Below are 72089 nucleotides of genomic sequence, written 5' to 3' on the forward strand. Positions count from 1 at the left end.
AAAGCAGGTGGAGGGCAGTCGGGTGCAGAGGCACTCTCAAAGTGTGTCGTGATGGCACTGATCGTTTGAGTGAAATGATCAGGTGCAATATAATTGCACAAATATTTGTGCATTAAGCACCTGATCACCCTTCATTTTGGGACAGGCTTGTGGGACCCATGACATGATGGAGGGCCATCGGGTGCCAAATGCGCAAGTTTTTGTACCCTATCCGGACTCTGATCGTGGCTCGAGATGATCGAATGGAGTTTGTGAACTCGTCCCCGTTTCCGGTGGCATTCTCGACTCTGACCTTCTTAAGGGTTTAGGGTTTTAGTTGCAGTCGAGGAAGGGTTTTTACTTTTTTTAGAGGGAGAGGGATGATGGAAGCGAAGAAGAAAGGCTCCATAAGCGAGGAAGACGTTTCTTTGCTTATGAGAAGGTACAAATCCGAACCCTTTCTACTTCCTGTTTGGTTCTCTCGATTCTTTGATATTGATCGTGATTCGACATGATCTCCACGTTTTCTTGCTTTCCCCTTCTCCCAAATCCGTCCGGAAAATTTTGATCTGCGTTTGGACGAACAGGACGAGATGGTAACCAAACTGGGAGAAATCGTATAGCTTTGTTCGGATTTCTAGGGCTCAAGATCTGACTCGAAGGAGCAAAAAAAAAAAAGAAATGGAAAAATCATGCCACTAATAGGAGCGTTTGGGGCCACCCACATACGCGCAAAAGTAGGATAAGTTGGGAAATTGCAGTATTTCAATGGGAAGTTATCTGACTTATCCTACTTTTCTCTATGACTGAGCGCATGCAATTTCTCGGAATTTCGAAATTAGAGATTTTCCATTAGATTCATATGTGTCAACTTAAGATTTGAATTCTATAGATTTGTGACGGTAGAACGGTTTCGAATTTGAGTATGCAACTGGAGTTTCAAATTCGGTTCTTGAGCCCATTAAAACTAAATCGAGACACAAAGTGCGGAAGTTCCTCATTTTGGTTGTATGGTCCAGCTTGATTAGTTGAGAACTTGACATGGAGTTTATGGGCGTTGCTTATATTGCTCGACATCGAAGGAGGAAGAGTTGATGGGTTTGATTGCACAATTGTGTTAGGTAATCTCGTATAAAGTGAACAATTGCATCTTTATTGTGAACGAATGCATCTAATTCATGATTAAATTAGCTGTAAATTGTGGACAAATTTGTGATTCGTTTAGATATTTGTGACATCTAATGTGTATTTGTTAAAGCGCTTAGTGCAAGTATATGAAAGAAGAGGAGGTTGTTTACTGTTCCTTTTTCTCTGTAAATTTATGTTTTTCCTTTCTGTTTGATGACTTCTTGTTTTCTCGTGTAAGATACTGCAAATATTGGGTATTGTATATGTTCTTGTATGTAACAAGAAATATGATGGTAATGATTGGGGGAAAGGGGAGATGCTTTTGTTTGTTATAAAGCTAACCAACCTGTCAAAACTTTTTTAAACAGATCATATGCATCCAGAAAACGGTATCTCGAATCTGTTCTTTTGGGTGCTCTCATGGATGACTTGTGTTGTCTCTTTATTTTATAGGTACACCACTACAACAATACTTGCTCTTCTCCAGGAAGTTGCTCAATTTCCTGGTATCAAAATTGATTGGAATGCATTGGTCAAGAAGACCTCTACTGGGATTTCAAGTGCACGGGAATATCAGATGCTATGGCGCCATTTAGCCTACCGCCACTTCTTAGAAGAGAAGTTAGACGAGGGTGTTGAACCTCTGGTGTGTATCCTGAACCATTCACTTTTATAATGTGTTATTTCACATTTTTCATGAATTAGCTGGTTATAATTTTTTTAAAATGTAATTTTGTATTTATAGATTTGTTGATGCCATAAGCACGCTTGATATAAGGCATATTTTAATTCTTTATTTGATGGACTCATGCTGTTTTCATTAAGCATTTCTGGAGCATAAATGTGTAGCATCAAGCTGTATACATAAGCTGCTATCGCCTGTCGTGCTGGTTTTGGAAAGAGTAGTCCACAAGTTGATTGTTTCATTACCTGTATTTTTTATTGTTGGGGCTGGTGTACTTTTCTTTGTTTTAAGAAAATATTGACTTCTAGTATTGTGTTGTATAGTTCATCATGACTTAGCTGCTAAGTGCTAACCATGCTAGTATTTTTCTTATAGGATGATGATAGTGATTTGGAGTTTGAAGTGGAAGCTTTTCCTGTTGTTAGTAATGAAGCTTCAACAGAAGCTGCAGCTTGTGTTAAGGTAAATCTTATCCCGTATGAGGGAGATGGTTTTCCTTACTCATTTTGTCATTTGTTTCAAGTGTGCTATAACAAGGAATAAGTGCTGTGATTGGGTTCTCGTCCCCCTCTTTGTCATTCATGTTTTCCTTGTGTCTATGAACCTCCAGTTTTAGTTCTTTAGCTGCCTGTTGCAAAATTGTATGAACCCTGATAATTATCATTATACTATTATTTATTCTACGATCTCGTCTTTGGTATTTTTTTCCATCTTTTCTATGTCTATCGGCACATGTACAGCATGAGACTGATTCCGATTTGATGCATCCAAAGTTTTTATTTTTTTTAGTCATGCTTATTACAATCTAGTGTTATAAATATGTTGTTCCTTTCTTTTAACATTAACATCTGATTGCACTTTATTTGGGCTCAGACTCAGCCAACAATGCTCTTCATTCATTTTGGAATAATTAAGGCAGAATTCTCATTTATGGTATAGTGCACAACACCAAACACAAAAAACATTGGCGACTAGGGAAAGCAAAAAGAAGAAGCTAACAGAGAAATTTGTAGAAGCAACATGCTGACAACATTTTGGATTGGTCAACTCAGATGCCATTATGACCTTAACTTCCAATGCTTTTCAATTTTTCATACATTGTATATGCTTGAAAGCCTGTTTTCTGGTTGATGACCTATTGAGTTCCCAGATAGTTTGTCTGTGCTTGGTTTTTCTGAGAACCACTTGTAAGATTGCCACAAGTTGCCCGATTACTGCTTAGTTCTGATATCATTTTAGATGTGTTTTGTAATTTCAATCTTTGCCATTGAATGAAATTCACAACTGATACTGGGTGGCTGTACCTTGATGATTTTATAGCAAACAACTTTGACACTCAATGGAAAATCACTTGTAGGGAAAATACCTTTTTTCCTTGTTTTAAGAACTTTAATGGGGATGATATGTTCTCCATCAATTTACTCTTTCCAGTAACTACCCTGTTTTTACTGCTTGTCTTTGACAAGGTATGTTGTTTCATTTACATCACATATATTTGCCTGGTTCATTACCTGAGACAGTAAAGTTGGGTTGCCTTCCCAGGTCTTACTTGCTTCAGGAATTTCTGGTGACTCTGTTGCTCCAAATTCAACTGTTGAAGCTCCTTTGACAATAAACATACCTAACACTAGTCAAGCGCTGGGTGGCCAGCCAGACAATCATCCTGCCCAAGGGATGAACATCACTGTTCCAGTTTCTGTTCAGAAACAACCATTGCCTGCTGTGTCATCTGGGGAAGGATTGGGTGGTAATGGATTAGTAACAGCTGGTCAGCCAGCAAGAAGAAAGAGGAAATTGTGGACTGCTGAGGAGGACAAGGAACTTATTGCAGCTGTGCATAAATGTGGTGAAGGGAACTGGGCAAACATACTGAAAGGAGATTTTAAGCATGATAGAACTGCTTCACAGCTATCTCAGGTAGTTTTAACACCTATATCATGTGCACTTTTCTTGCTTGCTCCTTTCACATGTTTTGAAGGACCATTCCTTATCCTGATGTCTGTGATTGCATCTAGTGGTCAACATGTTCTGATTGGCAATGACTCCAATTTTTTTTTATTCTGGTGCTAATTTTGTCTGTCAATTTGTTACAGAGGTGGGCTACTATCAGGAGACAACAGGCTAACTCAAATTTGATGGCTGTTGGCAGCTCAACCAGTTCAGCACTCTCTGATGCACAGTTGGCTACACGACAAGCAGTTTCAATGGCTCTCAACATGCCAATTACTAACAACATCTCATCTGTGTCTCCATTCGGTACCGTCGATAGACTCTTGTTTCTCATTTTTTTACATACATCCATACTTTGTTGGGAGAAAATCACTTAAAGTCACAAGAATCTGCTGACATTTGCTTGTCAACCACTTATTGCAATTGACCAAATTATGCATTGGTCATATTGGAATTTGGGAACTGAAAAATGCATAAAAGAAACCCAAAGGAATTTGGATTTAGCTTAAAAAAGTTTAAGTATCAAGTTCAATTAGGAGTTGCGGTCTTCCTCATGATGGATCAATTGATGAATCAGGTGCTTTTAGATGTAGAAGATTTGGTTCAACATGGGGTTTGCAAGCTTATTTTAATGATATAGCTGTTTATGAAGACGAGATGAAATTTGAGGCAGACTTAATTTTTGCCATGGCAAATGAGAAAACTCTATCTGGAGATGTGGGCTTAGACAAAGTTGTAGTTGTCAAAAGCGCTAGTCAAAGCCTAGGCGGAAGACCCCTAAAAGGAATAGTCGGAGCCTAGGTGGGACTAGTCGGCTTAGGCTTGACAAAAAAATAAAACATCAAGAAAACCAAAAATATTACAATAAATAGTTAAATTTAGTAACAAACATATGATTGTAACTATGGATGAAGTGTGTAATTCAATATAACATGTCGCAAAATTCATGAAATTGCATAATATTGAACATACACCAAAACTTAGGGCACACCATCTGATTACTATATATATGAGTGAGAGAGAGAGAAAGGGCAATATCTTGCCCCTGTTTCGTTAGGTCATTGATAGGACCTTCCAAAAATCATAATTTTTGGATGTTTTATGCTCGATCTAAACTGTTAGATGTGTTTATGATTGTTGTTGAATAGAGAACATGTAATTGATTAAGCATCTTTATGCTGAAATGTGTATTTTAAAGAGGTAAAAAAATCATTGATTTATATCGTACTAAAATTTCATGATAAAATGTTTGCTTTTTTACATCAAATCAAAATAAAACAAAACTTTTTTCTCAATAAATAAGTATTGATAAACACATCTAATGGTTCAATTGAGCATAAAACACCTAAAACTTTGATATTTGGATGGTCTTAACTATCACGGGCTTGAAATCGAAGGCCTCGTGATGCACTCCGGTGCTTCCCAACATCGAAGGCTGACCTCTCAAATGCGCAGCAGATGTGCGCAAGCACGCACACACACAATCACATAAAGAGAGGAAGGCAGAGAGCAAGAAGGCAAGAAAGAATAAACTTCTTATAACAAAAGAAAACGTGTACAAAGGAGTCTTGTATCTCCTTGTACACGGGGGATCTTAGGGCAAAGCCCATTACAACACTTAGAGAGGGCGAAGAGGTATTACATTAAGCAAAAACATAGTAAAAAACTTAGCGGTCTGAAACACGCTTCCTCACCTAAGTTGGCATCATCCTCAACGTCATTCAGGCATGGTACTCCTCTACGAGTTGGTGATGCTTCCTCATGCTGAATGCTTTCTCCCATGTGGCTTCACTCTCTGATAGTCCTTTCCACTGCACCAGATACTTCTTCACTTCGCCGATGTTGTTGGAATGGTTCAGCATTGAAGATCTTAGCCTTCCCAAGCTAATCAAACAAGTTTGCGATCAAAGGAAGCAAATACTTATTCTTTACTGTTAATTTGTTCAACGCTCGGTAGGCAACTTACAAACACTTTGACCTGTTGTGCTTTTGCTTGAAACAAAACGGGCGCTCCAAACAGAGCTCTGGATGGTCGAATAATCCTGACTTCAAGCATGCCATCAAGTTGCTTTTGCAGTTCCAGTATCTCAGTAGTTGCCATACGGTACGGTGCCATCGTAGGCGGTTGTGCACCTGACACCAACTTAGTTCGATGATCTACTTCACGTTATGGAGATAGTTTCTTCGACAATTCGGCAAACATTACATCACCAAACTCTTTCAATACTGGTACTAAGGCCCTAGGACATCAACATCCCCCACTTCCACTTCACAGATCGCCACAAGGAAGGTCTCTTCATCTTGCTTCAGACCTTTCTTCAGTTGGAGCGTGAACACCAAATACTCACTAGGCTTATTTGCAGGCAGTGCGACAATCATGGAAGGTTGTTTCTCATCCTCAAAACTGACAGTGTTTAGATGAGGCATCAACACTTTCTTGTTGCTTCACAAGAATTTCATCCCAAGGATGTCCTTGAAATCGTCCATCGGGGCTACCAAAAACCTAACCCTTCCAGACCAATTCAGGGTGCAGACTGCTCATCACAAACAACATCATAGATAGATTTGGCTTCAAAGTTGACCTCCTTCATTTGACTCTCCTTTTCCCAGTGTAATCTCAATCACTTCTTCAAGCAAAACGAAGTTGTATGCGAGACTCGTGTCTACCAAGGCCTTAGTGAGTCTCAAACTCAGGACTTCTAAGTATATAAGTTCTTTTCTTACGAGTGGTTTGAAGGCAAGTGTCACCTTTATAGCTTCCATAGTCTGCACTTCTGCAACGACACACCCCTCTTTAGCTTTAGTTGCGTTTGCAACTCTGGGCTCGTAGTTATCTGCATTCCCCTAAATGTGATTCTTGTTAGGACATTCGTTCGCCTAGTGGTCACCGTGATAGTGATAACAATCATGACGACAACGGTTTCACCTCCTATAGTTATTCTTGTGTCAATTGTTGTTTTGTCCATCCAATCGACCACGATTTTGTTGGTCATCATGTCGATTCCTATTGCCAACATTATCTCTTGTTGTTGTTATAATCATTTTTGAAGGATCTGCCTTGAAATGTCGTGTTACGTCTAGGGGTGCACACGAGTTGAGCTTAGGCTGTTCAAGCTCGGCTCAACCAGAAATATGTCAGCTCGAACTTGGCTCGAGCTCAGAGTTGAGCTTAAACAACACTGTCCAAGCTCAACTCGGTTTTGAGCTCTAGCTGAGCCAAGTTTGATCGTATTTCAAAAAGAAAAGTATTTTAAAGTTTTCAAGGGCGGGATTTGAAACTCCCACCTCTATAAAACTGTACAAGGCCTCACCACTAGAGTAGGCCGTCCTCTTCTGATACAAAGGACAAAGAAAAAGTATATTAAGTATACAACATTAGTCACTTTTTTTTTATAAAAACCCGTACAAAACGGATACAAGGCCTCGTAGGATAAGCCTCCTTTTCTGATACAAAGGACAAAGCAAAAAGTATATCAAGTACACAGAAGCCGAACAACATTAATTACCTTTTGACAAAAAGCAATAGCCTTGCTCATTAAGGCAAAAATCGTTTTTCGTATCACGTACACAATACTAGATCGAGCCTAACTAAGCTTTTCAAGCTTAGTGCCTTGATCAAGCTCGACTCGTTTATCTAGGCCAAGCCTAATCTGATGTTTAAACTTAGCTCATTTATCTTCTCAAACAAGCTCGAGCCGAGCTCAAACAAGCCGAGCCTGAGCTAAGCTCGAGTTAGCTCGGTTCGTTGTGCACCCCTAGTTAGCGCTAAAGCAAGATCTGGAGGATCTTGTTGATTCAACTTTGTAGCAGCCTACCCTTGTAGTTCATACATAAAGTGATACTTACGATCTTGGTCAGTCATGTTCTCGATGTCCAATATTAACGAGGTGAAAGCCTTAACGTAGTCATGAATTGACCCAATTTGCCCTAGTGCCATCAACTTGTTACATGCAATTCTCCTCATTCTTTGGCAAGAAGTGGTTGCACAGATCATCCCACGAATCGATCGCAACGGGACCACGCCCAACATCACCTAAGCGACATATTCACAACAACATCGTGTCATCTGCAAGGTGCATCGTTGCAATGCTCAATCTTTTTGCATCCTCCTCGACTCATGCAACATCAAAGTACCGATTCATCAAGTAAATAAAGGTTTCAAGCTCCTTCAAATTGTGATAACTTTGTACTTCGCAAGTTCAGGCAACTTGATATGCTACCTATCCCTAATTTTCACACCTCCTCCAGCTGAGATAGTCCTCAACCGTCGCTCTAGTTGGTCATTGTTTTTGTAGACCTCGGTCATAGTGTTGAACCTTTCTAGCAAATTTTCAAATTTGGTGGTAAGACTGTCCACGGAGTCTTCCACTCCTTCCACAACAAACTTGATCTTGTGATCAAGTGTCAAAAAAACGTTATTTGCAACGTGAACCAGCTCCTCCACGTTGGTCATGGTATCCTTCAACTTTGGCAACATTGTGCACCAAAGTTGCCACAGTGTCATCTACCATGAACTCTTCTCTAGGAGGAACCTGTTTGAAGGTGAGTTTCCTTGCAAGGCAGTTTGGTCGTCTTCAAAGCCATGATCAACAACTGTCGTCCGATCGCTCAACATTGGTTGTCGAGTCTCTTTCTCAATTTCGACAAGGTTCTGATACCATTTTGTCACGGGCTTGAAAGCAAAGACCCTCATATCGGGCTCCGGTGCTTCCCAACCCCGGAGGCTGGCCTCTTAAATGCATAACAGATGTATGCAAGTACGCGCATACACAATGACATGAAGAGAGCAAGAAGGTAGAGAGGAAGAGAGAGTAAAAATACAAGAACCCAAGAAAGCATAAACTTCTTATAGCAAAAGAAAACGTGTATAGAGGGGTCCAGTATCTCCTTGTACATAGGGGATCTTAGTGCAAAGCCCATTACAACACTTAGATGGGGTGAAGAGGTATTACATCAAAAAAATGAAGTGAAAAACTTGGCGGTCCGGAACATTAAGAAAAAGGGGTCAGGATGAACTTCGTTCTCATATATATATATATATATATATATATATATATATATAACTGAAAAACAAATTTATATATGTGCGTGTTTTCAAAACACATGCAAACAACAAAAATAAAAAAGAAGGAAAAAAAGAGAGAAAAAGGAAGAAAAAAAAGAAGAGAGTGGAGGGGCGAGAGGAGGAAGAAGAAGAAAAAAGAAAAAAACAAGAAGAAAAAAAGGAAAAAAGGGGGAAAAGGAAGAAGAAGAGGAAGAAAAAGAGAAGACGAAGTGGTGAAAGGAGAAGGAAGAAGAAAAAAAAAGGTAAAAAAGAAAAAGAAGAAGAAAATGAGAGAACAAAAAAGACAGCTTTTGGAGCAAGAGGAAGAAGAAAAAGAAAAAAAGGAAAGAAACAAAAAATATTTTTAAAAAATAACAACCATGCCCCTGTGGCCTACCCGGGGACATCCTAGGCGTCGTATAGGCAGCCTAGGTGAAAAATCAAGGCCCTACCACCTAGACCCATAAGTTTAGGTGGTGGTCTTGCGCCTAGCCCGCCTTGACGGCGCCTATGTGCTGCTTTCGACAACTAAGGACAAAGTGCAAGGAAGTTTCATTACTTGAGTTTGACAGGGACTGCTGTTTGAGGGGATGAAGGGTTTAGTTGGTGTGTGTGTGTGTGTGTGTGTGTGTCTCCCTTCCCCACGCCACCCCCTCTCCTACCCAGGTCTTAGCCTGTAGTAGAATGGTTAAGCTCATTGGACAAACAAACCTGTGGAAATTGAAGAAACTGTTTGAAGCGAATTTTGTTTATTGAAATGATAAGTAGTTGATACATAAAAATGTAAATAACTCCAAATAGCATAGATAATGATATGATGCACTAAAATATATAAACAAAGTAATATAAGCCTGAGGTATGACTTTATGCATAATATACACTGGTGAAATGGGAACATTTGCAATCCTTGGGATTGAGATTCAGATGGACAAAGACAAGATTCATCTGGAAACTTTGCACTTTGCTTCCAACTTGGCCAGCAATACTGGCATGGTTCTAAACTCATGCAGTATACAGTAGTTTGTGGTGAGAGGCAAAAGTAGCAAGGGACTAAAAAGGAGGATTTTGGAGGGAATGTGGTTTACTAATCGCTCTATCATGCACCTTGACAATAAGGATTTTGGAGGGAACGTGGTTTATGAATTGCTGTCATGCACTTTGATAATAATAAGATGCATCCTTGTAGTTATTTTATGACTATAATGTGAACAATTTTGTAAATGATCAAAGCAAATGTCTACATGTCATCACTTTCTGCCTAACCCGTGCCTCTTTTCTGCTTTTATGTGTTCATGTGTGTAAATAAAAATATGTGCTTATGCTTGCATACTAAATTTCTTGGTTTAGCATTTTTTTCTTGAAAATGACTGGTTTAATCATTTTATATATCTGCATACAAAATTTATGGCAAGAATGCATTTTAATGAATTTCAAGCACCAAACATCATGGGGAAAACATCAGGTTGAAACTTGGCAGGGTGCCTCATTTTGATTGAAGCATTTTGTTTGAATAAAAACTTCCTCCCATATCGTTGGGATCACTTTACATGAGTTTAATTTTTTTTTGTATTTTGAAATTTGAATATTTGTGATCTGTTTGTATTGGCAAAGCAGACAGGCTTTTCTTATGTCCTCCATTTTCCAGTTTCCTTGTGCTCAAGCTATTGTCTGAATGTGTTACTGTTTTATCCTTGGGATCACTTTGTGAGAAAATTTGTTTGTATTGGGAAAGTTGAATATTTGTGATGTCTGTATTGGGAAAGCAGAAAGGCTTTTCTTATGTCCTCCATTTTCTAGTTGTGTCCGAACATCTAACTGTTTTATGCTATTGCTGGGTAATTAAGACATGTTTGAACATATTAGCGTACAGTGGTTCGTTAACAAAATGATCTTTATTTTGCAACATGTGGAAATGCTGTAAGTTGTATGATATGCACTTTAACTCCCAGCAGCAGACCCAGCTTCGCGATGTAATTTCAATTGACACAGGGTTGTGTTTTTTTATAGGCATGCCTTCCAATTCTTCTGGTCCATCAGCAACTCCTGCTGCAGTAACGCCAGTCTCAGCCCAACAATCAGAACCAGGAGTCAAGTCAGAAGCTACACAACAGGCATTGCAGCCATCTCCACAAGCTCAAAGATCAGCACCATCTCAGGCTGCCAAAGTTAAGCCAACCCCCAAAAAGTCTTCAGCTCCATCCAAAGCTTCTAGTGGCCCTACTCCCAATCGTTTAGTACAGGCAGCTGCAGTGGCTGCTGGGGCTCGAATAGCTCCGGCCTCAACTGCTGCTTCTTTGCTCAAAGCTGCTCAGTCTAGGAATGCCGTCTATATAAGGCCTTGTGGGGTTCCTCTTGCCAAAACAATGCTCCCTGGTTCGGGCTTGAACACGATTGCTCCGAGGCCTTCCAATGTACACTATATCCGGACCGGTCTAACTTCATCACTTCCTGTTTATTCTGGTACTCTTCCCAGTGTGCAGAAGTTAGGTGGTCCAGTGAGGGTGGCGTCTGTAAGTCAGCATTCTATGTTAAGCACTCCATCGATGTTGAGCACACCTCCTAGTCAAGCTATGCAGGAGACATCCAAGTCAGTTAGTTTATCAAATAACATGTCATTTGGAAGTCCTGATGCGGAACATACACCTCAGGATGTTGGAGATAAACACTCGCAAACGGTGAAGCTGGAGGGACTAAGAGTGTCATCCCTTGAGCAGCCATGCCTTCCAAGCTCAGAGTCTAGTGAGAACCAACCTGTGTTTGAGGATTCAAACGCAGGCAAGATTTTAAAAGAAAAGGGGGATGTTAACAATGCTAACCATGAAGTTGAAAACGGAGAGAAGCAGCTTAAGGATGTTGACTCATGAAGTCTGATCTATAGTGGATTTTTTTGGTATTTCTATTCGTTTGCAAGAAGCTTAATTCTTTAAAGGAGTGAAAGAAGAGTGCCAATGTCCTCTCTCTCTCTCTCTCAGCGTGTGGATCGTTTGATGCAATGGCATGAGGGAGAAATTAAGCAACGGAGATCATTTCCTAATGGATGTTGATTGTAAGACTTCAATGCATAGTTTTTTTTTGGGATAATCAAAGGGAAAACCTGCATATCCCCTGACGGCACATTGGCTGGCTTCCAATTGATGAAACCCTTGAGATTCCTGATACCAGCACCCTTGTAAGGTGGTGGTAATGGTGGTGTTAGGGAAATTAGGTTAAGAAAGTTGTGGGAATTAGGAAGGCAAATGGCTAGTCAGCTAGAGGGGAAAGAGGGAAATTGGATAGGAGAGAGTGTGGGAGTTGGTTGGTTTAGGTTGAGGGATGATTAGATGGTTTTGGGGATTGTTAAGGAATGGTTATGGGAGAATCTTTGGAGTTAGGGGGGGTTTCCTAGACTCTAGAGCCGAGGGATCCCTCTTTTGAGGAAGGGAGGCCTTCACCAGACAATTCAAGAGAATTTGCGTTCAAATTGATTCACCAAGATAGAATGAATACAAATGAGCTCCAACTAGGCTTTATATAGCTTAAGGCTTAACTAAATACACATCCACGATATAAAAACTACTATCCCATGCCCACAACTATTCTCAAAAATACATACAAGTTCCATGCAGCCGACCCCCTCTATAGAAAACTCTATTAAACAGGCATGGCCCAAGTATGCTTGTATCAATCCATCTCCCTTGAAAATTTGCCTTGTCCTCAAGACAAGTGTACAAAGAGTAGTTTTGTAAATCATAATGGTGTTGGTTGTCTTTTGATCCCCCGGGTCCCAAAGTTTTCTTCCTTCCCGTGAGTGTCGTTCATAGCCTTTGCACTTTCCTTTCCAATATGTCCACAAGACGATGAAATGAGATCTGAATCATTATTGCTGCTCCCAAGGTATTTTCCATTGCCTATACTCTTGTCACTTCCCTGTCTCAGCAACACAGCTGATTTTGGAAGGTTCTAGTACTTGAAGGGCTTTGAAACAACTGAATGCCCATCCTCCAATTAACTCAAGTATTAGTGAATTGAAGCTCATCGCCATTGAAGTGGACCAGTTCCTCCATGATCAAACACAAGCATTTGAACTACATCATTCATTTTGCACGAATGGTCTATGTTGTTATTGTAGGGCCTTCGTGTCTCTCATTCATTTGGAATTCTACTCGACGCAAAACTAGCAACTCCATGCTGCTCTTGGTGCACATCGTTGTTGTCCAACTGCAAGGCAACATGAGTTTGCATCAGTCGTGCCGATATAAGTGCAGCTGAATATTCAGAAGCTCGCAGTTCTAACTCATGCTCAACATTGTCATTAACTGATGGACAAGCAGTGAGCTACACATCCATCCATCCATTGGTCTGCATAGGTTGAACTTTCGCAAGTTTGCCATTCTTCCAGTCTTGTGATTGTTTTTCTTTAACACCATTTGTGTCTACACAACATTGAACCTCATCCTTCTTTGCTAAGGTTTCTTCCTGATTATTGTTTGTTATCCCACTTTCATCATCCACTGCAATAGGTACTTCTCATTTGCAGAATCTTCACTTTGTGGTGTTGTAAAAGACTCATGTACATGTTCATTAACTGATCTACATCTTGTTCATGAGTACTCTTTTGTTTAGCATCTGTTATTGTAGCTTCTTTTACTGAACAACTTGCATGATAATGCACCAAATCTTCCTTCAAGCAAAGCCTATCATCATAGAGCAGCAATATAAATTCTTTATATCCCAAGTCTAAGAGGCCGATTAATAACCAATGTATGTTTTCCAATGTCTTATTGAGTTTCCTTAGGCTGATAATGGTCACAAGGTGTGTCTCTTTAGCTAGCCGCTTCTCGATCTCAATATAGACTTTTTCAATTTTCTCATTTACCTCAGTCTATGGAGGATTCCGCTTACTCACACTTATCATAACCATCATACAAAACTATTTTGGGTCAATTGAGTAAAAAACACTATCAAACTCATCACTCTTCATGGCTGCCATCTTCTAGAAATCTTCACATAGTCAAACAATTTCTGCTCTTTGCTGTGCTGGAGATTCTAGAGGCTAATTGGGTTCTGTATAGGTTAAGGTCAGGTCAAAGCTGGGTTTGGTCTTGGTATAGGGTGATGTGAGAGGTCACAATTCAAATTTTAGGCTAATTGGTTAAGTCTAGGGTAAGCTGGTATTCAAGTGAAACAGGTATGGGCGTATGACAGGTTCAGATAATTACATGGGAGTAAAAATGAGCTGCACCTAGTGGCGGAGCTAGGAATCTGAACTAGGGTGGGCACAAACTCTAGGGCTGGGAAACGAGATGAACAGCTTGCCATTTGGCTCGGCTCGGCTCAACACAGAAATTGAGCTTAGTGAGCCAAGCTATTAGCTAGCTCATTTAGGTAAATGAGCCGAGCAACAACTTGACCAGCTTGATTGGCTTGGCTCGTACAGGTCTAATATATTGTATGTATAAAATGCATATTATATACGTTTTGTACATGGATTAAACATATATTTATATGTATTATACATATATTTTATATATTATCAAGCTTTAAAAAACATTTTTTTTAGAAGATGAGCTAGCTCATGATTGGCTCACAAAGGGCATGGGTGTAGCCTTAATGAGCCAAGCTTGAACAGTCCAAGGTCGGCTCATTTACCAGCCCTATCAAACCCCTTCATTGGAAAGATTTTTGGGTGAGAGAGAGAGAGAGAGAGGCACATAAAAGATCAGGGTGTGATCCTTCTTTCATTGAGTCAGGGTGGGCCCTCAACCCCTCTCATTAGGGAGTTTTTGGGTCAGGGTGGGCACGTGCGCACCCTGACCTCAATGTGGCTCAGCCACTGAGTGCACCTAAAAAATCATATTCCACAATACAAGTGTCATACAATTCTAAAATTTGGAGGGTGTCAAGGTAACATGTAGGGGGAATTCTTGTCATGGATCAATTGGCTAGGTCCAAGTAGGGTTTTGAAAGTGCTCAATGGGGACATGTCAGAATTGGTTAGGTTCCACCTAGTACAGTTAGAGAAAAACATGTACTTCAAAAAATTTCTCTCTATGTACAGGTGTAAAAAAAAAAACTGAAATTTTGTGGGTATGAAGTTGACACATGTGGGAATCTTCACTGTAGATTTCAAGTTAGACTCCAAGGAATTCTGAATTTATAAATTTTTGAAGTTGACCAATTTTCTGGGTTTGGTTTGGAGTTGGCCTGAACAAGTTAGCTCCCTTCCCAAGATCAGGATTTTGGTGTCAACATTTCCAAACAAGATCTCAGCACCAAAATTCAATTCCCAACACTTCTACTCACTCCAAAAGATACCCAACAGCAGAAGAAAACAATAACCACAACAGAAACTTTAACCAATTCTCCAAACCAAAGTGATCTAGATCAAGAACTTGGTAATTCTAACAAGGCTTTGGATGGAAGCTTGTGAACTCAATCAAGATCAGTCCTAAGATTGGATTCTTCTTAAACAAGTGCATAATGCAATAATACTTCACATATAATTGACCCCAAAACCAATTCTAAGCAGATATGATAAAATCTTCAAAAAAAAAACCCGACACCTTCAGGGAAGTTGGAACTCTAACGTGATTCTTGCATGCTTTTCATGAAACTTCAAAACAACTCAATTCTGTTTTTTGGTAGCATCCTTTTCAGCCCAAAATGATATTTCAAAAATTTTCATCCTACTACCGTGTCCGTCCATCCTTGAGATGGACGGCTCATCTAGCCTTGGAGAGGCTTGACAAAAAAAAAAAATCAAAAGAAAGCGTATGGTATTATCGTGCTGGAGCGCCCAAACTACGAAGTCACCCATTTCCCTCCATATCTCACGAATTCGCGGGAGAACTCTCTCTCTCCGGAAGAAGCAGAAGAGAACAAGAGGAAGAATGGCCGGAAATTCAATTTCCGGCGAGAATCCTCTGCTCTCGTCGTCGGTGAGGTCCAGGCTCCCCGAAGACACCGTCTTCTACGCCATTTTCCCTGACCAGCCGTCTCAGAATCTGGCCGATCAGGAGGCGATCTCGGTCTCGTTGAAGGAGCTCCATGTAGGCATCATCGACTTGATCTCTCCCTACTCGAAGGATTACATTTGGCAGCACGAGCCCTTCAATCTCTCCATCTCTCTCCCAAACCCTAGCAAACCCTGCATCTACGTATCTGAAAACCCTAGAGACGGCGATTCCGAAGCCGGCGGCGGTCTGGCGCCACCGCACCTCCACGGGAAGGTCAGGTACGGAGATAACCTGGAGGACGAGTGGTTCATCGTCTTCCTGATGTACGAGATCAGTAGGATGAACCCTAGGGTTTCGATCCGAGTCTGGGACACTGACGGGGAATTCCTCCTCATCGAAGCTGCATTTTCGCTTCCTCGATGGATTAATCCAGAGAATAGCTCGAATCGGGTATTCATCCGTCAAGGAAAGCTCCATCTGATCCCCGATCATAGGCTTCGGAACCCGACGATCAATGATTCACTCAGTTTTCTCTCTTCATCGTCGTCTAGTTCTGAAACTAGGGCCCCGGATGCTGTACAAGCTGCGCTCGAGCGCCGGATCGACGTGTACCCGGAGAGAGCGCGAGAGAGCATGCACAGGGTGCGTTGCCGGTTGCCTCTGGCGGTAGCTCAAGTTCTGAAGCATGAGCATCAGATGATCTCCTTGGCCGTTGAGGGGTTCTATGATCGGGACATCGATTCAATGAAGTTTGCGTCGCGAATGGAAAGGTTCCTGAGTGGGGGTGAGATTGTGGACGTCTCAATAAGGATGTCACGGGCAATGTATGCGCAGCTGGTGCAGCAGGTGTTCCAAGCGCCTAAGTGTTATCCCATGCGCCCGTTGTCGGAGATGCAGGGTTTCCGGGAAGCAGAATTGGGTATGAAGATAGCTTGTGGTTTTGAGATGATGTATCAGCAGAGGAGGCAGTTTGAATTGTCGTCTGGAGATAGCCGGAGAGCGGTGCGAGGCCTTTCTGCGCATTCTATCAATGGGATTGAAGATTTGGTGCGAGGAAGCGCGTGGGGAGCGTTTTTTAATAGCTTGAATAGCAAGGGATACTTTAGGGGTCTTCTTCCTGGATCAAAAGAGTATCGCCGGCTTATGGATGAAGCCCTCGATTACTACCGAAACACCGACTTGTTTTCAAAGACAAGGTGCGCACTGATATCGTGTTTCTTGTTGTTAATTATTGTTTCTTGAGGCTTTTCCGCTCTTGTTCACTCTGGTGGTCGAGTCATCTTGTTCTCATCTGTTGTTGATGTTTTATGCCAAATACATGATAAGACCACTACATTTAAACATAAGGGCCAAATATACACATTCTGGTTGGTTTACAGCGTTTTTCTCTGGTTCTTCTGTCATATTCGATAGTCATGCTTGCATCCCTTTGAGATGATATGTGAGTATAGGATAATGTAACTGATAACAATTTGCCTTTTTCTACTTGCGAAACTACTAAATGTCCAGATCGTCACTAAATATTCAGAACACTAGTGACCTTATTCTGGCTTGCATACAAAATTTGATTGTTAGGAGCTTCACTATCTTAAGGGATTTGATCTTCCATCTTGCGTATGTACACCGAAAATATATAAGGTGACCTTATTCATATATTTAAAAACAAAGCCTTTGTGTATATCTTCAGTATGCCGACATGCATGGGTATGTTAGACCTAAGATCTAATAAATATTTTTTGTAGTAAAAGCTTTCAGTTGCAAATAAATATACACATGGAGTATCTGGGTTGTGGTCATGCAGTTTAGTGTTGAGGACTTGCTTGTCATAAACAACTCAGGACGAAGTATTTATGTTACATGTCGTGACTGAAAATAGAGAATCCAATAAAGCATGGTTAGAATTAGTGTTGCATGCCACCTAGCTCTGACTCAGGGGAACAAGATTGATCGGTGTTAAAATTTTGTTGTTTGACTCAAATAGCAGCTGCTTTGGATGTTTTGTTATGTACCGTAGTGCCTTTGACTTGCCAAGTGCACTCCCTTACTAGACTCAATAATTTACCATTAATTTTTTTGGTGGCCTCTATGAATGTGTTGTGGATGCAAATCTGACAAGTTTGCCACATAGTGATTATCTCTGCAAAATGTGGAGGATCGATGGATTTTCTCATAAAATGGATTCTAATAACCATCTATAAAGAATAGTTAGATTTCCTGAGAAAGCATGATTTTCTGCTCACATCAACCATCACCTGAGTTCTGGATTGCGGAATATCAAGGAATCCCCATTCTTCTCAATTCAGAGACAGCCTTAGGCCCTTGACTATGTCACATATCAAAATGTTTTAAGACAATTTAAATACGGCATCATACATAGTGCTTTTATGGTATGGATATGCTTAATGCATAAAAAATAAAAGATGAATGCTATATGCTATTTTTTTATTTACATTTGTTGCATTGCAGTGCAGTGATTCAGGCTCCAGTCAAGCAGATTGATGAGATTCTCTCATGGCCACATTCTGTTAACGACTTTGAAGGCCTTGATTGTCCTCCCTCTGATGATGATTCTTGGCTATACAATGGGGAGGAAGAGTTGAACTCTGCCATGCTGGAGAGACAGAAGGAGCTGGATATGTATGAGTTAGAGCGTCAGAAGCGACACAGCTCAAAAGAACAAAAAGGAAAATTTGTTGATTCAAACATGCAGTCAGAGAATGCTGATCTTGGTGATATAGTGAAAACAATGAAGACATTTGTCAACAAGGTTTCCAGCTATAAGGGAGCTGAGGTTCCTGAAAACAGGTTTGATTAACTAATCTTTGTTCTTTGTTTTTTTTTCTTGCCTGAAATGTTAGTTTTTGCATTCATCTAACATATGTTCATGTTCATTGTCAACATTTCTTTGTTAAATTATCAAATTGGTGCATGTTGGTTCTTGAAGTTCTGATTATTACCATCTCATTGCTGTTTTTTATTTTCCTGTCTTTTTTTCTTTTAAATTTAAAACTTATTGCTATTCCCCCCCCCCCCCCCCCCCCCCCCCCCCACCCCCACAACACCCCTCACTCCCCATCTCTTTGTTTTATAAGTGATGTTTTGGCTCGTGCTAGGATGCTAAGCCAACTTCCACTAAATTCTTGAACACTTCTTACAGGTCATTATTAATAAGTTCTCTTAGTTTACTCACTTGTAGTCTGTCTGTTGGTCCGTCAACCTGTGGTTGATTAGTCGAATATTTTTGTTGTGTTTATTGGTTATTTCATGTTTATTTCCTTGGTAAGGAACTATTGCCTACTGTTAATAAGTTTTCATCGTCTAACCGGTGACATTCTCCAGCCGACTCACTCCAGGTGCACATGCACATTCTTCAACTAAATTGTAGGCTTAGCTTCTTGAGCATGCCTTTAATTTGATTTTCTCTGATTGTTAATTAAAGGGAATCCGATGATGTAAAACTCAATGTGGATCTCCTTATCAAAGAAATGGAATCCATCGTAAGAAATAATCCCCAAGAAGGCACTTCATCTACAGCAGGTTTAGAAGAAGAATGTTCATCTTCAGATATGGACTTTGGTATGAGGTCTTTACATGTTTGTTTTCGTTTTATTCTGCTTCTAAGTGTCATGTTGTTTCTTCTGAGTAATGTTTTCTGTAGCTTTCATTTATTTCAAAATATTTTGTGAATTTTGTGTTATTTCAACATGTGTGTGTGTTTGTGCGTGTACATTTGGAACAGAGAACTGCAGGGATTCATTGCCTTATTCCAGTTCAGACTGGTTATTTCAAGGACTGGGGAGCTGGAAAAGGAAGCACAATTTTATGGGTTTTCAACTTTTCAGTTGGTTTTATGGTGCAATTTGATGGTATATTTGATTTGAATATCAAGAGAATCCTGGATTCATAACTTTTAATGCATTATTTCGTTAATTTTTGGTTGTTTGGTAGTTTATGAATGCATTTGTGTCGGGTGTACCGGATCCCTGCATTATATAACCTTTTGTCATTTGATTGTTTATGAATGCTCTTGTCGTGGGTGTGTCAAATCGTTGTGTTTTGGCTAAGGACATATGTTGATATTTGTATGCTATGCATTACCTTTTAGGTTGTGTTTGGATTCATGTGAATTCTTAGGAATGAGAATTCACATTTCTCAAAAGACAGGTTTCTCTTGTTTGGATGCCATTATTGTTTTAAGAAAAGGAATTCTAAAATTCTAGAATTCCCACTTCCTTAGGTGGGAACTCTAATTCTCGATCCATCGGGATGGCTCCTTCTTCTCTCATTCTCCCACCCTCCCTCTTCCTCCCTTTATCTCTCCTCTCTCCTCCTCCTCCTCCTCCTCCTTTTCCCCCTTTCTCCACCTCTACCGCCTCCTCCACCTCCCATTCTTCACCTCTTCCTCCTCTTCTCGTCTTACTCCACCTTATCCACCCCTCTTCCTCCACTTCCATCTCTTCTCTTCTCCTCTGCCTCCTCTCTTCCTCCACCACCCCTCTCTCTCTCTCTTAAGAGGTAAAGGGGTAGGATATGGGTCTATCATGTTAGATTTGTTAAAGTTGTATACATAGGTGTATACATATATAGCTATATATACCTATACAATGTGTATGTACATATATATACATATAAATATGTATATATAATTTATATTATTGTAACAGATAATACCCATTAAAGGTATTTTTGTCATTTTATTTTATGTAATAGGTTGTGCCCATTAAGGGCACTTTAGACCTTTTATTATTTTCTTTTCTTTTTTCCTTATTTGTGTCTTTTTTATTCTAGCTAAGGGCATTATTGTCCTTAAGAGCCATTGGGAGTGCTCCCAATGGCTCTTTGAGCCCTCTCTTGTCTATATAAAGGGGGTTAATCCCCTTCTTGTATAATGCTTTTCTTAAGCATTTTATATATAAAATCTTGTTATTTTATTTGTGTTTTGCTTAGCCCATAAAAGGCTTTTATGTTGATTGTATTGGCCCATAAGAGATCTTGTGTTTGTGTGAACTTATTGTAATCTAAGCCCTTAAGTGACAACCTCTTGTGCACTATTTTGTTTCATTACATGGTATCAGAGACTTAGAGCTCTTGAATTGTAATTTGTGTATTTGAAGATTGCGTGTCGGTTCGTGAGTTTGGGGAAGCGTTGGTTTGTTGCTTTGGGAAGCGTATCACCAACCTTCATCTTTTTCTCCTTCTCTTTCCCTCTTCTTTACTTCTATAGCCGACAAGTTGTGACCATTGTTCCTATCAAATTTGATGGGACCAACTACAATATGTGGATCATTGCAGTAAAGAAGATTCTAGTGGGAAAGGAGTTGTGGCAATTTGTAGATGGTTTTATGCCAGAACCTCAACCTACTCCCACCAAAACCATTGTGGAAGAAGATGGTGTGACTAAAGAAGAAATCCTTAAAGGGAGTGAGAAAAATCTCTCTTAGACTATAAGAAAGCCTACAAGGAATAGGAAGTAGGCTATGCAAAAGTGCTCTCCTCTCCCTCTTTATGGGGAGCATGTGTGAGGAACCTTCTCTTAATATTTTGGAGTTTGAAAGAGCCGATGAAACATGAATCTTTATCATGCAAACTTATACACAAAGAGATGCCACACACAAGTGTGACCTACGTGATCGCATCTACAATTGTAAGCAAGGTGATAAGAGTGTTAGAGAGTATTGCGATACTCTCAAGAGGTTATGGGACTAAATGGCTAAAATGGAGCCTATTTGGGACGCACCCAATGATACTTTTCTAAGGAAAAATTAAATCCTTTAAGAGCATTTTTTTTCAATTCATGAAGGGCCTAGGATCTGAATATGAACAAGTACGGGTTACGATCATCCACCGTAAGAAGGTTCCACCTTTACACGAGGTCTTGACCGAAGTATGTGTGGAAGAGACTAGATTAAAAACTATGTTCGAACCTAAAGAAGTCAAAGACAATGTATTGGCCATCTCAAGATCTGGTGCCAATACTTATGCTTATAAGCCTCCTCGTTTCACCAAAACCAACTATGGGAGGCAACATAGTGATGATGAGAGGAAGAAAATTGTGACATAATTGTGGAGAACCAGGACACATTAAACCCTATTTCCCTAAATTCAAAGGAAAGGATGAGAAAAGGGTGGCAATCGTAGATGCATCACAAGAGGATAAGATTGGAACCAATGGAGATTCCCCAGCTCCACGTCCCATGCTCCTCCTCTCCTTTCGTAGGTATGTACTCTCTCTCACTCTCTTCTTGGGTCGGCAGGGGAGGGGCCGAGCACCTCCTTCCCTTCTCGCTCTCTTGTTGGGTTGACAGGGAAGGGGCCAAGCCCCCCCTGCTCCCTCTGTTTTCGGCACAGGAGGGGCCGAGCCCCCCCCCCCCTTTTGCTCTCTTTTTGGGTCGGCAGGGGAGGGGCCAAGCCCCTCCCCCCTCTGGCTCTCTTTTTGGGTCGACAAGGGAGGGGTCGAGCCCCTCCCCCCTCTGGCTCTCTTTTTGGGTCGGCAGGGGAGGGGCTGAGCCCCTCCCCCCACTGGTTCTCTTTTTGGGTCGACAGGGGAGGGGCTGACCCCCCCCCCCCCTCCTGCTCCTTCTGTTTTCGACAGGGGAGGGGCCGAGCCCCCCCTCTCGCTCTCTTGTTGGGTCGACAGGGGAGGGGCTGAGCACCCCCTGCTCCCTCTGTTTTTTGTAGGGAAGGGGCTGTAAGTTTTTCACTTTTGTTCCTGTATTGAGAAAGAGAAGAGAAAGAGAGAGGGAGAGAAGGAAAGATATCGACTGCGGCTTGTCACGATTTCTGTAAAAGAAATCGTGACCTAAACATGTATTTAATGTTACATTACAATATGGGTCGGGTCTGGTATATCCAGACCCGATAACTAAAAACATGGTTTACATACATGGACGGTGACATGGATCGGGTCGGATCCTGCACCTTTTTCACCCTCCCTCAAGTTGATCATGGTTTTGGACCATGAACAACTTGCTTTTAAGCATCCAAAAGCGATCCTTGGTTAACCCTTTGGTAAATATGTCTGCAACCTGTCTTTCAGTACTGACAAACTCAGGTTCAATCTCTTTTTCTTCAACCTTCTGCCTCACAAAGTGTTGGTCGATCTCAATGTGTTTGGCACGACTGTGATATACTGGATTGAATGACATATTGATAGCACTTTGATTGTCACAGAGCAAGGTAGTGTGGGAGATCTTTTCTCCTACTTCAGTTAGAAGATGCCTGATCCATGTGACTTCGGCAGTGGCAGCAGCCATGGATCTATATTCAGCCTCAGTGCTGGATCTAGCTATAGCTTTTTGTTTTCTGCTGCTCCAAGAGACTAAATTTCTTCCAATGAAGACACAATATCCTGATGTGGATCTTCTTTCGTCGGGATCTCCTGCCCAGTCTGCATCACAATATACAATAATTTCGTGCTTGTTTTGGCCATGGGACTGTGGTAAATATATGAATCCATCCCCAATAGTCCCTTTCAGATATCTAATGATCCTTTTGACCGCTTCCATATGTCCAGTACGTGGCGCATGCATAAATTGAGACACTTGATTGACTGAATAGACAATATCAGGTCTAGTGAATGTGAGGTATTGTAACATTCCTATTATGCTGTGATACCTGGTGGGGTCATCATACAGATCTCCATCATGAGCGCTAAGTTTTTGATGAAGTACACTCGGAGTTCCTAGAGGTTTGCAGTCTTTCATGCCTGCCTTGCTGAGAACATCTACGGTGTACTTGTGTTGAGTGAGTGTCAATCCATGAGCCTGGTTGTCAACTTCTACACCAAGGAAATAGCGTAGAACTCCAAGGTCTTTCATTTTGAACCTTTGACCTAATAAGTCTTTTATTTTTTGGATGTGGTCAGCAGAGTTTCCTGTGATGATAATATCATCAACATAAATTAATAATAGAGTAGTCACAGACTGACTTTTAAAAATAAATAATGAGTGGTCCAGTATGGAACGTGAAAATCCATGTTTCTGAATCTCTGATGAGAAGCTATCAAACCAAGAGCGAGATGCTTGCTTCAGGCCGTAGATGGCTCTTTTTAACCTGCATACATGGGTTTTACAATTTTGTTCTTGATATCCAGGGGGGTGTTCCATGTATACCTCCTCCTTCAAATCCCCATGTAAGAATGCATTTTTTACATCAAGCTGACTCAACTTCCATCCATGTTCAACAGTCAGGGAAATGATAATTCGAATCGTTCCCATTCTTACAACCGGACTAAAGGTCTCATCATAGTCTTGCCCTGCTTCTTGAGTGAATCCTTTTGCTACAAGCCTTGCTTTATATCGTTCAATGGTTCCATCTGGCTTGTACTTGATTTTGTAGACCCATTTGCATCCGACAACATTTTTGTCAGGTGGTCTGGGAACAACTTCCCATGTTCCACATTCATGCAAGGCTTGCATTTCATCATTCATGACTTCTACCCATTTCATAGAAGTTGTTGCCTGATAATACATGATGGGCTCTTCATCCTTATTTATGGCAATTAAAAACAGTTGAAAATCCAAGGAGAAGTAGTTAGAACTAACCCACCTGTCAATAGGATGCCGTATGCGATTTGATTTTCTGTCTGCGAGGGTATTAGAAGGAGTAGGATTGGCGACTGAGACATGATCTAAAAGGCTTGATGTTGCCGATTTCTGTCTGGAATAGACAATGCCTTTGTATCTGCCCGGTACCTCCTCGACATTCTGTGACCCCGACGTCCCAGTGTTTTCAAAGACCTCTTCTTCTTGTTGCACGCAATCTGAGGAACATGTTTCATTGGAGCCAGCAAAAAGTTTTGAGCTTAGCCAAGGATAGTAAATTTCAGGTGGCATATTTGTTGTGTCAGCTCTGTGATCAAAATTTTGTTCATCAAAGACAACATTTCTTGAGGTTCTGATACGTTTGTTGGTGGGATCATAACACCTATATCCTTTGTAGTCATCTGCATATCCCACAAATCTGCACTTTTGGGCTTTGTCTTGAAACTTGTTTCTCAAGGACTGATCGATATGCACATAGCAAACACATCCAAAAACACGCAGATCATAATAACTAGGATAAGTTCCAAAAAGACGGTGATAAGGAGACTTATTTTCCAGAATAACCATAGGCAGTCTGTTTATCACATGCACGGCAGAATGGAAAGCTTCTGTCCATAAGTTGATGGGAAGATTGCTGTCATGAAGCATACTCATGGCACTTTCAACAATATGCCTGTGTTTTCGTTCAACAATTCCATTTTGTTGAGGGGTGTGAGGACAAGACACCCTTCTTCCTATTCCGTTACTTTGAAGAAAAGAGATAAAATCACGGGATGAGAATTCCCCACCTCCATCACATTGGAAAAATTGAATGGACTTAGAGAATTGATTTTTGACAAGGGAAAGAAAATTTTGAAACAAAGAGAAGACTTCCGACTTATTTTTTATGAAATATATCCAAGTGTATCGAGTATAGCTATCAACAAAGATTAGATAGTATTTGCTCCCAGATCCAGAGGCAACTGGGGCGGGTCCCCATACATCAGAACAGATTATCTCAAAAGGTTTTGAAGCTCTCTTATTAATGGAATGAAAAGGCAATACATGACTCTTGCAGGAAAGACAACTGGAACATTTGTGACTGTTCTCATCCCTATTTAGACTTTCTTTTGGAATGAGATTATTAGATACAAGTTTCTCAATGAAATGACCCCCACAATGTCCTTATCGACTATGCCATAAAAATGGCTTATTACATTCAGAAATACTAAAAACATTAGCAGAAGAGGATGAACACGACTCTAATGAAGACTCTGAACTCAGGTGGACAGGGCGGACTTCATGGCAAGGAGCTTCTTCAAAGACATACATATTGCCTCGTCTCTTTCCTTCAGCGAATGTTTCCCTCGTGCGAAGGTCCTTGACCTGCACAGAGAAGGGAGTGAATTCAACTGAAGCATTATTATCATCAATAAGTTTGGAAACAGAGACAATATTTTTCTTAATGTCAGGAGCATGAAGAACGTCAGAAAGAGTAAGAGTGGAATTTGACATGGGAATGGCAGTTTTTCCAACATGAGAAACAGGGTGGTGGGATCCATCTCCAGTGACAATCTTACTTTTTCCAAAATAAGGAATGGGATTAAAAATCTTATCTGCATCACCTGTTACATGAGTCGCTGCCCCTGAGTCGACAAACCAGGTGCCTTCATCGCTCTGCTTCAATTTCAACTCTGACAAGGCAGATATCAGCAAATCTTTAATCTCTCCACTGCTTGAGAACTTCCTTTTGTTTTCTGTCTGTGGACCCTTTCCTTTATTCTCTGGATTATGCCAACAATTCGCCTTGATATGTTCCTACTCCAAATATGTTAGCTCATGCGCACAGGTCAACATTCCGTGTCCACTTCGCCCTTGTCCTCCTCGTCCGCGTCCTCTACCATAAGTTACCCCTGTGGCAAAAACTTCCTGAGAATTTGTGTGAACGTGAGATTCCTCAGAGAACCCTTTCAGAGTCATCTCATACTGAATTAATTTTGCTCGCAACTCATCAAAGGTAAGAAGGGCAGGAAGACACAATAGGGAAGTGACGATCATGTTGTAGTCGGATCCCAATTCACTCAGAGTCTGTTGTACCATATCGCTGTCACTCACCGCGCATCCTATAACTGCAAGTTGGTCTGTGATAGTCTTCATCTTGTTCAGATATTCCATGATGGTCATGGAATCTTTTCTCAACATCTGGAATTCCCTCTTGAGAAAAACCATTCTCGCCTGCGAAACTTGTGAATATGTTTAAACCAATTTTTCCCAAAGTTGTAGAGCAGTACAATTGTCGGGAATGGCAACAAGGACCTCTTGAGACAAGGTGGAAGTTATGTATGCAACCACTGATTGGTCTTTCCTTTCCCAGTTGAGGTACTCAACATTCTTGACATACACAATTGAACTTACTCCTTTGTCGTCTTTTTCTTCTCTCGTAACAAATTCGAGTGGGACGGAAGTGGTTCCATCAAGGTGACCTAAGAGACCTTGACTCCTTATAAAAGGAATGATTTGTCTCTTCCAAATCAAGAAGTTTGAGGTAGTTAACTTTTCAGAAACGAGTTGAGTGAGAAAACTTGAGGAAAGATTGGATGAAAGGGAATGAAGATCCATGAAAAAGGAGTTGTAATAAGAAAGAAAACCTCCTTTTTTTTTTGAGTATTCACAGAGTGCTCAGTCTGCAGTCAGAGAGGTTTGTTGATCGCCTTCTTCCTCTTTTTTTTTTTTTTTTGCGCTGAGTAACTCAAAGATAAACGACCAGGAGCTGTCAGAACTGTCAGAAGAAAAACTGTGTTCTCACCACTCGTAACTCAAATGATACGAGAAAAGTCAAAAGAGAGCAAAGAGATGAACTGTCGCACAGCAGGCTGGACAGTAAAAGAATATTTTTTTTTTTGGAATCCGAGATTATATGTCAACTGGGGTTATGCAGGAGAAGAGATCTGAATAAGAAAGAATATGCACGTGAAGTAGATTCACGTGAAAATCACGACCTTGGATGAACAACGTTCACGTGAATCCTGCGTGAACAAAATAGGGATTCACGTGACGTGAATCCTACGTGAACAGATTAGGAATTCACGTGAGATGTGAATCCACTAAGAGAAGATTTGAAAAATGGGCAGATTAGGGATTCACGTGAGATGTGAATCCACTAAAGGAAGATTTGGGGAAAAAAATGGAAAACGGTAAAGGAATCGTGGTAAAAAAAAAAAGAAGGTGGAGATTGAAATCGTGGAAGATGGATATTGAAATCGAAAAAAAACTGAAGAGAATGAAGGAATCGTGAAAAAAAAAACTGAAGGAAATGAAGGAAGGAATAGACCTCAAACCTTGATTTGCCGCACCTTTGGAATCCACTTCAACCCTTGGCTGGATCTCTGCTCTGATACCATGTAAGTTTTTCACTTTTGTTCCTGTATTGAGAAAGAGAAGAGAAAGAGAGAGGGAGAGAAGGAAAGATATCGACTGCGGCTTGTCACGATTTCTGTAAAAGAAATCGTGACCTAAACATGTATTTAATGTTACATTACAATATGGGTCGGGTCTGGTATATCCAGACCCGATAACTAAAAACATGGTTTACATACATGGACGGTGACATGGATCGGGTCGGATCCTGTACCTTTTTCAGGGGCTGAGCCCCTCCTTGTTTTTGGCAGGGGAGGGGCCGAGCCCCCCACCCTACTCCCTTTGATTTTAGGGGAGGGGTCGAGCCCCCCCCCCCTCCCCCCCTGCTCCCTCTGTTTTTGGCAGGGGAGGGGGCGGGCCCCCCTCGCTCTCGCTCTCTTATTGGGTTGGCAGGGGAGGGGTTGAGCCCCCCCCCCCCCTTCTCCCTGTGTTTTCGACATGGGGAGGGGGTCGAGTATAATTGATTTGAAAATTTTAATGTATTTTTTTTTGTGTTTTCATGATAAAAATGACGGATAAAGGGAAAGGACTTGCGTCATCCTCATCCCAACATGTGAGTTCTGCTGCTAGTTTTGCTGATAGTTGCAGTGGGATTGATGATGTGGAGCCACTATGGGTACATGCAGATAAACTTGCAAAAACTGGAGAAGGAGGTGGTGGAAACAAGAGATTTCGATGCAAGATCTGCGAAAGAGATTTTGTTGGGTCTTACATAAGAGTGAAGGCTCATTTGTTGAAGATACCAGCACATGGCATTTCAGCTTGCAGAAAAGTTGATAAGGCAATGCGAAGACAATACAAGAAAATACAAGAAGAATATGAGAAGAGAAAGGCAATGGCCGATTCTTCTGCAGTCAGTGTGCCATTTGCAAGCCACCAAGAAGATGCTGAAAAAAAAAGAAAAGTCAATGTAGGAGGTAGAGGAACGATACAAGCAACATTCAATACATGTGGAAGAGAAGAATTGGATAGAAAAGTTGAGAGGTATTTTTATTCTGGTTCACTCTCATTTAATGCAACTAGAAATCCTTATTGGAAGGATTTAGTAACATCCTTGGCAAATTGTAATTTGAGTGGTTATGTGCCTCCAAGTTCAGAAAAAATACGAATCACACTTCTTGCAGAAGAGAGGGCAAATGTGGAGAGGTTGTTAGAGATTAAAAAATATTCATGGGAGCAAAATGGAGTTTCTATTGTGTCTGATGGATGGACAAATATTCAAAGGCGTCCATTAATCAATTTCATTGCTTGTTCGCTTAGTGGCCCAATATTCTTGAAAGCCGTTGATGCATCTGGGGAATATAAAAATGCAGAGTATTTGAAGGGATTGTTTATAGAAGTGATAAAAGAAGTAGGTGATCAGAAAGTGGTACAAATCATTACAGACAACGCTCCAGTTTGTAAAAGTGCAGCGTTGAGTTTGGAGAGTGAGTACCCTCATATTTTTTGAACTCCCTGTGTAGCACACAACTTAAATCTAGCCCTAAAGAGCATCTGCAACCCCAAAGAAGAAGAAAATTCACAAGAATATGCTTTATGTTCATGGATTGAAGATTTAGAAAGAAATGTCAAAAGCATTAGGAATTTTGTTGTTAACCACCATCGTGCTAATGTTATATTTAATAGGCATTCTGATTTGAAATTGTTGAAGGTCGCTGAAACACGTTTTGTGTCCATCATTGTGATGATGAAGATGATTAAAAGAGTGAAAAATGCTTTGATTAACATGGTGACTGATGAAAATTGGACATTATATCGTGTTGATGATGATATCAAGGCTCAAGAAATTAAAAAATTCATTCTTGATGATGAGTTTTGGGACAGAGTGGTATACTTCATTCAATTTACGCAACCTATTTGGGAAATGTTAAGAGAAGTTGATAAGGATGAGCCCATGCTTCACAGAGTTTATGAAATGTGGGATAATATGATTGAAAAAATACAAGCTATAATTTTCAAGCATGAAGAAAAAAATCCTGCATTTGATGATTCAGATTTTTTTAATCATATTCATTCAATTATAGTCAGAAAATGTGATAAGAGCAACACTCCTTTGCATTGCATGACACATTCTCTTAATCCAAAATATTATGCAAATAAGTGGCGGGCTGGTGGTATTGGTTGTGTCCCTCCAAATTTAGACCCAGAGCTATCAAGACATAAATATGTGTATGACAAGACTTTTTCCAGAAGCATATCTTCTACATCAAGTCACACAAGAGTTTGAAAAATTTTTATCTTCAAGATTTTATGGACCGACATTATTCGCGAGAGAAGAAGATAATATAGATCCTATCACATGGTGGTCAACATTTGGATCAGAAACACCTCTTCTCCAACGTCTTGCATTAAGATTGCTATTGCGGCCTGCTAGTTCATCTTGTTGTGAAAGAAATTGAAGCACATATTCTCAAATCCACAACATGAAGAGAAACAAACTCACCAGCAAGCGTGTGACTTCGAGGGAGCCCAGTATATGTTCATTCAAGCAATGATGAATACATGTACTAATTTGCTCTCTTAGTTATTTGATTATTTCTTAGTTTTCATTTAAATATACTTGTATTGTATTTATCATTTTCAAATTGGGTTTATAATGCAGACAAGGAACATCCAAATTTTGGGATGTAAACCCAGAAGAGTGTGACTTCGAGGGAGAACATGATTTCAACATAACAAACATGGATTTAGCTGAGCCCAGTATTCTTTCTAATGATGCATTTGATGATGATGAAGAAAATTATTAACATCCATTACTTCATCAGGATATACTTTGGTATGTTTAGTTCTTTTATACTTTACTTATTTGATTGATATTTAGGTCGATTTATCTAATTGCTTTACTTATTTGATTGATAATTTGATATTTAGGTTGATATACTGCATGCATGATGAATCATATTATGACAATGTTAATTGTTAAAACTTCAAAATTATATATATATATATATATATATATATATATATATATTTTATTTTTTTTACATTTTTTCCCCAGCCACACCCCCGCACCCGGGTTTTTTGGAAGTGCCGCATCCTCGCACCCGCACCAATGTGACATAGCATGTAACCACTCAAATTACAATTAGCCAAAGATGTAATCATATCTTTCCAGTATGGACTTCTAGCTACATTAAAAGGAATTGAGCTTGAGTAAAAGAATCGACCAATCTTTTTTTATCAATTTCTGCTCTTGTCATGTTTTTGAATGACCCTTGTATTGTTTTATTTCCTTTCATCTTTCTTTTCTTAAAAAGCTCTTCTTGTTCATCACTAGCAATAGCAAAAGGTAGATTAATCGAATCGCTTCTCATCTCTGCAATTTTCTTCTTTTCAGCTTCCTCTTGTTTTTTCTTTAATTGCTTTAACAAGTCTTTGTCAACCCTAGAACATGACCTAATTCCTAGATCACGAATATGCAAAAGATGTGTTTTCACACGCGTATAAGAACCCGTGAAAACATTCTTACATAGATTACAAAGAAGTTGTACATTCCCACCACCAGCACTAGCTTTTATCCCTTTTGTCAGAAGCCTCTAAAGTGGTTTAGAAACTTCTAATTCAGAGTTAGAACTTGAACCAAATGTATTACACTGCCACTAGAACTCGCCATTATATCTGAAAATTAAAAAGAAAAGTGAAACTGAAAACTAAATACAAAATCATATGCAGTACACACCAAAATATGTAAATAAAGTTAATAAACAATTCAAAAAAATAGTAGCAGGAGCTCCACCCCTCTCATTGTGTGCCTGACAGAAAATAATAGTCGCCCCCTGCTGAAAAACTGCAACACATTAGTATGCAAAAAGGAAAAATCGAAAAAGTAGGAAGGGGTTGGGGCCCTTTGCCCCTGCCTGCGCTGCAGGAGAGAAAGCGCCTTGTAGGGGCGCCACTCATGCCAATGCTGGAAAATCTGAGCGGCATGGGCGAAGCCCCTACCAGATGAGAGGCAGGGCCTTGCCCTGCCTGTGATAGGGAGAAGAGGCAGGGGCGAGGCCCCTGCCTACCTAAGGGTGCTCAGGGGCATCGCCTTTGCTGAAAACCCCCAATTGGCAGGGGCGATGCCCTCTATCGAAGACCCATGTATGGTCGGGGCATCGCCCCTGCCATGCTGGGCAAACGAGCAGCAAGGAGAGACGAAGCCCCTTGCCGAATAGGTTCAAGGAGGCAGGGGCTTCATCCCTGCCAGCCTGAACGGGAGGATCAGACAGGCCGGGCCCCGCCTCGCATGTTAGAGCAAACTAACACGAGGAGGGGTCGAGCCCCTCCTTTGCAGAATAAGAGGTGCAGGGAGGGGCTGAGCCCCTCCTCTGCGAGCAAAGGGTGCAGGAAAGGGGGGGTCGAGCCCCTGCCTGTCCTGCAATAAGGAGGGTCGGCAGGCCCCTGAGAGGTGGCCGGAAAAAGGGGTGTCGCCGGCGTTGGGAGATGGCGCACGGGGGGTGTTGGCATCGGCTGTCGAAATACGACGAGCGGAGGGTAGAAAGGAGTGTCGGGGGTTGCCTGCGTCGGGTGGCCGAGAAACGGGACAGAAAAGGGAGGGTCGAGGGGCAGTGGCAGAGGGTCACCGGTGGCCTGCCAGAGCTCGGATGGGAGATTTCCCTAACTCTCACTTCTTTAAAAAGAATTTGGGAGAGGACCTTGATACTGTCTTGGATCTGGATCGGGTCTGGATCTGGACCCGACCCGAGTCCAAATTAATTTTCAGAAATGGACAAAAATAGACTTGGTCAAAGTTGATTGAGTCCAAAATGTGGATGGACTCGGCCCCGGTGCGTTGACCGAGTTCGACATTTAGTTGACCTTGTTCGCCCCATGTCTGCCTCGTGTCTTGAAGCCACACCCATGTCGGGGCGTGTTGATGCGGGTGCATTGACCTTTTAGCCGAGTCCGTGTGACTTAGGTGTAAAGTCAATTTTAGTTGAATTTACAATGTATATATATATATATACATATATATATATATATGCATGTATATATATAATATATTATATACATATAAAAAAGATATAGTAATCTTAACAATAAGATGTGCCCATTAAGGGCACTTTAGACCTTTTATATATTATTTTTCTTTATTTTTGTCATTTTGATTCTAGCTAAGGGCATTATTGCCCTTAGCTCTAAGAGCCTCTGGGAGTGCTCCCAATGGCTCTTTGAGCCCTCGCTTGTCTTATATAAAGGGGGGGTTAATCATCTTCTTGTATAATGCTTTTCTTAAGCATTTTAGATAGAAAATCTTGTTATTTTATTTGTTTTTTGCTTAGCCCACAAGAGGATTTTGTGTTGATTGTATCGGTCCATAAGAGACCTTGTGTTTGTGTGCACTTATTGTAATCTTGTAAGCCTCTAAGTGGCAACCTCTTGTGCACTACTTTGTTTCATTACAAGATCCAAATCCAACTCTAAAATGGGGTGCAAACAGGTCGGATTTGATCCGGATCCTTCCAGATCTGAATTAGAATCCGAATACGAAATTCAAACAGTAGATCCGAATTCGAATCTGGATCCGAATCAGATATGAGGCTGGGTTGAATCCAAATTCAAAATACATGTAGTAATACTAGATCCAGAAAAAAAGTTAACAAAACAAGTTATTTACATGTAAAAATTGCATTAAGGTCATATTTTGATTCGGGTGAACTCCAGATCAGACTTAGAATGCTGATCCGAATCCAAAAGTGATCTGATTGAAGAGATCTGAATCCAATCCAAATCCAAATCCATATTTGGATTTTATTTATAGGATCCATATCCAAAGAATATGTTATACTCGGATCGGATATCCGACCATTTCTGATCCGTTTACACCCACTCTTAAATGTATACCATAAAGTCAGATTCAAACATGGATTTGAATGGTATCCAATGAGATAAAAAAATATTAATATGAATCTGTAGAAATGATAAAATAAGCTTTTTACATATAAACATGCAAATGGATCAGATTTGATTTGAAACCAAATATAGATCCCATAAAAATAAGATTTGGATCCAATTTGAATCCAAAAGTAATCTGAGTAAGTGATCTGAATTTGATCTAGAATGTACATTTGAATCTTGTGTTTAGGATCCATTCATAGAATCCAATTCATTTTCAGAATAGACCCAATCCATTTTCGCCCCTACACCATGTGTGTGTATGTATAGTGGGTGGTACCTGCCACCCAGCTGGCCTACCATTAGTGGATGTGTTGTTGGCGTCTATCGTGCACATGATGGATGCTCAATGCACACCCTGTAAAAGAGCTTTTAGCGATGCGCTCGCTAAAGGCCCTTTTTACGTAACAATGTGCGCTCCCGATGAATGGTGCCCGTCCATTGCCAGTTAGCCAGAAAGTGGTAGGCAGCTGCCAGTATATATATATATATATATATGTATATATATATGGTTAACATTTGCTCATGTTGACATTACCTACAAATGAGTTTTCTTTTTCATTTTTTTTCTTTTTGTTGTTTTCATAAAACTAACCTTACAAATGTGATCTATATGTTTAGGTTAGTGGAGGTGGGCTCTTAGATCGTCCTATTACGACGTGTAGGCACAATTTTATGAGCCTTGAAAAATCAAGGGCGTACAATGTGCAATACTTTTTCAGTTCATAAAATCATGTTTTTTCATTGAAAACACATGATCCAAAAGCTGGATCCTAGCATTTGTACCATGATTAATCCATCCATGAGGTCGGATTGGGTCAATACGACCCGCACATATGATTTCCAGCTCATTCGGATGGTCAAGTCGACCTTAGCAATTGTTATATATATATATATAATGGTATTTGGAGCATAAAAAAATTATGAAAATTGTAGGCCATTGATTTTTGAAGCCTTATAAAAACCTATCCATTCATCATAATCAAATGCTCCAAGAAGTGATTCCTATAAAAACAAGTATATACATCACATCTGTTTGGTCAGAATTTGAAAAAACACCATAAATCCATTAGCATGTTTCATTTAGCACCTTGCCCATTTTGTAGGTTTCTATTTCCTATATATATATATATATATATATATATATATATATATATATATATATATATATATATCATAGTCACATGTATCGTTAAAGGTAATTTCTTGAAGAGATTTTTAAAAGTTGATAAATCTTGAGAATATCTCGGGAAAATCTTGAGAGTTTAAAAAATAAAAAATATATAAATAACAACAAAAAAGCTAAGAAAACATTAAGTTTTGCATTAATTTTATTTCAAAAGTATAAAAAACATGTTTTAAAGGTTTTAAAATATAAAAGAAACAAAAAAATAGGAAATGCAAACTTAAAAAAATTTCAAAAAATATCGCAATATTATCACGATATTTTGAAAATATCATGATATATTCCCGATATTATTGGCTACCTTGAGATAGCCGATAATATCACGATATTTTCATAATATCGGTGACAGTGATATATATCTTTTTCTTTTGACTGTTAATTAAAATCTAATTAGATTGGATCAAATCAAATTTAATAATATATAGATCCAAATTAGCTGATTATGATCCATTTACATTCCCGCTATTTTACTTTCTTTTTTTGGCTACCTTATTCCAAAAGAATAAAAGCTCTCACATCAATTCAATGATAAAATAATAAAATAATATGAATTCCTCAAAGAAAAGGAATGAGTGCGTTCAAATTATCCAAACGTTAGAAATCTCTAGATTGAGAATTCTCTTTCTTGATAATTCTCTAGATTGAGAATTCACCTTTCCATGATAATTCTCTTCCAAAGCATCCAAATGCACTCTTAATGTTTTGGTTGTTTGGATTGTCCTATTAATATCTTTGGGGTGGATGTCTTGAATGCTTGTATATGTCTATTTTTTAATGTCATTAGACTCATTACATTTTTATGTTCTACATTGTTTTGTTTTGTTTTTGTCATTGCTTGGAATGCCTGTGAGATGGGTATTTCACATCTTTAGACTTTCTCAGTTTCGATATAGCATATTAATGGGCCTCAGAAACTTAAACTTTGGATTGTGTCATCAGTTAACGTAATTAAATTTTCATATTGAGTGATTGGTCTAGTAAGATGGAAGAGCAGGTATGTATTTAACTAGTGCAGTGCATTGAGATAAAGGCAAAATCTTGTAGGTTCTAAACAGCTCATAAGTTGAAAATCAACAGAAGTGGAGCGATAGTAATGACTGCATCTTCTAGTCCAATTACAAATTATCAGGCCAAGTCATATGAGTTCTTTGCATTTGCCATTGAACAGGAACAGCAGAAAGGGATTTCAATAATGCCATATTCTACAGGGAACTTTTCAAAGATTTGTATATGTTACCAATATCACCTTGATTGTTTTGTCAGCATGATCCGTGTAGTTAGCTTGAGTTTTTTTTTTTATATTCACTGGTCTGACCTCATTATCACTTTTTTGCATTTCTTTTTTAAAAAATTGGCAATAAGGGCAATGGAAACACAGCAAAAGAAGCTCTCGCTAAATAAGACTTTATGTTCCTAGAGAGAGAGATACTGCTCTTGATTCATGTACGTCATAACTGTAATGAGGAACTCTGGGATTGTTGAATTCTAAACCCTGTATGCTTTTATGTCACATTGTGCATGCAAAGCATTTTTCTTCAGCAATTCAATTAACTGGAGAGATCTATTTCTTCATGCAGATGAGTCTGGTGATGAATTCAGTGACTCAGAACCATCTGAACACATGGAATCCAGTGATTCTTTTATTCAGTCGTATTCAGATGCATTAAACGACCAGCTTAAAGCTACTACTATAAGAAAAAGTTTTATTCGTGCAAACGATCAGCCTTCCTCAACGAACGTTACTGAGATGGTAAAATCTCCTCTAATATAACCCATTTTCATGTCATATTTCTCTGCCGATCTGGGTTTCATGTAGTTATTTCTTTTGTAGATTGTTGTTAATTTGATTCATTCAGAAAATAACTATACTTGGATAGTGTGGATAATTCTGTTTCCATATTAATTTTGACAGAAAAATTCAAAAAAGATGTCAAACTTTTTGGCAATAATGAAAGGCACCTAAGACCATGGTCTACCCCATAGTTTATATTTCCTTTTCCAATCATCTGCCAATAAATGAATACCGCAATGAGCCTGCCTTTCCATCACTTCTCATGACATCAGAAGCTTTCTTTTTTATAGAAATCAAAACCTTTTTCCTTGTAGTTTTTCCAATTCTTCCTCGTGAATTATTCTTTATTTGTTTTCCTTGTAAAGCATGCTCAGTAGTTTTATTTGCTGAAAACCTTCTTTGAGTACCTTTGGTGATTTTCATTTCCCCACCCTATGCATGTAGGAACACCAACTCTATCTTGATATGTTCCAGCAAATGTCTGCTTGCGCAATGTCTTTTTAGACATTAAGCCAGAGTAGGCTTGAGCTTTGTAACTGCCATCTGAAGGGCATCACTTTGTGCTCGGGTGGCCAGATTTGAATTTGGTTGGGCACTCGAGGATGTAACTACCTGGGCTCCCATTTCCGATACTGCCTTCTGAGATCCTCATGTTTTAATAGCTGACTTTTAATTACAGAAGCAATTGTTCTTTTTGCTAATATGGAACTGATAAGTGTCAGAATGATTAACAAGTCCTTCCTAGCTAAAAGGCAATGGGGGCTCCGCTTGTCTGGTAGGAGCATCTAGTGCATGCCACATTGTGTTGGGACGTTGCAAGTTTGAATCCCAATGGTATCGTTGTATAACTGGTGGGGTCTGCCTAACCCTAGCTTTCCTATAAAAAAATGTTGTTTCTGCAAATTTTCATGTGTGCTCATTGAGGTTTTGAACCATGTTGCTGAATGAGCCTCCAGCTTACTTTAATCTTTTACATCTAAGCTTCAATTCTACTTGTCCTCCTGCATATTAGCTTGATATATGATGAACAACAGGTCGAGCAACCTTTTTTCTACTGCCTCGTATATTTTGCTCAGAGATTTTCCCTAGTGATATAGAAATTCAGGCGATCATTATGTAGCTGTTTCCTCATATCTGTGGCTTTGCCAAGCTAGTTATTTGGATGTTCTATTACTGTGCTTCATTTATTTGCTCAGCGTTTTCATGTGTAAATGCATTTCTTGGTTGACATGAGACATATTTGTGGTATCTCTATATTCCTTTGCGCTCAAGTTTTTTTTTAATCTGTCTATAGGGTTTGCCAACCACTTCTGAGGAAGAAGATGCTGATTTTACCCCGGTTGACATGGATGTGAACCTTGTACAAAGCCTTCTTAATTCCTTCTCATCACAGCAAGGGCTTCCTGGGCCAGCATCCAATTTACTTGGACTCATGGGTTTGCAACTCCCTCGTGATTCAACTACAAAGAAATGAACCTGCCTCATCTATCTTCTATTTATTCAAGAGATAACTATTCCCATCGTAATCGATCAGGTCAGGTTGCAAATTCTTGGAAGGGTAATGTTGTACATCTGCAATAGTTGGAGTGAAACTTTTTTATCCTTTTCTCTTTGGTTTGCTGAATTTTGGTTGAGGCAGACCGATAGTCGTCTCACTGGTTTAAAGGTATCTTCTTGTGTATATAATGGCGGAATCTCTAACCTTGTGCTCTAGTTTAATTCAACCAATTCGGTCATTTGTGATTGCATGTTTAGGCATGGAGCCTGAAACATGTGATATGTGGGGTCAGAGCATCATAGTGGCAGTTGGGTCCAACTGTTCTATTTGGGATAGATTAGTCAAGCCATTATTTCAGTAATCTTTTGGATCCTGGATTCGGTTGAGATTGAACCTTTTCCGTGACCCGTATGTGGGAAAAAAAGGGAATAGTTCAATTCTCTCATGTTCTGAGTGTTCACACGGGGTTGATGCATCTAATATGTTTTTTGCTTAATCATCTATCTTTTGTACGCGGGGCAGAATAAAATGGGGACCTGATGCAAAGGTTTCTGACTTTATACTCTGTTTATGTGGAGAATCATAGTCACAAATGTCGCTGTTATATTATTTATAGTTACACTTGTATATATTTTACTATTTTATAAGTTTTATATTTTAGGTATACAGATACTTTTCTTAATTTTTCCTTAGAAAAATGAATTTTAAAAAATATTCTGAGAATTTTCCTCGATGTTTTCTTTTTCTGGAAAACGAGATTGGTGTCTGTAGAGAACCAAAAGACACACTGAACAAGGAGAATAATTTTACTAACTTTCAAACTTAGGCCTAAAAAATATGAAGGTAACTAGTGTTGCCGGCAGAAGGATGAGATCCTCAAGTGGAGATCTGGATCTGGTAACTTTTGGTTGAAAACAGGGATTTACATATAAATTCAAATCGCATCTGCTTCCAAACTTTAAACATTAATTAGAACTCACTTTTTGAATGACAGGATCCACTTGAGTATGGTCTCAGGGATCAAATAGATCCTAGTCTTTGGTTTGGATCTTCAGAAAAACTATTTCAGGTCTGGGATCGAGTTCCAAAACCTGTTCCTTTTTCATCCCTAAAAGGAGCCTATCAAACTGTGATTATGGTCTGTCTTGGGAAGTTAGTAAAAAAGGCATCTCTCTCTCTCAGTGGGTCTAATTCCCTATAAAATTTGTGTGCCCTACCGCAGTCTCAGTGCGACCTACAACTACCTCTATACCAGCCATGCAAACGCATTCCTAAATATTGATATAAATCTTAATCACATTAATGAAATGGTACTCTCTAGGCTTTATGACATCCTTGAATCAGAAATTTAAAATCTGAATTATCAATGTGCTCTCCCTTAGATATATTTTAACTTGGTCACGTGACAAGTTATTTTTAGATCAGCTTGCCAACTTTGGACAATCTCAGGCCTTCTCATGATTTTGTTCATCCAACATCCTCTCTGGCTCCTCCTTTTGGTCCTATGTCAAGATTCCAATACATCAATACCAAATCAAGCAACTTGAAGTTTTCTATAACTCTACAAATAAATAAACTAAAAGATAAAACATATTTGTTATAAGGAACATGAAGCATGCCATAACCGTATAATCATATCTTTGCGTCTTCTTCCCAGCAGGCAATGCTGAAGGTTCAGTGGATTTCACATTGTTTTCAAGATTTTGGGCAACTTGATGTCTTTGGGTTTCTGGTAAAAAGTGTTGTAATTGATGTCACTTGAAAGGAAACTGAGAATAACCATGGTAACTAAAAGTAATCTGGCAGAAACTTACCATCAGAAGAATAAGCCTTTTGATTCTGTTCCACCCCCAACATCCTCGTTGCCACATTCTCCGAGTCCCATTATATACATATATATATATATATATATACACACCAAATTAAAATACAGAAAAAGCTAAGAAAATCGACATACATTCATAAAGAGAACTTTTTTGACAGAAAGATGGGGTTAGGCAGACCATACCAGTTATACAATCATACCATTTGGGGTTCAAAGTTGCAACATCCCGACACAAGGTGTCGTGCACTAACTGCTTCTGCCAGACAAGCGGAGCCTTGGCAAAAGAAAGGTGTGCTTGCAATTGGAGGAATGCATGGTGAAAGCAAAGAACAAACTATTTTGGAACGGAATTGAGCAAATATAGGCAAATATATAGGAGGTGGAGGGTCGTGTTATTTGATAAGGCAATTATTAATTTTGACAAAAAATAACTGTTGTTAATTAATGTTGGGTTGGGTACCGGGTCCGCCCATGATGGGCGAGATCCGAACCCGGCCCACCATTTAAGGAGGGGACGGTTTTGGAAACCGACCACTCCCCATTTTCTGTGTCTCTCTCTCATTTTGAAAAAAAAAGAAAAGCGTAAAAGAAGAAAAAGAGGGAAACAGAGTGAGAGAGAGGGGCTGTGCACGTTGGTTGTGAATGTGCACAGTGGAAGAAAGAAGAAGAAGACAGTGATATTAGTGAATCGGTGGGCATTTGGTCTGTGGATCATCGTCCTCTCCAAGTGAGAGCACGCATCCGTTGAGCAAAAGCGAGCATCAACGATCGAGGTTTTTCCGTTATTTTTGTTTCATAAAAAAGGTATGTAACAAATACTTCATTGGTATCAGAGCATCGAGGTTATTTGATGTCGTTTTGCTTGCGGTTTGCTGTTTCATGGCCGGAATGGAAGACGTTCATGGTGGACGTTTGAAAATAGGGCATCATATGAAAAAAAAAATTTATTGACTTCGTTGGCATAAAACCGTCTGGTGTTAATGCCCGGACCTGAACAAGTTCTTTGTTTAATTTGTCGGACCCGCTGTAGAGAGACCGCGATGTTTGGTCGGCGCTGGCCCTGCGGCTTGGATGGCGGTCTGGTCTCCAACCAGGCGTTTTGCTTTCTGCAACTAGGTTGCAGATCTGGGCTGCAGCCAGCCCTATTGCGGAGCAGGCCTGACCATGGGCCAGACCATGCGGCATAGGCCGCAGGTTTGACCAGGTCATGTAGCGGTGCTGCTCGCATTTTTTGCTCCCTGCCTGCGGCATAGGCCGCAAGCTCTGTCTGACCTGACTCAGCCCTGCGACATTGGTCGTAGGCTCCCCTGTTTCCATCCTGCGGCATAGGTCGTCGATTTCTTGTTATTCAGCCCAACCCGATTCTGCAGCTCGAGCCACACGCTTGATTGCTCCCAGCTCTGCGGGTTCAAGCCAGTCTGTCCCTGCCTTGCGGCATAGGCCGCAGGCCGAGTTCCTGGCACTGCGGCACAGTCTGCGGAAATTTAAATTTTTTTTTGGCTGAATCTTAAAAGGGCTAGGGTTCATGTGGGTCGAGACATTTTAGCAAATGGTTGGAGCCACGGATGAGCCAGGCATTCATGAATTTATTTTATTATATAGTTTATTCATGAATGTGTATGAATATGATATAATCGTATTGATTATGAGATGTATTTTTTAAGTACTTTGGAAGTACTTACTCTATGTGTTAATTTTTTTTAAACAGTCATAATACAGTTTAGGTAAATATAATTATCTTAGGGAAAGTGAGAGATGATTGTGAACGTAGTGAGCTTTCGATTCCATGCCCTGTGAAAATTATATGTTATCTAATCGTGTGATTATGACTGCATATAGATGTGCTAATGATTAGATCATAACATGCTTGAATAACATTTTTTGCATATTGTTTTACTCTTATCTAAAAGGGCATGGCTGCACCAAGTAAATCAATAATGGACTTGGCACGAATTGAAAAACTGAATGGTGATAATTATGATATATGGCATAGAAAGATTCAGTTTACACTGGAGGAGGCCGAGGCCTTGGAGGCTCTCAACCATACTGTGGAACGACCTGAAATTGGTACTGGGGCACAATCTCGTAAGGATATGGAAACCTATGAGAAATGGAAGTGCATGAATACTGTTGCGCGTGTCACCATGCTATGTTCTATGCAGGATGACATCATGTGCCAATTTGAGCATTATAAGACTGCTCAACAGATGTGGATGGCCCTTAAAGATAAGTTTGGGGGAACATCAGCCACAAAACTAAGGAGGCTGACCATCAGGTTTGATTCATACAGAAAGTCCCCTCAGCACACTATGAGCCAGCATCTCAGGGAGATGACAAACATGATTAGAGAGCTCAATAGTGCAGGGCATACCCTTACAGATGAACAACAGGTCCAGGTTGTGATTCATTCTCTGCCACACAGTTGGGAACATATGAAAATTAATATGACTCATAACGAAAGTATTAAGACTTTCGATGATATCGCCCGTCATGTAGAGCTGGAAAATGATCACCTTGAAGCGACTCAACAATCTGGCATGAGGGCATATGTAGCAGAAAGTTCGAAAAAGCAAAAATCTTTTAAGAAGAAATTCTATGGACCAAGAAGGTTCAAGAAGGGTAATAAGAAGGGACAAGACAAAGAGCAAGAAAAGAAGCCTTATCAGCGCTCTGGGAAGTGTGGGAGCAAAAAAAAAAGGCAAATGCAAAATGCTTTAAGTGTGGCAATTTGGGTCACTATGCTCGTGAATGTCATGAGCAAGAGAAGGTACATTTTCTTATGACTCCTATTTTTTGTGCAAATGTTTGTAGTTATGCACTGATTATTGAATCTAATCCTATGTGGATTGTAGACTCAGGAGCCACTGATCATGTGACCAAAGACCGCACAAACTTCGTCGAATATAGGAAGATGCCATTTGGTTCGAAGTGGTTGTTCCTGGGGAATAACACTAGAGCAGAAGTCAAAGGAATCGGGACTTGCAAATTGGATTTGCGAGGAAGACGATCTCTATTATTATATGATGTTCTGCATGTTCCAGAGATTCGACGAAATTTGATTTCAGTTTCTGCTTTGTCTATGTTAAACTATAAACTTGTGTTTGGGGATGTCAATGTTGACATCATTTGTGGACAAACTTTAGTTGCTTCTGGTTTCTTGATGAATGGTTTCTATGTGTTGGACACAGAACTTATTAATTTGAATGTTAATGATGAATGTTTTTCACTTGTTTCAACTGCTAATAATATGGATGTGGATGTATCTGTATGGCATGCTCAGCTTGGACATGTAGGGCAAAAGAGAATGGATAGGCTCGCACGAGAGGGTCTTTTGGGATCTCATGTGAAGATTGAAATGCCTATATGTGAGCATTGTCTTGCTGGAAAAGCAACTCGATTACCTTTTGGAAAGGCAATTAGAGCAACCTATCCTCTTCAATTAATTCATTCAGATATATGTGGGCCAATGAATGTGGCAACGAGGCATGGAGCTTCATATTTCATCACTTTTATTGATGATTATACACGATTTAGCCATGTGTATTTAATTACGCATAAATCTGAAGCATTGGATTGCTTTAGATCTTTTATGAACATGGTGGAGAATCAACTTGATCGTAGGATCAAGGCTTTGAGAACAGATCGTGGACGTGAATATCTATCTGAACAATTCAAGGAATTGTGTGATAATAAAGGGATAGATAGACAATTAACTACTCCTCAAACTCCGCAACAAAATGGTGTTGCAGAAAGGAGGAATAGGACCCTCTTAGAGATGGTCAGGTCCATGATGGCGCAGGCAAATTTACCTATTTCCTTTTGGGGTGATTTCTTATTAACTACCGCTCATGTATTAAATCGTGTACCATCTAAATCTATTTCTTCAACTCCCTATGAATTGTGGAAAGGCAGAAAGCCAGAATTGGCTTATCTCAGGCCCTGGGGGTCTGCTGCATATGTCCATAATCTTTCCCATCAATATGAAAAATTGGGTCCTAGGGGAAAGAAGTGTATCTTTATAAGATACTGTGAACATTCAAAAGGATATGTATTCTTAGGAGAGAATACTGATGGGAATGTTTCTGAAATAGATTCTAGAGATGGCACATTTATTGAAAGTGAATTTCCTAAAAGGGGAGAGATAGAGCGTCACTTCCAGTTCTATGAATTGGATAATGAAGATCAATCTAAAGAGATTGATCATCATGTTTTAGAGACACAAGAGGATGTGTCTATACCACTATTGGATAGTGGGAGTAACACTCAAGTGAATATTGATTTTGATGAAGATCTGACAACTCGAAAGAGTCTAAGGAAGAGAATTCCTCGTCGGAGATTCCAAATCGAAGGGGAAGCCTTTGTGGTTTTGCCCCAAGATGATAATATACCTAAGAGTGTTAGAGATGCTCTATCTTGTCCTAAAAGGAATGAATGGCACAAGGCAATGGAAGAGGAAATGAAATGCATGGCATCAAACGAGGTCTGGGATCTTGTTAATCTTCCAAAAGGAAGAAAACCTATTGGGAGCAAATGGGTTCTCAATATTAAAAGAAATGCTGATGGATCTATCGAGCGATATAAAGCTCGTTTGGTTGCTAAAGGATACACACAGATGGCAGGGATAGACTATGATGAAACATTCTCACCTGTGGTCAAATTGACATCTATTCGCCTTTGGTTAGCCATAGTGTCACATATGGATTTAGAATTACATCAGATGGACGTTAAAACTGTATTCCTTAATGGAAAACTGGATGAAGAAATATATATGGAACAACCCGAGGGGTTTGTTACTGCTGGTTTTGAGCGCAAAGTGTGCAAGCTCAAACGATCCATTTATGGATTAAAGCAGTCATCCAGACAGTGGTATTTAAGGTTTCATGAAACTATCATGAGCAATAACTTTGCTATGATTGATGAGGACCACTGTGTTTATCTTAAGCGTCAAGGTCCAAAATTTGTGATTCTAACTCTATATGTGGATGATATTTTATTGGCTAGTAATCATTTGGAGTTTCTAAAAACCATTAAAGAATGGTTGTCCATTCATTTTGAAACGAAAGACATGGGTGAAGCATGTTTTATGCTGGGCATAGAGATAAAAAGAGATTGTTCAAAAAGACTTCTTTCTCTTTCACAAGAGTCATATATAAAGAAGGTCTTAGAACGATTTCATATGCAAGATTGTAAACCCATAGATACTCCTGTTGCAAAAGGGAATGATTTAAGTCTTAAGATGTGTCCAAAGGAATCTAAAGAAATAGAAGCTATGTCCAAAGTCCCTTACTCCAGTGCAGTAGGCAGCCTTATGTACCTTATGATGTGCACCCGACCTGACATATGTTATGCAGTAGGGTTGGTGAGTAGATATCAAGTTAATCCAGGACAAGCTCATTAGAAGGCTGTCAAGAGGATTATGAGATATCTTAAAGGCACATCGGATTCAGTTCTTTGTTACCATGGTGGTAACATGTGTGTGGTAGGCTATACTGACGCAGATTGGGGTGGGGACCCTGATGAGCGTAAGTCTATGTCTGGCTATGTGTTCTTGATGAACAATGGTGCTATATCTTGGTGTAGCAAGAAGCAGACATGTGTAGCCTTGTCCACAATGGAAGTTGAATTTGTTGCAGGATCATTCGCAGTGCAGGAATGTGTTTGGTTAAGGAGATTCATCAAACATTTGGGACTCTCTTCTGAAGTAAAACTGCCAGTGACTTTATTTTGTGATAATCAAGCGGCAATTGCGTTTGCTAAGGATCCCAAGTTTCACAATAGAACCAAACATATTGATACGAGATGCAAGTATATGCGCGATATTGTATCTAAAGGCAAGGTTGCCTTGGCATATGTTAATACCCAAGATATGGTGGCAGATCCCTTTACTAAGCCAATCTATAGGGATTCTTATGTTAAACATGTAAAATCTATGGGTATTTGTAAGATTTGATATGCTAATGTTATTCATATTTTCTTTCTATGATTATTGTATAGCATGTTGCACATCTATATGAGTATGCTACCAGGTTTGAGATAAATCTTCTCACACGGGTTTATCGCCCCAGACGCTGCTTGTGGGCGGGCTGAGATGAGATGTAACAAAATCCAGGATCGGATTTTGGGGATATTATGTGATAATAACTCAAAAGAGTGGGAGTACAATGAGTTATGATATCCGCCATATATACGTATATGAGATACATCACCCTAACCGGGTTAGGATGAGGTCTTGTGTATATTTAACTATATGGAGAGACCGACCTTGATATCTAAATATCAAGGGTAACCTGGTTCACCAGATCTGAGGACTTGGATAGACATTGCATGGGAATGTGCATCCTGAAGGACTCAAGTTAGTTTCTCGGGGAGGAACTAAACTAGTAAAGAAATCTGTACGGCAAAGAATTTATGGTGTATGCATACACTCACTGGAGTGAGAAAGTCTTGCTGTAATATGTGAGTCATACCACGTATGTCGCACCATGACTATAAGTCGACCACAAAAGGAAATGAAGAATGATCCCTGCTTCTTCATTGTGTGAGTCCTTATATATATATATATATATATATATATATATATATATATATATATATATATATATATATATTGATGTCCTTATTGACTTTTAACCTTATTTGAAGAAGAAAGATGAGTGTTGCTACTTTAGCATGTTGCTTACGACCATGTATGATTCGGTCTAAAAGAACATGTCTGGGAAAGCAACTTATCTTGATTCAAAGAATAAGAGTTGGAAAGGAAGATCATTTGACATTTTCAGATTATGCACATGTTAAAAGCTAGCTTATTTTACTGCATCCTGGGGATGTTTGGGTTTATGATGAAACATGTGGCATAATGAAAGGCCTTGTCTAGCATAGCTTAACACTATAATATGTGCAGAGGGATTCAATATGCTAGAATATAAAAAATGTATTTGATCTAGGACACAGTGATCTTCTTACTTGGCTTGTGCAGGTATACCTTGTGTTATTTTATTGTTTGCAGGTTTAAGCTATTATGTTACACTAACCGGTACATAATATGTCTCCACTCCCTAAGCTCACGGGTTGCACGGTCCATTTGCCAGTATGAATACCCGATGTTATTCACCAGATGAACACGTTTGGTGTTCTTTCTTCTTAGATTTCTTCCCATCATGTGCGAGTGGGAGAATGTTGGGTTGGGTACCGGGTCCGCCCATGATGGGCGAGATCCGAACCCGGCCCACCATTTAAGGAGGGGACGGTTTTGGAAACCGACCACTCCCCATTTTCTGTGTCTCTCTCTCTCATTTTGAAAAAAAAAAGAAAAAAAAGAAAAACGTAAAAGAAGAAAAAGAGGGAAACAGAGTGAGAGAGAGGGGCTGTGCACGTTGGCTGTGAATGTGCACAGTGATTGAATGTGCACAGTGGAAGAAAGAAGAAGAAGACAGTGATATTAGTGAATCGGTGGGCATTTGGTCTGTGGATCATCGTCCTCTCCAAGTGAGAGCACGCATCCGTTGAGCAAAAGCGAGCATCAACGATCGGGGTTTTTCCGTTATTTTTGTTTCATCAAAAAGGTATGTAACAAATACTTCAATTAAGTTAATTAACAATGAGATGGTTGGGAGAGGATACACACGTTTTGGAGGATATATATATATATATATATATATATATATATATATATATATATATATATATATATATATATGGTAATGATAGGGTGCTCCTAGAATACCTACTCCCATGTAATAGAAGCTTTAGATTTTTCAAATTTCTTAAACTTTTTTTGTTGATGAGACTCTATAGATATGATGTATAAGCATTATTTAGTAGAAAACAAGTTTTGGATCATGTGATTATAGTATAAATGTATGTTTTTTATGAACTTTGAAAATCAACGGCTCGCAATGTATCAAAATCTCATGACTTAAACAATCCTATTTTTATGTCCAAAAAACATGATCCAAAGCATGATTTCTATCAAATAAACTATGTTGAGTGCATCCACAGGGTTTAATTGAGGAGATACAACCTACAACCATGATTTCTAGTATGTACGTCCCGAGCACCATAGCATTACTCACACACACACACACACACACACACACACATATATATATATATATATATATATATAGAAAGAGAGAGAGAGAGAGACTGTTTCACCCTTATTGTGGTTTTACTATAAAATTTAATAAAGACAGGGAGATAGTTTCGTCAGAGAGAGAGAGAGGTCTCATAGCTATGGTAAAAAAAACTGCAATATTGTTATGCAGCACTTTTTTTTAGAAAACCTCTATAGAGATGAGCAAACAAATTTTTACTTACAATGTCATAACATATGGGAAGATTGTCATTTTAAAAAAATAATAGAGCATCTAATTTTTAATACCTATTGCCTTTGCTTCTTCCTTTATAATATTTAGGAAAATATCAAGAAATTGCTTTTTAATCAATAAAATAATAAAAGACTCATGTATTCATGTCATTTTTTTATTTTTTTACAAAAAAAATGAATTTGTATCAAGTCATGATCCATGTTGATGTCTTTAAGATACGGCTGCAAACAGATCCGAGTCCGATATGTTATTTCTAGATATGGATCCTTTAAGTAAAATTCAAATGTATATTTGAATCAGATTCAGATCTATTTTTTCGGATTTGGGTTGGATTTGAATCAACATTTTAGGTCTGATCTGGAGTTGATTCAAACCAACATTTTATCTGATTGCATATTTAACATGTAAATAGCTTGTTTTTCTTCGATTTTTTTTCTCTGACTGGTGTAATTGGTAAAACCCAAAAATCTTTCATTTATGAGTTTTTATGTTGCATATATTTTCTTATCTTTTTCTTTACACTTTTTGTTGGGCCTATTATGTGGTGACGATATATTGTGCTGTTAATGGGGAAAAGTCCCATTTGATAGAAGAGATTATCAACCAAGATCCCTGAGGCCCATTGAGTTCTTTTATATGGTCCACATAAGCATGCCATGTGCTTGCTTTTATGCATTGTATGACATACATCCCTTCTTTTTGTTTCATTGATAACTACTACACAAAATATCCCTTCTTAATTAGACAAAAGTAGGCACCATATTAAGTTTGGAAAGAGAGGGAACATTAGTGAGAAAAGGGAAGCACACCCATTATAGTGTTTTGGTTCTTTTTTATTTTCATTGGGAGTGTGGTTTTCAATTGACCACCTCATTGATAAATCTCCAACACGGTTTACTGTCTTTCTTCCATACGAGAGAGGTATTTTTTTTTCAGACAACTTTGATTTAAGGTCCAACTTTTTCCCCCTAATCTCAAAAATAGGACTCACTTTTTTTAATTTCCTGATATGAGCCGTTAGTCTTCTGAAAACTGACAAATAAAAATCTATTCGTTACTGTTATCCATTAACTCAAGTTAAATCTCAGGTAAATTCAATCAAATTGATGGTAGTACCTTTCTCTTCTGGACAAAAGGTAAGTAAGCATTTTTCAACTCTAAAGGACAATATAAGAAACTAACAAAAATCACATTTCCCCAAGATGATGGAAATTAACTAAGGTCTCTATTTGGCAGTTTTCAAAAAAAAAACTTTGGCTCACACTGGGAAACTAAAAATATGAAGCTCTTTTTTGGAATTATGGGCAAAATGTTGGCCTCTAAATGCAAATCTCCAAATTTTTTCTTTGACATGAATAAAAAAGTTGGTTTGTCTAACATAGCGTTTAGATGCAGTTAAGGGGTGTTTGAATGAATGAGATCCAAGGCTTGCTTAAGTGCCTGCTTACCTGACAGGCCAATCACATGATAGAATGCAGGCCCCACTTAAAATGCTGTCGTTGTGATTGTCTTGTGTCACATAGGCAGGCACTCAACCGATCCTTGTATCCCTGCTCGTGTTTGAGACCTTTGGAGCTTAGATCATCCAATTTGAGCTAGCATTTTGCTGACTTATGTGAAGCAGGTCCCACTCCAAGATCATGCGATTTCAAACAACAGATCTTATATCAGGGATGCAAACACACCCTTAAGGAGCATATATGTTCATAGCGGATCTCGGATCCGGAGACTGTGGTCTGGCATGGAGCCCACACCAGATGAAAGGGTTTGCCAAACAGGGGATCTTAGATCCTCTGATAAAAAATCCTCAAAGTGCAGTGATACTGGAGGCTTTAACAAGAAAGGTAGATGTGTAATTATTGAGGAAAGAACAAAATACCTCATGGCGCTTGGCAGCAGTCAGCTGCAAGACTTAGTTTACTAATGGCAACATAAAGGTGGCGTTAGGTAAAAAAATCATTATTCATCTGTTAAAAACAGGTGGCTAGAATAATACAAAAGTTATGTTTTTTTTTTGTAAATAGCTGATCAGTTGGGTAGCTTTCTGTACATTATTCTTTTATCTTCCTTTTCTTGTCTTGGCAGAATAGGCACTAAGAAGCATGATATTGATTGAAGCCACTGTGATCTAAAGCACAGTTGCTTTCCAGTTAGCTGTAATATGTGGTGGTGTTACAGATAGAATGTAGAAATCATGGACACATCCAAAGTGTTTTCACATACATAAGGTCTCAACCTCAATAGCCAAAATATGTGGTGCAAATCAATTTGTCATGCTTTTTTTTTTATAATGAGAAAACCCTCACCAAGGACCGAGTCGCCTTAATGAGCCCGCCCCAGCGAGGTAAAACCCCGGATGAGGACATGACCACCCTGCCTTACACGGCCAGTCCGAGCTACGGATAAGACCAATTTAATATGTTAATGCACTATTTTAGTAATTTGCTTAAGATGTTGATGCAAAGCAATGTATACTTCTATATATCAGGTATTTTCAACGCCATTAGCGATGCAAGTATTTTGAGAAAAACCCCTCTCAAAAAAAAAAAGAGAGAAAAAGACCGGACTCTTTCACCAAGTTCATTGTTATAAAACTCCAAGTTCCCTTCCCAAGGGGGTTAGCATAGTGGTGTTGGGCCTTGGCTGTTAGACGTGTGGTCAAGGTTTGATCCTTATGAGCTTCTCCCTTCTGCGCAAGCCATGCCCAGCATAGGCCGTCTTAGCCTGGAGTTTTACTCTGCACTGCCGGAACGATGACTGTAGGTATGACAGGCTGAGCCAGTGTGACCAGGTCTTTGTATCGGGTGTTGTTTCTTCAGGCTATAAATAGAAAAAAGAGAAAAAAATCAAGTTCCTCTTGATGACAAGTGAAAGCGCTCAGCTTTGGATTCCGAGCAAAGAATGCAGAGTCATTCGTGACATCCCATCAACTTGATGATGTTCATGAAGAGTCCTTGCCAGACGAGCATAGTTCTCATGGGGAAGGTTTGCAGGGTTGGAAAGTAGACAACAACAACAACAACAACTACGCCTTCATCCCAAAACAATTGGGGTCGGCGATATGAACCAAAAAAGAAAATCATTCTGGGTCTTCCACATGAATCCTTCTCCTCCAATCATTTCTATCTAATGCCATGTCCTCGGTGAGGTTCAAAGCATTCATATCCTTTTCAATCATCTCCATCCAAGTCTTCTTAAGCCTACCCCGACCTCTTTTAACTAATATATTTTCTCATTTCTCTATCCTTCTAACTGGAGCATCATTAGGCCTTCGCCGAATATGTCCAAACCACCGTAAACGATTCTCTCTCATCTTATTTTCAATGGATGCAATGCCTACCTTCTTACGTATCTCCTCATTTCGAATCTTATCTTTTATTGTATTTTCACACATCCATCTAAGCATACGCATCTCAGCTATACTCATTTTTTGAATATGATGTCTCTTGGAAGCCCAACATTCCGTACCATATAGTAAAACAGACTTAATTGTTGTCCTATAAAACTTTCTCTTCAACCGCAATGGCATTCTACGATCGCACAATACTCCAGTTGCACTTTTCCATTTCATCCACCCAACCTTTATCCTATGATTTACATCTCCATCAATTTCTCCATACTTTTGAATGATAGATCCCAAATATTTGAAACAGTCATCCACCGGTATTTCTTGCTCACCAAGCTTCACTACACTCTCATCACTACTTCGTTGCTTACTAAACCGACATTTCATATATTCTATCTTACTCTTACTCAACTTAAAACCTCTTGCTTCCAATGTCTGTCTCCATAATTCTAACTTAGCATTAACCCCAGCTCTAGACTCATCAATCAAAACAATATCATCAGCAAACAACATACACCACGGTACATTTTCTTGAATTGATCTCGTAAGCTCATCCATCACTATCGCAAATACAAAAGGGCTTAAAGCAGATCCTTGATGTAACCCAACCGTTATCGGAAAATTGGTTGTCACCCCTCCACAAGTGCGGACATTGGTTACTACTCCTTCATACATATCTTTAATTATACTAATGTACTTGAGAGAAACACCTTTCTTCATCATTGTCCACCAGAGAACATTCTTAGGTACTCTATCGTATGCCTTCTCCAAATCAATAAAAACCATATGCAAATCTTTGTTCCTCTCTCTATATCTCTCAATAAGTTGTCTAAGAAGATGTATAGCTTCCATAGTTGATCTTCCAGGCATAAAACCAAATTGATTCTCCGATATCATGACAACCGTTCTCAACCTATACTCAATCACCCTCTCCCAAAGTTTCATAGTATGACTCATGAGTTTTATACCATGATAGTTTGTGCAATCTTGTATATCACCTTTATTCTTATATAGAGGCACCAAAGTACTCTTTCTTCACTCATTAGGCATCTTATTTGTACGCCAAATCTTGTTAAAAAGATTTGTCAATCATTCTAAACCTTTCTCACCCAAGCATTTCCATGCCTCGATAGGTATACCATCTGTGCCAACTGCCCTTCTTGATTTCATTTTCTTCAAAGCCTCTACAATTTCTTTCTTTTGAATCTTGCGCATGAAGTCACAATTCATCTCATGAAAAGGAATGGAGAAGTCTCCAAGATCCTGAGCATGACTTCCATTAAATAGCTTATCAAAATAATCTTTCCATCTCTCCTTAATCTCCTCATCTTTGACTAAAACCCTTTACGTTTCATCTTTGATACATCTAACCATACCCAGATCCCTCGATTTCCTATCTCTCATCTTTGCAAGCCTATAAATATCCTTCTCGCCCTCTTTGGTATCCAACTTGTCATAAATCTCCTTATATACCTTATCCCTTGCATTTCGAACTACTTTTTTCGCTTCCTTTTTTGCTATCATATACTTCTCCAAATTCTCATTATCACGACTCTTACTTACATTTCTATAACACTCGCTTTTAACCTTAATAGCTAATTTGACATCCTCGTTCCACCATGATGTATCCTTACCTAGCGGTGCATCGCCTTTAGACTCACCCAATACCTCCTTAGCCACCTTTATCATGCCACTCGCTATCTTATTCCATATTGATTTTGAATCCTCTTTGAGACACCAATCAACTTCCTTAACTACCTGCTTTGCAAACATTTCTTGTTTAGCTCCTTTCAGTGCTCACCACTTAATTCTAGGATCTATCGTATGTCTATCACTTTTGCAGCATTTTCTAATTCTAAGATCTAAAATTAAGACTCTATGTTGTGTAGCTATACTTTCTCCCGGTATAACCTTACAATCGATGCAACAACCCCTATGTCTCTTTCTAAGTAGGAAAAAATCTATCTGACTCGTATTAACCCCACTTTTAAATGTTAGTAGGTGAGACTCCCTCTTCCTAAACCAAGTGTTTGCTAAGATCATATTATACGACAAACCAAAATCTAAAATTCTTTTTCCACTTTGGTTTTTTTCTCCTATACCATAGCCTCCATGGATACTCTCAAATCCATCCCTACTAATGCCTACATGTCCATTAAGGTCACCGTCGATGAAAAGCTTTTCTCTATAAGATATCATTTGTACTACTTCATCTAAATCTTTTCAAAATTGACGCTTAATGGAATCATCTAAACCTACTTGAGGTGCATAAACACTAATAATATTAATAATATCTGTACCTAATATTAATTTAATAAGTAAAATCCTATCACCCTTCCTACGAACCTCAACTACATTATCTATAAACTCACGACTAATAATAATCCCTACTTCATTTCTATTCCTATTTATTCTTGTATACCAAATCTTATATCCTCAAGGTTCTATCATTTTTGCTTTCTCACCTACCCATTTGGTCTCTTGTAGACATAAAATATTCATCTTTCTCCTACACATAACATCTACTAACTCTACCAACTTACCATTTAAAGACCCTATGTTCCAAGTGGCTAACCTAATTTTATGGTCTTAAACTATCTTCTTTACCCCCACCCGTCCAATAAAGTGACCACACCCGGGCGCCGGTGTGATGCGTTGCTTCTGAGCAACGACCTAGCAACCCTTGCCCATTTATCACTGCCTTCGAGCCTATAGAGTACAGTGCGTCGCTCAGTATGGAACGCCCCAACGAAATTCTCATGTTGGTTCATATTCATAGTGTGTGACTAAGTTTTATGATGACTATCACTGGCCTACTGCAACCCTACTCCTTTATCCGGGTTTGAGACCGGTGTATAACTAAACAGTTATACCGCAACCCTCCTCCTTTATCCGCGCTTGGAAAGAAGACAAATAAGTCTAATTGTCTTCAAAATTTTAGGTTTGGAGGTGGTACGGTTTGGGAATTCTGCAAATTCGGGGATTTTCAGAACTATGCACAGAGAAATAGAGCATCCCACAAATGACGGGGGTATCTTTTTTCAGAAACAGAACTGTGCAAATTCAAGAAAAACTGATGTTTCTGTCACTTCACAAATTCAATTCAATTGATATCCTCTCTTTTTTCAATTGGGGATAACAAAAATCCAATACTCTCCATAATTTGAAATCTCCAAAATTTCCCAATTTTAAGTAATTACCCGTTTGTCATAATTGATGAATGAAAAGCCAAATTCTGTGGAGATCATGTTGAGGTTCGTTGGGGTTAATTACATGGTCAAACTTTTACAAGGTGGGTTGGTATTTCAAGGTTTCATTTTTTCGGAAGCAAGCTGGTCTCGAAGTACAAATGATGGACAAAGTCTATTGCCGGCAAAACGTCAAACTAGTGCAAATCTCCAACAAAAGTGACCGTTCTTGTTGGACTTCCATTTGCGTGTTGGATCTTTTCACTTGATGTCGGCTCTCTCTCTCTCTTTCTCATACTTTTAATACCCTTCAATCCTCTAGCCCATATTGACCACTAAATACAGTTTCCTAAAATTCTCATATTCAAAACGTGTCTATAACTAGTTAGGATTTGGTTAGCCACCAAACAAACAGGGTTTCCTAAAATTATCATATTATAAACAGGCCTAGAACCAGTGAGGATGTGGTTGTTTTTGACCAACTTCAGGCATGTTTGATTTGGTCACACTTCTGATTGCTCAGCCTATGAAAGCTAATCACCGGGTTCACACCCCTGACTAACTTTCACATGTTAGAAGGTGCACTTAGTTTAGTTCCAGACAAAAGCTTAAGCATCGCTCGCAAAACTCTGCTTAAAAAATGCCTTTCCAATAAACCTTTGACACTGGAGAAAAAAAAAGAAAAAAACGTTGTCTTTTTAGAAATCAAGCAAAAGAACTCCCTTTTTGTTTAGAAACGATTCAAACAAAAAATTAAATTTTTTTTTTACTTTTCAAAGAAACTCTAATATGGATTCAACTTCACTGGGTCTTAGGTTCAGAATGTTAAAAAAGAAAAATTGTCATTTAAATGCCTTTTTTTTTTTTCCTACCATGCTTTATGAAATTAAAAGTTAAAACCGTATTAAACTCGTATATTATCTGTGGATTTATTTAAGGTCTGAATATGGCATTTTTAATTGAACAGTTAGCTTAGTCTAGGAAGATATTGGGCACCACGGGACTTTAGTTCGACAACTTCAGCATTGCTACTAAGGCCATGTTTGGGAGCCTTGAATCCGAGGTGTTGCGGTTTCCACCATGCTCCCATACTCTTTTGCTGTTTGGGCATCTCTCAGCATCACACATTGGCAAAACAATATTTTGGCAACACACTGAAACCGTGTTTCCATCCCATTGCGAGGCTCCCAAACATAGCCTAACAGGAGCGACAGTGAAGATCATTAAGTTGGATTATGCTCTATATAATGCCCCAAACATATGTTTCGGATCGGAGATTTCCGGGAAAAGGAGTTGGTGTTATTAAAAAGTACTTTTTGACTAAGAAAAAAAAAAGAGAATGTAGAAGCTAGTGAGCATTTGACAATAAGGCATATAACCAAGGAAATTTTCTCATTGTTTGATCACAATGTGGACTCACGAGAAGTCTCCCATGTTTTTAACTAGGAGAAAAAACCACAACCCTTTCAATCATCAAGAAACAGTACATTTCCATGGAAATTACTCCCAGCGGACAAGCTGATATGATATCCAAACTTTGGTAAGATATCCCTTGGTTCTGAGATATGAGGAATTCAAAAACACCCCATGTTTGGTTGAGTCTCATGATATTTGGACTCTCATGCAAATGAGAGAATTAATCTCATTGGCATTGGATCAGAAAATGAGTGGTGTGAAATGAACCCGCGATTGGTTTTACAAATGAAAGTTGCTTTCTCGTTTAAATGAGAATCAAAATAATGAGCCTCATGTGTTTCTGATTCATATGACCCAAATCAAATTTGATTTAGAAACACTGGCCCAGCAAACCAAACTTACTGTAAGAGTGCATTGGATCACCTTGGATCCCAGATCCGGCGATCGTGATGTGACACGAGGAGGAGTCCGCACCTAGATCCGACGTAATCAAATGACGTATCTCAGGTTCACATTTTTTGAGGTATCTAAGATTCAAATTTGAAAGGAAATTCAGGGTTCTTTGGCCTGACCTGGCGGGTGGTTGGGTAAGTGGATCAGGCCAGAGATCCTTGCTTTTCAAATCCTTCGTTTTCAGAAATTCATTTATTTCCTCATATTTGAAAACCGAATCCAATCCCTGGATTTGAGAACCCACGCATTCAAACGAGCCTAAAGGATTAAGCCGTGAAATAGATCCAAGCATGTAACACCGGAAGAGAGTTCCATGTTCATCCTAAGCTTGCTGGAATTTTCTCAAGCTCTGCTGGCTACACAAACTGAAAGTACAGACCCAGCTCGACTAGAAAACTTTTTAGATTCCATGAAATCCATAATGCTGTTCTTCAAATCATGTTCCCCATACTAACTAATGCAAAAATATCATGATGTTAATGAAGCAATACTAGTGCATTGCACTGTTGCAACTTGCAATGTTGGTGTCAATAATTGCATCAAATCAATCATGATATTACTGATAACATGCTTTTTGTCACCCATAATCTATCAACATGCCAATAAATATAGATACAGCACAGTTAAATCCTTGGTGTTTTGTGGTTTAAATATTCGGTTGAAAGGCGATTAGTACATCCATTAAAGAAATCAGATTCTAGAACCTGCATAATTCCAATTTTCTAATGCTTGAGTAGAAATAAGAACACAGACAACAATCAAGGAAATAATGGAACAGGTTAAGAAGCAAAAATTTTACAGCTTGTATTGAAAGGGAAGGGAAGGTATTTACAACAAGAATCAAGCTGGATGCTTCATACAGTACATTGGTTTTGACTTTTTTAGACAAGGAATCTCCACATATTCCAAAGCAAGTAGGACAGCAATTAAAGACATCAGATTCAGTAGTCTGCATCATTCCAAATTTTCAAGTTTAAAAAGAATTAACAATACACCATAATCATGGAAATAATGGAACAAGGCGAGTTAGCAAAATTTTGCAGCTTGTAATGATATGAAGGGGAGGTGGTATTTACAATAGGAATCAAGCTTGATGCTTCATATTGTACATTGGTGGATATTTATTTACATAAAGAATCTCCACATCTAGTATTTACATATAATTATGAGCAATCACCCCAAGCCCATAATTACAATGGATCATCACACCATAATTTCACACACGCACATAAGAACAATAAAACATAGAGAAAGTGGGCTCAATTTAGTGAAGGCTTTGATCCAACTGCTCATGCTGTTTGTTTTCTTCACTGATTTGATGGTTTTTCCTTTTTAATCTCTCTTGTAAGGCACGTGCATGCTGGACGTACATGATATTTTTTGGAGGATATAATGAGCTGAACGCAGCTTCTTTCTCTCCAACAGGATCACACCATGTGCATTGAGTGTGTCCTCCATTATGGTCACCTGCCAACTTGAAAGCCCTGCGGCTCCTGTAGAGAGGACAGCCATTTCTCCATGTACTTCTTGCTCTCTGCACATGACAAAGGTGCAAATGTCATTTGAGTTACTGGAAATTAAAAGATTCCACAAAAGGTTCAAAACGCAAGGTTCGCTGTTTCGTTGGTTATCTAGGGAAGAGTCTTGTTTAGTTAAACTATCGGTTCCATGGCAGGAAAGATGGTGCTGCCATGAGTTGAAGAATCTCTCTGTAGTCCGAAATCATACTCGAGACTCACAATTTCGCTGGTTTGGTCCCAACAAGATATAATTCTCGAGCTGGTTTCGGCAACCTTACGAGCACTCGTAACTGGACTCAGGCTACAATCATTTGGCCGGGAAACATTGTGGTCCTGACCAAGTCCTGAAAGTTCCAATACCAAGGCCACATTCATGGTCCCCAAATCCTTTTCGTAATATTTTCTTCTACAGATTCAATCAGCAGCTAGATCCCTATTAATTTCACTCTTACCCGCTAGTCCCTTACAATTGCCAGATTCTGTGGGTTTCCGGCAATGGATCAAGAGGCAAACTGGAGGTGAATGGTCTAAATTATAGAACCGTCCACCTGTTCTCAGCGGCATAGAAACCCATCGGATGACCTGCTTGAGTTTTGATACACTACTCCCTCTTCTAATAACACCAGAGATTGACAAAGACGATGGAAAGCACACGCTCTAATGAAGAGCGTAAGATATCTTTGTTTTTCCGTTCCTTTCACATGCCTACCCAAAAAAGAGAAAAGAGAAAAGATGAAGGAAAAAACAGGGGAAGAGATGCTCACCTGCAGAATACCCAGTGTGTAAATTGGAAATAAAGGCACCCAAAAGCTGATTCTCCGAGTTTTCTGCGGCAGAGTCGCCAAAAGGCCTCCCATAGCAAGGCACCAACACGGCAAAACTGTTGTCAGATTCATCGTCGTCCTGGAATTCGGGGGCGTGGGGCTCCAACCAACCAATCGACCAATCCGAGTCGTCGGTTTCTGAACCAGACATGCATCCACCGTCCGACGGCACCAGAACGATATCATACTCCCGATCGATCCCCTTCCGTTCCTCCCGGCTGTGCCATTTCCGTTTCACCTTCCTGAAAGTAGACGGGAATTTCGCTCCGTTCGCCCGGAAATGCAAAGAATCCGGCTCCCGGAAACTCGACTCCGCTGAAGACGAAGACATGGGAGGAGAGCCCGAGTGAACCGAGGGCTCGTGTTCCTTTCCACCCCACAGCCACCAAGAGAGACGAGGGAAGGCGACGGCCATTTTTTTTTTGTCCTTTTTAGGAAAAAATCGGTGGGTTTTTCGAACAGAAAATCGAACGAAAAATCAGAAATAGGGAGATTTAACAAAATACAACAGAAAATTTTCCCTGTTTCTCCAGTCAAAACGTTTTTTTAATACAAAATAAAAATATTAATGCAAAAAAAATGAATTTAAAACCCAGCTCGTGTGATCATTAGAGCTGAAAAGAGAACCACAAAGAGCACGGCAATTTTATTCTCTTTTTATGAAGATTTTTTCTTAATTCTCGCACAATTAAAACCAAACATTTAATAAATGTCGCAAAATCAGGCAACGAAAAATATTCAAGAAAAAAAATTGAAACCGTTGTTTTTTTTCTTTCAAGAAAAAAAGATTCCCGTAGATACCGTAGAAAGAAAAAATGACACGAATTGCGAAAATAGCAAAAGGGGACTACCCCACACTACTAAATAAAGAAAAATAAAGGGGGAAAACAGAAAATCATCCAAAAACAGAAAAAAAAAAAACCACACGAAAGCTTAATTTCCGTTCCGATCACCTACAAAAGGGAGGAAAACGAGAGAGAAAGGCGACAACTGAACTCTGTAATCTTGCCTCCTATTCCCTTCGCAGAGAAATCCGACTGATCGCCGGATTCCCCGTCGAGAAAACCTACAGGAATCTCAGACGATTACGGAACCGATCTTCAGAGAAGAAAGGAACGAGGAAGACGAAGAGAGAAACGAGAACGAAGAAGAGGGAAGGACAAAATGGGAATCACGAAGATTCCCTGCAATCGGAAAGCCATTCCATACGCTTCAATATTTATACCACACGTCTCCCTTCCCTCTCTCTCTCTCTTTCTTACGTGGCCTCGTCTGATTCCATCGGACGGCTCAAGTTTTCCCTACTCTCTTCCTTGGGCCGTCCGATCTCAGTTCCCCTCCAATCATTGGGAGAGGGAGGATTTAAAAAAAAAATGAAAAATTATCCACTTACGTATCGCATTCCGTATAATTTCAAAAATAGTGCTATCCTTTTTTCATAAATTCAGAGAGAGAGAGAGAGAGAGATAAAGGTATAGGGATACAAATCAATTTGTTGGGATCCAATCTGATCCAATATAATCTAACTGAGTCCATTTATGAGTCCAATATAATTGACTGGATATGATTTGGTTAAGTGGATCAAACGTGGTCAATTTGTCTCCATTCAGTTCTACTGAATCCAATATGATTAACTGGATCTAATCTGGTCCAACTGGATTCAATCAAGTCTACTTAATCCAATATATTAATTGGATACAAATTGGTTGCATTCAAGTCGAATGAGTCCAATATTATGTTTGAATGGATACAAACAGACCCACTTTTGCCTCCCTCTAGTTGACACCCATAATGCATACAAAATGATCTTAACAATCTTTAGTTAAAGTGCAATTTGAAAAAGTGGCCTGACTTATTTACTTTTTATTAAAAGCTGCCTAACATTTCATTTATTACAATAGCTGCCTAGTTTTGTAAGTTATGTTTTAGATACTCTTGGCTCTTGAGCAGAAGTTAAATGACCCTAACCATCTTTAGTTAAGATCTTTGAGATAGCATTTCACAGAAGTGGCCTGGTTGATTCACTATTTACAACAGCTGCTTACCGATTCTTAATGGGCTCTGGTTTGAAGAGAAGCCCATGACCCGTTTCATTGGCCCAACGGGGCCGGGTTCAGCTTGGCCCGGCTGGCCAAATCTTAAAATGCATCAATGTTTGACTGAAATTATGTCTTAAATGAGAGAATAGCAAGCTCTGGTACAACTAATTAGGTAAATAATAATAATTAACAAATATCAAGTTCCCATGCAACTAATTAGGTAAATAATAATAATAATTATCCAAGTTACTATATGTAATAGTTAATTTTTAAATTTTTTATATTATTAAAAATTAATAAATAACTCAGGTTCATCAGGCTGACCCGGTAGCCCACGAGCCCAAGCCCGGCACACTTATATAACGGGTTGAGTTTTGGCCTGGTACTTAACGGGTCTGAGCCTAAAATCATGGCCCATGGCAGGGTGGGTCAGCTTAGCCCATCGAGCTGCTGAGCCAGTTGCCCACCCCCTACCAAGAAGTACAGCACTAAAGCTTGCATCAACGTTGTGGCAAGGGATGCCACTCATAAGTTTCGAACTTGTGACATTCCTTCAACTTGGTGACATTCACAAGTCGACCAACTTGTGACATCCCTTCAACTTGGTAACATTCACAAGTAGCCTCTACCAGATCAGGAGGGGTACACAAGACCTAAACATAAAAAATATGACCTTTTTTATATTAGGTAGTAAAATTTGATTGAAGATAACTTCAGGAATCAGGTCTCTGTTTGATAGTTTTGATAGAAGCATGTGTAGCATTAAGAATTTGGGAATACATGGGTCTGCTTTTGAAATGGCTTGGGGGTTGTTGAATAACATCTATTCATTGATAAAAAAAAAGATTGTTCCTTAATTATATGAGATTTTTTTTTGCAGCACAAATATTTTAATCCACCACGTGAGGTTCAGATGGAACAAAGAGGGAGGGAGGACGCTGACGTGGGTTGTCACAGGGGCTGCCCAATCATTGATCGTGTATGGCATCCTTCATGCCACGTGTCACACATCACCAACCTTTGATTTTTTTATCTATAGATATTTTCTGTTTTTCTGTTTTTTTTTTTTTACAAGTCTTAGCGTTTGATTGGATACAAGAACAAGTAAACCTGAAGTTTTTCTGATATGGCAAAACTGCTCTCATCAAAGTCTCTTGTTTTGCTACGACTCGGGTCAGACCGGTTCGTATCGGATTGGACTTAAACTAAGGCTGGGTATTGCTTTTATGATGACACCCTGTTGAGTTCAATTCATGACTTCCAAGTCTGTTGAGTTCAATTCATGGTTTCTAAGTCAGGCCAAGTCCTTGGACTTTTGAGCACTATGACGAGCATTTTTTTTTTTTGAAGTTCCCTGCCAAAGCAAGTAATCTTTGAGTAGTGTCACTGACAGCCAAGTTTTTACGAAGCCCACCAATGAAAGCCACTCACACACCCAGTGAGAGAGTCGAACCTGGGACAAAAAGGTCAGCACCTTCTTCTCAAGCCCGCTACTATGATGACCAAGTTGGGTTCATGTCTTTGAACTGGAGACCACATACAATCGCCGCAAAAGTCGCTTGGTGGTTTCAACTCATCGGCCATTCTTGATCAATAGAGTTCAATAAGTCGCGCCTCTAAAAAAATTACAAGGTACCGTCCGCGTGAAAACACGGGTTCAAGCCTTGAGAACGACCACTTCTTGCAAAAGGCAGAAGGTTATGACTCTCTCCAGTTCGCCGCACCCCAGCACAAGGAATACAGGACCGCACTAGGTATGGCTCTTTGTGGTACACAATCAGTCTACTATGAGACGACCATGGTCAGCTTGTAAGTTGTCATCAAGTGGCGCTAATCCGATACGGTACACGGGTCTCTGTCAAACCGGTCCAGAATACAGACGGCTCCCCACAATAAGAAATTCAGAAAGCCTGAAATTCAACGTCAAAACTTTGTTAAGTTGTCAAGAAACAACGCCTCTGAAAAACCGGTGGCGTTATGAGAGGCGTAAGCCACCACACATCTTTCTTTTTCTTTAGCGAACATGACCTAAGTACGCTTGCCAACTTGCAAGAGAAACCATCGTTTTTACCTCTCTTACCTCACTGGCACCATAACAAAGAGAAGACCAAGTTCAAGAACTTTTCACTAGAAATGAAAACGAAATCACGAACTTGGTCAAGGTTTCAATGGGCTAGGTCATGTTTAATGCGACGCCCAAACTAGCCACGAGCTCAACATCCCCATGTGGCAACTTGACTTACTTTTCCCTTTCCCGCAGTCAAGTAAGCAAGGACAAGGACAAGTTGCTTTCAAACAAAAGGCTGTTAAAAAGGAAGAGGTAAATATTGTGCTAATGTAGACACAAAAGGTTTGGTGTAGTGGGATGGGGCCTAGGCTGTTTGACGGGGCAGCCTACGTTCAAATCCCATGGGTGTCACCTCCCTGCGTAAGCCGTTTCTCCGAGTAAAAAAAAACATTGTGCTAATGTAAGATGCCCAACATGCTATTTGAAGAGTACTTGAGGATCATTACAACCAATAATTTTAGTATTATAGTAATCATTATCATGATCAAGTGACCAACCATTTGGAACTGAACCATCACAGATGTGGTGGTTGCACTCTCTTTTTTTTCCACTGGTTGAAAAGCATAAAGCATAGGAAATGGTCCTCTCTGGATTTGCTTAATATGGCAAACATGAATATACAAATTTTTTTATCGTGAGGTCATGAATGGTTTGCTTTTTTTTTTAATTAGTGACCGAGTTTGTCCTTATCCATCCTATAACCAGTGACCTACGTAAATGCACTAAGCATGATTGATTCATTAACAAAAATCCAAGAACTGTAGAATGATATCACTTCTTTAAATAATGTTACGGGTTGCTCATCAAACCGTGTCCAACAATATTTAAAACCACAATTAAACGATCGAAATATACAGTCATATACACATCATTGTCTTTTCGATTGGACTTTTGGTATATAGGTAGGTTGATGGGGTCCTCTCTCTCTCTCTCTCTCTCTCTCTCTCTCATGCATGAGCAGGAAAAGAACAAATCTAAGCCAGTGGTGGTGCGTGAAGCATGTAGCAGGTGGTGCTGGGTGGAGGGGCTAATTTGGTGATAGGTCGTAGGGATCTCAGTAGGGTCCCCGCCGAAAAAGATGGACCCGTCACTTCTCAATGGAGGGACTTTGGAATGGGGACAAACAATACCACATTTATTGGGTTCTTTAAAACATTTGGCTCTCTCATAAAACTAATGGTGGTCCTTAGTTTAGGAATACAATACGGCAAGTAGCAGGTGGTGCTGCAGACCAACTTGGCCGAATGATAACGAGAACACAAACATTTTACCATTTTTTTTGCCAGAAAAAAGGACACAAAACAAGGAAAAAAGTTTCTGTTTTGCACATGAATACAGTTCAATATTTCAGTGCAAAAGCCATAAAATGGACAATGATTCTCCTATATTTAAGGAATATTATGTTAAAAAGGATAAAAAAGAACAAGGTCAAGCTAAAACGGAAATAAAATATTAGCTGCAAATTAGTAGGAAAAAAACAAAGGCATTAAATTATACTATAGACATTTATCGGTGATTTCTGAATTGCTGGGGGAGAATATACAATGGAACCCGGCAACACCCGTAAAAATGATGCTAGAAAAAATTCTAGCAGTGGTGACATGCATCTTGGTGATTCCTGCCTCCTATCCTGAAGTCGATCTTTGATGTACTGTTAGCAGGCCAGAATAGCTGAAACCGTCGACCCTAAAGACGCAAAAATACCTGCCAATGCTTCCATAAACAAACCAAAAACGGGAATCAGTTTTGGAGACGAGATCAATTAATGTTCATAGGGATTTTAAGTGTGTCCCATACTTGATGCGTGTTGTCAAAACTTCAGCAATCATAGATAGAACCGCTCAAAGAAAACACTATCAGGCAATCAACATATTTTTGAAGAACCAAAACTTCGAGCAAATTCCTAATACATATGGGTGCCAAGATGAATTTGAGTGTATTCAATATAAATTCCGGACTTAAAGTTATCATTGCCCCCGGTTTTTTCTTTTAAAAGTCAACACACTCAGAGAATCAACAGGAGTTACTAATTCCCAAAACTTGAGTTAAAAGATGACTATAAAGTGCATACTTCTAGAATTCTTCAATGCTGCTTTCACAGATCATGAATTATTTTAATCTTCAATTTCCTTTACTTTTATGGAACTACAGTTATGCTTTGTGACTCCTGAAAAAATTGGTGAATTGTAGTGGCCTCTTACCATAAGTTAAGGAAAACACACCTTAAACGTAAGAGCAGGTCAGCCTTCATCTCTGTTCAGAAGCTGGATACCAAAACTCAATCTTGAAGCCTCACCCGGTTGAAAAACACCAGAAAATGGTACTCGGGAGCCCAGTATACAAAACCAACCACAGGACCAGCCTTTATGTACTTTAAACACAATAAAACAGAGTACCAAAACTTAGATAATGGAAGACAAAAAACAACGTTAGAATGTTCCAGGAAGAAGCAAAGTACCTTTCCATCAAGAATTACAAGCTCTCCATCAACCCAGCGAGGATCCTTGAAACCGGGCTCCGCAAGCCGACCCTGACCTTTGTAACGAGCAACCTAAGTAACCATTTTCCAGTCAGAACGTCAGAAATCACTACCCTGCTAGAGATTTTCAACTATGAGGTATCTGCACACATCTATCAGTAACAACACAAGCATACCACGCCAAATTCTTCTGGAATGATTCCCTTATGTGGTAATTGATTGTGTTTGCCAACTTTTGCACGAAATGCAACCTAGAAAAAATAGCCAAAAAAATAAATCAGCCTTGCACTAGCCTGATCTTTGAAAATGTTGAACTTGATAAGCTGGAATTCAGAAATATCAAAACCTATTTCACTCTGAAATGAACTTAGAAAGACAATGTTTTACATAATGATACCCTTGCACAAAACAAATAGTAGGCATCATTTTGGTGTTTTGGTCACTCTTGGATTAGTAGTTGTATTTGTGCACCTCTAGAATGCTATTGATTCAATGATAGTCTCTCTCTCTCTCTCATGAACCCCAGTCTGCTGGTGTCTGGAGTAGAGATGGTTATTGGGAAAAGGAAGGTTACACACATAGCCCATTCTAAGTTTCATGTATATTGATCATGGGCTTCATTTTTCACAATCCAAAACAGGTGCATATCATCCACAAGTCTGTTTGAATCCACAGTTTAGATGTTCTCAACGTTCAACTACTCTGGCAAATGACGTGTAGAGTATTTCTAGAGGATGCTTGTGTCATCAGTTCCAAACATGCTTGAAGATGCAGGTGCATTAATGCAGGGGATTTGCCTATGAAATCTGATTGACCGAATGCCATTTGAATGAATTTACTAACCCTTTCCAGATCAGATTAGGTAAGCAGATCACATATGCTTTATGCTTAGTGTACACAAATCCCAAAGAATACGAATTCAGTTACCATCCAAAACATGATTATATATAAAACTGATTCCAGTAATGACAAGTAGCTAATCAAATGCAGGGTCCAGTGGAGGCTTTCTCATCCATGTCTGGATCCAGCTCTGAATCCATCCAGTTGGGCTACACCAGAATATGCAGGATTAAGCAATACCTACATCAGACCTGAACCAATCAATTTACATCCCTATGAAGATGGTATTTTACAGTCAGATACAGAATGTCTGAAAGCATGCATCAATGAATGGGGTGGTGTGAGAGAGAGAGAGATTGGTACTGTCAGGCTCTAGGGAAAAAGGAGCAAGGCGTCCATCCCACAGCTGAGCTGCCAATATGGAGGGTTCAAGGGGGTGTCCTCATCTAGGGACGGGTAGGCTCCCATTCTCATAAACACAGGTAGAGACATCTTCCTCGTTGTTATATGCCCAACCTACTAAGTCAAGAGAAAAAAACAATACTAAAAAGGGATAACTAGAAAACACGGGGTGCTCAAGTGATAGAGGTAAGTAAATAATCAAGGGTCTCTTCTGTTGTTTTGTCTTTTGTGTGCATTGCCAATAAGGAGGGAAAGGACCCGCCACACCCCAGGAACCACTAATAATTATAACCATTGGCAGGAAACAAAACCACAGCAACATGGTCAAAGCACATAAAAAGAAGGGCCAATGGTTTTGCAACCAACCATTGCAAGAGCCCAATTTTTCTAACTACTTTCAGGGAAGACTTACATTACAAAATTAAGATATTACACTCAAACAAGAAATAGCCATGGGAATCATATCATTCCAATTGTCTGTAAGCATACTGTAAAAACCTGTAAAACCACAGATGACAATAAAGAAAAAAAAATGGCACTTGAACATAACTGTATCAGATCAGATGTATCAGATGAACCAAAAATACCTGACCAGCTGGGACATAAGGATCCCCAGTTATTTTTAAAGCTTCAACATACTCATAGAATTCAAGACGTTGAGACTCTGAATCTTCACCATCTTCTTTCCATTGACCATATCTACGTCTCAGATGAATAACTTCCGAACTATATGGACCATGAGCACCAACGTATAGACCTGGCCACAGAAATCCATCATAAACAATTTTAAGTCATCATACAGACTCGTTGAAGAAAATTACACCGGCCAAAAATATTTTAACAGCTAAAAAGGGAAAAAGAAAAAGATGGTCACCATGAAGAGGATCTGACGTTGTTGGTATTTCTATCCGACGGAAAACTGTGGTACCAGATAGAGCTTGTCGATTCTGGAATTGGTTCAAGGCAAAGTTCATAAAATCCCCAACATCCTTAAGAACCTGAATCAGTTTACAACACTATAAACATCAAGCTATTTTCACATTACTATTGGATCTTGTAATTCTATCCTAATATATCTGGATTGAGCTCCAGATCACACCTCCAAACAAGATCCAGAATCCCAATGTCAGGACCAAGTATTAGGGGTCCATGTCTGAAAAAGTAGGGATAGACCAATCAGGAATTTCACCTGGATGCAACCCATTGTCAGCCCAGACAGGAGTCAAGACTTGGACATAACCAGAGATATTACACATATTTCTCTTTCCACCACTAGTCCTAAAGTATTGGAAGTCCGAAGCAACCTAGGGTTTGAACTGTGTCAGGCCAGCTTCATTTAGTTATTATCTTAAATTATCATAAGATGTAGATAGAATACAGATGGATCAACATGACCTCTGAGATCCAACTTGTCTTGAGCTATCCCCATTTTAGGTCATGGCTTATCCGATGATGCATCTATTCCAGTATCAAGGGAGAATTCCAACCATTTCAGAGAATAATGCCTCTTTTAAAGAAAATTTAAAAAAAATAAAGAATCACAGAAGAGGAGGATTTTTTTATGTATTCATAGTGTTGCTTTTGTCCACCCATAAACAAGAAAAGGAAATAACCAACCTTCCCAGGAACCTTCTCCCCTCTCACAAGGACCTTTGCAAGATCTGATGTAACAAGGCCAATAGGTCGATGTACAGGATGTTTAGCATTTTTTCCCACAGGTCCATGATATTTGCTGCCAACTTCTTGTTGGCTGTCATCTTTCTCTATGCGAAATAAAAAAGATAACCGATCTCTTTTTTCAAGAGTAGCCGGCATCCGAATTGGGATGTTAGGTTTGCTACTTGACAGTTTCTGAACAAGTCCACCAATTACCAGCTTCACTGCGATCTGGTTTTCTTCCTCAGCAGCATCATTACTTGCTACATTTGGAACCTCATCTTGTGTGCTCTCCATATCAACCTCATTTGATGACCCAACAGTTGTTGATTCTATGTCCTTTTCTTCATCTTCATCTTCCATTATCTGTTCAAACACCTTCGAGATCAAATCCTTGTCAACTTTTCCAGGGGCAACAACCTTCAATACCTTAATATTTGCACCTGGTATCATATCTCGCAAGATATTGAGAACACCTGTCAATCCCTCAGCCACATCATCATCATCATCATCCTTGTCCTCGACATCTTCACTCTCCTCTATAGCTTCTGAGCTTTCTAGATTATCTTTTTCTTCAGCTGAATTAACCAATAAATTTGTGTCACTAGAATCCAATGGTTTAGAAGATGATGCTTGAAAATCCATGGCATTGTCTCTAGTCTTCTTCAAGTAGACTGCCTGGAAAGCACAAGGAGCTTATCAATAGACATGACATTAAACTGAAAAAGATAACTATGTGGATACTAAGAAATGGAAGTGTAAAGGTTTCATGGACAACTACATGATAAAGATGCACAAACTCACATACACTCTTCCTCATAAATTGCTCACATCTCAACTGTAAAATCCTTTTCTGTCTAAAATCTCTATTTTTTTAGAATTTAAATATAAAACAAGGTTAGTGGTTCACCAATTTTATCCTTAAACCAATAGGATAGCTGCTTCACATAAAATCAAGTTTACCGAAGACTGGATTAAGGTAACCCTAACGATCATGCACAAATTAAGCTTCTCAAGAATCAAATTAGGGCAAAATCTCAAACCCCCACTTTTTAGGTATGAAAAACACTAAATCATAAGGAGAAATTGCCAGTTTTGGATGTAAAAATGTGTCAAAATGACTATATTGAACTTAAAAGTACAAGCAAAACTAGCAAAAAATGGAGACAAAAGACTAGCTAAAAAACTTCAAGCTCAGACAAAGATAGACTCATATGCTATAGGCTGTATCTTACAATACCAGTGATACAAAGTGATGGAGCACGATAGACCACATATTGTGTTATTTCATGGAGTATTGTACCATATCCTGGTAAATTACTATGACTAATTGTACTGTATCAAACGTTGCAATACAATTCTTACAACAGTTCCCACATGTTTGAATCATCATCTCAGCTCTACATGGTGTGTCCATCAAAAGAAAAAAGACCTAATAAGGAAGATATAAGGCATGTCCATGGATAATCCGTTTTCGCTCCCACACCGCATTCCCATGCCATACAAAATTAGTCATGTACCCTGTAAACATTCTACTTACATATACGAAAATCGAAACAAAGTTGTCACCAAATCTAAGGGTAACATTTGATTTTAATCATCATGAGAAACACTACAAGAATTTGGAGATCCCAAAAGATAAGTCAGTGCTTTATGGGCACTTCAGTGAAAGAAATGATGATTATGATATATCTATATTTTTTTATTTTTACTCAGAGAAACCACTCCAGGATGAGACCTAGCCGTGCTGGCTCTGCCTGCGCGTACCTACGGCCGCTGTCTTGGCAGCAAAAAACTCCGAGGGCTTACCCCTCACCTACAGGGAGCTGCCACGCTTCGGCTTGCACAGGACCCATGGGATTTGAATCTAGACCATCCGCCTAGCAGCCTAGGCCCCATCCCACTATGCCAAACCCTTTGGGATTGTGATATATTTATATTAAAGACGATATTCTCAACAAAGCATACATCCTACTAGCAGGCATTAACTAATTTCCATTAGTTCTAGACAATCATCAAATGATAAACTGACCATGACTACCTCAAATGAGCAAAATTGTACCTGCTGTGAATACTCGCCTTTGCTATTTATGGTAACATATATTTCAAATAAAGGAATGCCAGGCAAAGAGGTAGCCAGTTGCCTGTCAAAGAAAACTCGTTAAATTCCAGAAAATCCACATGCCAATTCATGTAAGAACAGATGCACCATCAGAAACTCAGAATGACTAATCAAACTGCTGCTCTTTTTCATTCATCAATGTATAGTTAGGCAGATCATATTCTACAGATTCCAAAAACTATTGACATCACAAAAACAGGAACGATGTAAAGTTGGAGCATTAAACAGACGTCACTTGTTCAAAATGAGTAGTTAGAAAGTGACTATCATAAAAGATACCCAAAATAAAAGAAGATACTGAACAATAAAATTATCAAGCGTGCATGTGCATACATATGCACTGTATTTGTTTGCATTTAACATGAGCTCATCTATAATAACCTTATTTTTCACTTCATCATGCAGAGATTTTTGCCAGTCTAGGGGGTAAAGGGGAAAAGAAAAAGGGGAGCAGACTTCTGCCTGGAGCATAACATCCAGAAGAGTGACGTCTTAAAAAAAAAATGCACTCGACAGGCACTTTTAGTAGAACACCATATCTCTAAGCAGAATGGAGCACAGAATGGAAAGTTAAGGACTGCAACAAGGGCATACAGTGAGTATCAAGGAAAGGGTGTCCATTCAACCCAAACTGAGGTTTTTACTTAGCTAAGCTTAATCATGTGCACTCACAATATAAAAAACTACATTTGCAACCTAATGAAATTAATGGATATTAATCATCTCACGAAAAGCATTATGCAATCTAGGAAGTTAAGAGTATATAAACAACACTAAAGAACATATAAAGGCTCAATTAATAAAACTTCTCTTAAGGTTCCACAATTTGCTTCCTGAATTTTATTCCAAAGTACTGTGATATAGTCAAGCACATATTGTGGAAGGACGTTTCTATATGCAAAAGCATCCAATCAAGCCAATTTCTCCACCATTATGCAATGTTTCACCAATTATGAAGGGTGCAACACTAATAATAGTCTACGTCAAGATCAGAAAAATTCAACAAATCTCTACATAATCACAAGGTTGCAATAGGAGAGGGAAGGCCAATGTGATACGCTGCAATCAATCTTAGAAGCAAGAAGATGTGAACTCTACACCACCAAGAAAAAAGATCAAACTCTACACTATATATAAAGGGGCCACCAGTCCTAACAATTGCAAAAATTAAAATTTTCTTTGTTTTCTATTGGTTGTGAATTAACATTACCGTGTTTTCCATTGGCTGTGAAGATGAAAGGCTGGATGTTGAGACATGTGCATACATTTTCACCGTTTAACCAGCCAACATGCTATATTTTAAGTCTACATATGAAAACCTGTCATCCACCATATTTCCCCTTTGAATAGTAAAAACCTGTCATTGTGGTGCCTGCACGTCGCATTTAGTTGACAGATATCAGGCCCACTTCATATAAAAAATCCAGGGAGGGCTATCATTACTTTCCCATCTTAAAAGAAGTCCAGTTAAATCATTTTTTTATGTATCTCTCCACTTGTGAAAACCTGCCATCTAAGTTTGATGTGTAGCAGGCTCACTTCACATTAAAATCCAGAAAGAGCTATCA

The 72089-nt window shown here is 39.3% G+C and overlaps 4 protein-coding genes across 9 annotated transcripts in view; 2 read left to right on the top strand and 2 right to left on the bottom strand.

Annotated features, from left to right (window-relative positions):
• The first annotated feature begins 230 nt into the window (after positions 1-230).
• On the top strand, positions 231-11723 carry LOC149835067 (uncharacterized). The gene is made up of 6 exons (XM_090011669.1): positions 231-421; positions 1561-1753; positions 2168-2254; positions 3335-3709; positions 3886-4048; positions 10794-11723. The coding sequence occupies exons 1-6, from the start codon at positions 360-362 to the stop codon at positions 11648-11650; spliced, it is 1737 nt and encodes a 578-aa protein (XP_089867795.1). The 5' UTR covers positions 231-359; the 3' UTR covers positions 11651-11723.
• A 3839-nt stretch (positions 11724-15562) lies between these two features.
• Positions 15563-38374, top strand: LOC149835068 (protein ecdysoneless homolog). Its single transcript, XM_090011671.1, has 5 exons — positions 15563-16917; positions 18188-18526; positions 19161-19297; positions 36304-36476; positions 37813-38374. The coding sequence occupies exons 1-5, from the start codon at positions 15656-15658 to the stop codon at positions 37990-37992; spliced, it is 2091 nt and encodes a 696-aa protein (XP_089867797.1). The 5' UTR covers positions 15563-15655; the 3' UTR covers positions 37993-38374.
• Positions 38375-57597: 19223 nt separating this feature from the next.
• Positions 57598-60103, bottom strand: LOC149835069 (uncharacterized). The gene is made up of 2 exons (XM_090011672.1): positions 58856-60103; positions 57598-58105 (listed from the first exon to the last, which is right to left on the bottom strand). The coding sequence occupies exons 1-2, from the start codon at positions 59328-59330 to the stop codon at positions 58035-58037; spliced, it is 546 nt and encodes a 181-aa protein (XP_089867798.1). The 5' UTR covers positions 59331-60103; the 3' UTR covers positions 57598-58034.
• Positions 60104-61821: 1718 nt separating this feature from the next.
• LOC149835070 (protein EXECUTER 1, chloroplastic-like) overlaps positions 61822-72089 on the bottom strand; it is a 19919-nt gene continuing 9651 nt past the window's right edge. Inside the window, exons 5-12 of one of the 6 annotated variants that reach the window (XM_090011676.1) lie at positions 70462-70543; positions 68361-69077; positions 67618-67741; positions 67331-67500; positions 65678-65752; positions 65481-65573; positions 65245-65393; positions 61822-62864 (exon numbers count right to left, since the gene is read on the bottom strand). In XM_090011676.1, the coding sequence (XP_089867802.1) occupies positions 65301-65393; positions 65481-65573; positions 65678-65752; positions 67331-67500; positions 67618-67741; positions 68361-69077; positions 70462-70543 (1354 nt within the window). In that variant the 3' untranslated portion in view covers positions 61822-62864; positions 65245-65300. Of the gene's footprint in view, positions 62865-64326; positions 64736-65244; positions 65394-65480; positions 65574-65677; positions 65753-67125; positions 67242-67330; positions 67501-67617; positions 67742-68360; positions 69078-70461; positions 70544-72089 lie in introns of those variants that run through there. The other 5 variants (XM_090011677.1, XM_090011675.1, XM_090011674.1 and 2 more) reach the window with 5 other exon arrangements.

This window comes from Nuphar pumila, chromosome 6 (genome assembly GCF_984573655.1).
Source record: "Nuphar pumila chromosome 6, dmNupPumi1.hap1.1, whole genome shotgun sequence".
Lineage (NCBI taxonomy): Eukaryota > Viridiplantae > Streptophyta > Magnoliopsida > Nymphaeales > Nymphaeaceae > Nuphar > Nuphar pumila.

What these genes read in the sequence shown, in the direction of transcription:
- LOC149835067 (XM_090011669.1), top strand. Translation starts at nt 360, where the DNA reads ATGATGGAAGCGAAGAAGAAAGGCTCCATAAGCGAGGAAGACGTTTCT. An exon ending in GTTTCTTTGCTTATGAGAAG is followed by an intron (nt 422 to 1,560) that starts GTACAAATCCGA and finishes TTTATTTTATAG; the next exon opens with GTACACCACTACAACAATAC. An exon ending in CTCATCTGTGTCTCCATTCG is followed by an intron (nt 4,049 to 10,793) that starts GTACCGTCGATA and finishes GTTTTTTTATAG; the next exon opens with GCATGCCTTCCAATTCTTCT.
- LOC149835068 (XM_090011671.1), top strand. Translation starts at nt 15,656, where the DNA reads ATGGCCGGAAATTCAATTTCCGGCGAGAATCCTCTGCTCTCGTCGTCG. An exon ending in GACTTGTTTTCAAAGACAAG is followed by an intron (nt 16,918 to 18,187) that starts GTGCGCACTGAT and finishes GTTGCATTGCAG; the next exon opens with TGCAGTGATTCAGGCTCCAG. An exon ending in ATCTTCAGATATGGACTTTG is followed by an intron (nt 19,298 to 36,303) that starts GTATGAGGTCTT and finishes TTCTTCATGCAG; the next exon opens with ATGAGTCTGGTGATGAATTC.
- LOC149835069 (XM_090011672.1), bottom strand. Translation starts at nt 59,330, where the DNA reads ATGGCCGTCGCCTTCCCTCGTCTCTCTTGGTGGCTGTGGGGTGGAAAG. An exon ending in ACACACTGGGTATTCTGCAG is followed by an intron (nt 58,106 to 58,855) that starts GTGAGCATCTCT and finishes TGTCATGTGCAG; the next exon opens with AGAGCAAGAAGTACATGGAG.